This window comes from Haliotis rufescens, unplaced genomic scaffold (genome assembly GCF_023055435.1).
Source record: "Haliotis rufescens isolate VD_foot unplaced genomic scaffold, xgHalRufe1.0.p SCAF_15, whole genome shotgun sequence".
Classification (NCBI taxonomy): Eukaryota; Metazoa; Mollusca; class Gastropoda; order Lepetellida; family Haliotidae; genus Haliotis; species Haliotis rufescens.
Genome location: NW_025963835.1, coordinates 29,737,925 through 29,810,013, shown reverse-complemented (window position 1 = coordinate 29,810,013; position 72,089 = coordinate 29,737,925). Strand labels below are relative to the sequence as shown.

At 41.0% G+C, this 72,089-nt stretch overlaps 3 protein-coding genes across 5 annotated transcripts in view; 1 reads left to right on the top strand and 2 right to left on the bottom strand.

The window, feature by feature from the left end:
• LOC124131948 (glutathione S-transferase theta-3-like) overlaps positions 1-3,894 on the bottom strand; it is a 5,553-nt gene extending 1,659 nt beyond the window's left edge. The window contains exons 1-3 of the mRNA XM_046495482.2: positions 3,723-3,894; positions 2,108-2,195; positions 699-852 (exon numbers count right to left, since the gene is read on the bottom strand). Of these exons, the coding sequence (XP_046351438.2) occupies positions 699-852; positions 2,108-2,195; positions 3,723-3,834 (354 nt within the window). The 5' untranslated portion in view covers positions 3,835-3,894. The remainder of the gene's footprint in view (positions 1-698; positions 853-2,107; positions 2,196-3,722) is intronic.
• Positions 3,895-18,782: 14,888 nt separating this feature from the next.
• On the bottom strand, positions 18,783-27,183 carry LOC124131947 (glutathione S-transferase theta-3-like). Of its 2 annotated transcripts, none has more exons than XM_046495479.2 (4): positions 26,987-27,183; positions 21,939-22,026; positions 21,479-21,632; positions 18,783-19,406 (listed from the first exon to the last, which is right to left on the bottom strand). In XM_046495479.2, exons 1-4 carry the CDS (start codon positions 27,096-27,098, stop codon positions 19,068-19,070), a joined length of 693 nt encoding a protein of 230 aa, XP_046351435.2. In that variant the 5' UTR covers positions 27,099-27,183; the 3' UTR covers positions 18,783-19,067. The 2 variants fall into 2 exon arrangements, with proteins under 2 accessions (XP_046351435.2, XP_046351437.2); XM_046495481.2 differs by lacking the exon at positions 26,987-27,183 and adding an exon at positions 24,248-24,285.
• A 190-nt stretch (positions 27,184-27,373) lies between these two features.
• LOC124131945 (unconventional myosin-XIX-like) lies at positions 27,374-66,596 on the top strand. 2 transcript variants are annotated; one of them, XM_048396432.1, is made up of 26 exons: positions 27,374-27,481; positions 27,643-27,729; positions 29,859-29,978; positions 31,323-31,422; positions 32,500-32,651; positions 35,595-35,711; positions 38,715-38,788; positions 39,652-39,731; positions 40,738-40,807; positions 41,185-41,287; positions 42,172-42,280; positions 43,149-43,237; positions 43,666-43,747; positions 45,543-45,584; positions 47,264-47,450; positions 48,894-48,961; positions 49,458-49,579; positions 49,800-49,910; positions 50,530-50,706; positions 51,225-51,356; positions 51,722-51,900; positions 53,685-53,869; positions 56,152-56,285; positions 58,052-58,250; positions 64,201-64,607; positions 65,386-66,596. In XM_048396432.1, exons 1-26 carry the CDS (start codon positions 27,479-27,481, stop codon positions 65,494-65,496), a joined length of 3,240 nt encoding a protein of 1,079 aa, XP_048252389.1. In that variant the 5' UTR covers positions 27,374-27,478; the 3' UTR covers positions 65,497-66,596. The 2 variants fall into 2 exon arrangements, with proteins under 2 accessions (XP_048252389.1, XP_048252390.1); XM_048396433.1 differs by lacking the exon at positions 45,543-45,584.
• The last annotated feature ends 5,493 nt before the right edge of the window (positions 66,597-72,089 follow it).

The following is a 72,089-nucleotide window of genomic DNA, read 5'->3' as shown; positions in this document are numbered from 1 at the left end:
ATTAACTGTTTTTCAGAAAGAAATAGTGGAGTTTCAAGTTCAAAAGTAATGTCAGTGTACATGCAATTAGTTCCCTGTCAGCACAATGATTGATCAATATGATACGAGTGTGTTTTACATGACAACCACTTAGAGACCTTGTATCAACACAATGTGAATAGAAAGCATGGCTCTCAATGGTCTTGTTGTTGAATACTTCATGTCACCATTAACAATTTCCTCCCTGTGATATTTTATGCATGTAAATAGTTCATGAAGAAAATTGACTAAATTTATTTGACTACTTCTGGACTTGGAATATTTAAGGACTTTTTTGCTTTTTTAAAAAAGGAAATAAAAACGAAACGTGTGGCTGACTTTGTCATAATAAGGGGGATGCCTGAGAACCAAGATTATTATTGTTTTTAGCCTTAGAGAAGGACAAGCATAATAAATTAATTGGACAATTTTAGGCTCAAAATTGTAACTATTTGAATAGACAAAATAGTAATGGTTGACATTTCCAATTGAAGCATATTTTAACAAACTACATTCAAGACTAACTCTATACTGAGAACATCTGAGATAAACAAAAATAAAAAAGTTCATCAATATTTGAAATAAATGATTTCTGAGATAAACAATTTATAGGACAAATAATGTTTATGAGAAGTGAGTTTGAGAGAAGGGGAGGTAACTGTGGTGATGATGATACTCACAAGTTCTCGGAAGAGCATGGCAGCACTGCCTCTTGTGTTCAGGTGCTGCCAGTTGCAGTATTCATCAATCTTTGCCTGGGCTCGGAGGTCAGTGCGTGGGTACCAGTGATCAGGAACGTTGTATTTACAGGAAAGGTACTTCAGAATGGCCACACTGAAAAGAAGGATTAGGTAGACAGAAAAGACCACAGCCATACAGTGTCTGACAACAATATTGCCAGGCTGCCATCGGGACATACAGACTTAAGAACCTGAGGCCCTGCCTAAACTCTTCAGGCCCTCACTTAAAAACTGCAGCTCATTGTACAAATAAATCAACACAAAAATGTACTGCAGGCCATAAGGACCCATACAAGTTTGAAACTACGGGCCCAATACAATATAAATGTGAATCATTCAGAGCGGACACGCTTAAGCATTATAAACTGCTCTAATTTTAGGTTCAAAATTCAAAGGTCATAAAGATCAACTACATTCTTGAATGTAATTTTCCCAAATACATTCTGAGTGAATTAAGAATGTTATTCAATGCTGCTATGTGATTGCAAATAATTTAATTCTGGATGAGTGAGTGAGTGAGTGAATTGGGTTTATTGCCCCTTTTAACATTATTCCAGTTCTATCACGTGTGTCAGCTTAATGTGGGAGGAAAGCCCGAAGTGATGCAGGTGTCAAACGTTTACCACTTTGGTGAAACCCACAAGCACGGGTATGGTGCTGACAAACCTAGAAACATAATCAGGGTGAACCGGGATTCGAAACCACGATCAAAGGTTTCTGGCGTGCCCAAAGGACGAAGCTCTGCACAGCAAATAGGGAGCGCCTTAGACAACTGGGCCACCCGTGCCCCTCTGAATGAGATAAACCAATGGTTGAAATAATGAGCGACATTCAACAATGTGAGGGTAAGGACATGTAATCAACCAGGCCACTGAATCTGACCACACAATCCATATTAGTTGCCTCCAATGACAAGGATAGCATACTTGGAACCCTTCATTGGGTTGAACCAAATGTCATATATTTAAAAAACAATTATTTGCATGCAACAAACACTTTGTGAAAACATGTAGAATCTTAAAGCAATCCTTATTATCCTTATCATGTTCTTGAGTATTAGAGGGGCGGTCGGGTAGCCTAGTGGTTAAAGCGTTCGCTCGTCACGCAGAAGACCTGGGTTCGATTCCCGACATGGGTACAATGTGTGAAGCCCATTTCTGGTGTCCCCAGCCGTGATACCAGTATTTTGGTTGTACTTAGAGCAAGTTACTTGAAATTGTATAAGTCACAATTTAACTTTTCATTATTTTTAACTAGATGGTAAGTAACATCAAATATGTCAGTCTGGATTATGGCCTATGATGAGCTAAAAGATTAATGAAAATATAAAACCCAGTAGAGTACCATACCTCTCTGTCAAAACAAATCCATTATCATCAATAACTGGCACCAGCTTGAAGGGGTTGATTCTTGCATATTCCTCTGAGAAGTGTTCTCCTGTAATAAAGTAGCACAAAAACCAGCATGGATTACAGTGAGTCAGAAATATTATCATAACAGTCATAATTATCCCAATAATATCATGTCCACCACAGCACTCTGTAAATAAGTGGTACATCACGGCAAGAGTGAGTGAGCATGGTTTTACACCACTTTGGGCAATATTCCAGCAATATCACGGCAGGAGACACCAGAAATAGGCTTCACACATTGTACCCATGTCGGGAATCCGGGTCTTCGGCGTGACGAACGCCTCAACCACTAGGCTACCCGCCCGCCCCTGTACAGGCCAGACAAACGAGTGGTTGACAGACAGGGCTGGGACGGGTAACTGGTATGGGTCCTGAGTAGGATCCGGGTACCCACAGGACTACCTGGACCAGTGGTTCATCACGTGATATGTTCCTTAAATAAAATAACAATAGAAGTTGCTTATGTTTGCATTTTTTCTGACTATTCATGCAATTTTTCTGAATTTTATATGCTTGAGTAAAGATAAAACTTCAGTCAACTTCAGTGTATGCATGCTCTGAACGTTACATACATGTGTATCTAAATAGTATTTGCCAAGGCTTGGGTAAAACAATTTCCAATTGGACATTATGTACCAAACTCTTGAGACCTTCAGTGGGGTCCTATAGCTGGGTAGGGTCAGGTTATCGGGGGTCAAGTACCTGGGTAGTAAATATGGACTTGTCCCAGTCCTACTGACAGGGTAATCACACAGAAATAGTCAACAATACTTTCAGTCAGCTGGGATAGTTGGGTTTTAACACTTAGACAGTATTTATAGTTAATAACAACTAATATCAGATAGGTCACAATGATCTGTTGGAGCAAGGTTTGTCAGATGGTCAAGCTTATATCCACACCCAGTCACTACGATCGTATGCCTTTCATGCCTATGAACTTGAGGAAAAAGATAATGAAACTTTTCAGAGGTTTTTAAAATGAAACTATAATAAATGTCGTCATAATGAGTGAGTATGGTTTTATGGTTTAGTAATATTTGAAAAATATCACGACTGTGGACATCCGAAATAGGCTACACACGTTGTACCCATGTCATATTGATGAGTGGGATTTATTAATGATCATCTCATATATACAAGAGCATGTCTTTGTTAGACTAGGACTAGTTAATTTGGTAAAATTAACGTCTGTCATCACTGTCAAGTGCCGCAAGTCCCAGTCTCCTAGTTCCTGTACTAAACTTTAGAGTTTTGCAGGGTTTTACCTTGACCTATAAAGTACTGTACTGTTAAATGGAATAATTACTTTAATGACAGGAACTTTATATTTCTTGTGAAGAATTTTGGTACAATAAATATTATTGTGCGTCCCTCGGGACGCAATGTCAAGTTTCCTGTGTCCATTCTTTACATTTCTGCGTCACGTAAAACCCCTGTCTTAGCGGCTGCTGCAACATTATGCTGGGTACAAATTCCATTACAGGTGAACATATTTCAATACAACTTTTGTCAAATAGAGTGTCATGCAAAACTGCTTCCGTTCGTGCCATACCTTTTCGTAACGCAAGTATTTTATCTTCAAACGGTATCTTGTTTAACTTCAGAAACATATAAACAGCCCTCGATGGCTGAGACATCAAATCATAGTACACTTTCAACGCCATATTTTCCGTAGATTAGTTCCCGAATCCTCCACTAAGTGTCGCTGCCCTCCATTCCAGGTGACCTTTGATCGCAAGTTCTCGTCGACTCCCCATGCGCGTCGTCAACTTGCGCCAAGTATATTTCGATATAAGACGGGACCAAGCTTAGCTCCTCACAGCGATAGCCCATTCATGAAGCTCTCAACACCGGGAGTGCACTCTCCTACCCAGAGTTCCATGCGGCCGGCAGCCAGCCAGCATAGTAGGCTGGTTCCCGGCTCCCTATGCACGTCGTCAACTTGTGATATTAGAGACGGGCCCAGCTTAGCCAGCATAGTACCTCTGCCACAGGCCAGCGCCATGTGACGATTCGTCACATCTTACACACTCCAATTAAGCAAATAAATAAACTCATATCCTCGTGTCATGGAAGTTCTATCACTTACGAAAAGTCGCTGAATATTCATAGTAACATTCATATAATCTTTCTTTCAAATATCTTACCTGTGAACTTGTTTATTTATGACAAACATTTCCCAAATCCAGGGATTTTCCATTGAAATTGACACTCGCAGCCCTCTCACTGTCAACAGAAGTGACCCAGAAATCTACGTCACACAAGTTCGATCATTTGATTGGTTGGCTTGTCGCATAACCGGGATGACATGTATGGACGATCTCTTGTGTCAAAATCTGAATTAGAACAGTCCACAGTTGTTTTATGATATCTTTGTCCATCAAACGTTCATTTTATGTTTTAATATTGAAAAAAAGATAATATGAAAAGTCACAAATATCCAGATTAATTACAAGGTTGATGCAGGGAGTTATTCTTCAGGCTCATCATGACAGGGGCATCAAAACTCAGAATGTCAACGCACAACACGAACTGGCGTGCAGAAACGTAAATGTGTCCAGTGCTGACATGTAGGGTGGGTACATGGTGTCCAGGGCTGACATGTAGGGTGGGTACATTGTGCCCAGGTTGTAATGATCAGTGAGACATTAGCTCGAACCTCATCAGGTACAAATTGGTTACATTTGCAGCAGAGTTCGTCATCACTTGTCACATCACTATCGTACGAATCATAACTATCGTCCTGATGCGCCTTGGACCGTGAAGTTCCAGAAGTACTTGCATTCGTTGCAGTGACAGTAGTGTTTTTTTTAAAAGGTTAACTCGGTTTAGGTGCTTGCTTTCCTTTTTTGGGTGCCAATTTCACAGTCTGGTGGGAAATAATTTTATTCAGAATGCCGTCTTCGGTGATGGCCTTGCCCCCGACAACAGCGCTCAGAACGTTTCTCTTTTTAGTAGGCACAGCTTTTTTGAAAAGTACAGTCGTCTTGTCTTTAAATAATCCTGCTACATCATTGCCCTCAGTAGGTGAAGTGGCATCCTTGTCCCCAACTGGCACACATGAATCAATAACACCAGTATAAGGATGCAGCAAACGTTCAGTCGACTTAAAAACTGTTGATGGCGCAAAGTTGATATTGGCGGTGGTAGACTTGTCAAATGGGTAGACTCCACATTTCCTGAAAGAGGATTGCAGATTTGTTGGTGTCAGCGACAGGTTTTAAGCTCTACAGCCAAATTCACAAACAGAATGATTATCTACTGAACTTGTAGGATTTTCCAGCATATACGTATGACGGAGGTTGTTGTAAATTTTAGCAAAAGGTCCAAGGCAACCAACATCCATTGGCTGTAAAACATGGGACGTGTGTGCAGGCAGTACAAACAAAATAATGTGAAGCTGACGTGCCCATTCGATGAGTGGAATAGATACGTGGGATCTATGACCATCGTACACAATAAGAAGTGGACAATCTGCAGACGCGGCGACAGCATGCTTCAGGAAATGCTCTGTCAGATAGTGCTGAAAAATCTCCGTGTTTGACCAGCCAGAGTCGCTCACAGTGCCTGCTGCTCCAGGGGCACTTCCTGAAAGGAGTTCTTCCCGCATCCTCTTGCCCTTGAATACAAAATACGGTGGTATAGAACTACCAGACGCATTGCGCAACCTATAACAGTTGTAGTACTTGATCTGGATGTCACTGCAGCTGGAATACTCTGACTCAATCTAACAACTGATGGTGGGGTATGATGCTCCACAAGTCCCTTTTCGTCAACATTATAAATGCGATGAGGGCATGTTTTCAGGTTGTACTTATCCATGATGTGCCCAAGCTCAATAAAATAATGAGTGACCGTCTCCTCTGAGGTAGCTTTCGCTCTCTGTATCTCATGGGATCGTGGCTTCTTCACTGATAGATCAGGCCATCGCTTCATAAACCCATAGAACCACTGAAGTGATTGGGGTTGTTCATCCTTTGACTTCTTTCCAACACATATTGCTAGGTCTGTGGCAATAGTAGTAACTTCAGCCTTAGTATAGCCATACCCAAAATATGCCATGGCTTTAATATGTGAAACAAGTCCCTGTTCTTCTTTCATGGACAATAGTGGTTCTCCATCTGTGGTACTACATTCAATAAAAACTTTCCCACTAATCCTTTCATGCAGTGTAGCAAATGGAACAGCAAAGTTTGTGCATGGCAGCTTTCCTAATTGCCATTCCATCGAAAACAGCATTATATGCCTTATCTAGGGCTGCAAACAAATATTGCCTATATTGGCCTCTTCTGGTTGGTTCACCATTGGTCAAATCCTGTAAAAATAAAGCTTTATTTTATATGTCACCAAAACTCCAGAGACAGAAGTTCTCAAAAAGCATAAAGTTTTCAATCGGAAATGACCCTAATTTGTTTCCATAGTTTTAAATTTTGGCGAGCACATCACGTGTCTGATCACGTGACATTTACACCATGAAAGTAAACAAGCAGACGACAGGTGTGCCGTCGATTTACAACGTGTGCATTTATTACAATTGACATTTTATTTGAGCTGATCAAATTACATTAGTGATCTCGGGTTAAAAAGTAGTTGTTTGCTGAATATGAGCTATTGCTTACGTTTGGTAACTTGACACGAAGCATTTTCCGGTCCAAGCGAACGAAAGCGGTGTTGTCAGAAGATCAAAGCTGCAGGTACCGTAATTTCTCGTTACATATCGCGAGAAATATCATTCAAAATGGCCGATCGAATTTACAAGTCGATCGAATTTGTGCGACTTTTCCCCTGGTACAATTATACTCACTTAAAAAGCGCCAATAAAATCATAATAAAAGGAAGCAAATGTTGCAAAATGCATCGCACTATTTTTTATGCGCGCAATGACCCATTGTTTACATTCCTTGTACGGTTCATGTGCTGATTCCCCCCCCCCCCCCCCCCCCCCCCCCCCCCCCCCCCAACGTGTCGCTACTACGATATACTGCAGCTGATTATTCGATGTACAATGGGTTTGGGAGATTATTTTAAGAACATATAAAAGTTCAAAGTGTGTTTGTAAATCAATGAAAGAGATTATTTGAACTTCAGATTGATTTATTGAAATATAAAAGTTCAAAGTGTGTTTGTAAATCAATTAAAGAGATTATTTGAACTTCAGATTGATTTATTGAAATATAAAAGTTCAAAGTGTGTTTGTAAATCAATGAAAGATATTAAAAATATTTACTGGTCATGAAACTACTGTTATACGATGAGGATACCTAATGAATTAGGATTTTAATTGGCATGCTGTGAAAAATATTCTCTCATACTGTTACAACAGATCACTAACAGCAAACAAGCACTTTCAGCTATCTGTCATTTGCATGACAAGTAGCATCAGTAGTACTGATTTGATCCTGTGATTCTATTTGGAGTGGTTCATTTGGAGAATTCAAAAATATAATTTATTAAAGATTTAACGGAAGTAATGGTAACTAATGAAATACATTATCTCAGTAAATAAAAATATGACCAGTTTATCAAAAGTAAATAAGATGTCCCGAGCTATTGTGTTATTGGTGCTTTATGTAGGTTATACAATATAAAATACTGCAAATGTACCCTGCATTAAAATTTACGTACGTCATGCTGGGAAAATAATGTACAAACCACAAAACTCAGAGGCCCGTGAAGATTCCGGGGTAGAATAGGTCTTCAGCAACCCATACTTGCCGTAAAAGGCGACTATGCTTGTCGTAAAAGGCGACTAACGGGATCGGGTGGTCAGGCTCGCTGACTTGGTTGATACATGTCATCGATCCCAATTGCGTGGATCGATGCTCATGCTGTCAATCACTGGATTGTCTGGCCCAGACCTCGATTATTTACAGACCGCCGTCATATAGCTGGAATATTGCTGAGTGCGGCGTAAAACAACAAACAAAAAAACAAAAAAAACTCAGAAATACCAGCCCACGTTCACAATGCCCCCATGCCTGGCATCCATTATCTGTATTTGCAAGTTAGAGTGATTTCCCCTTGATTAATGAACAAATAAATTAAAAATATTTTATGTGTGACTCAAACAATAAGTTGTGTTATTATTTCTTACTGTAATCATTGTTATTTTGTAAATTTGCACATTACTTTTAAAATATTTTAATCTAAATCCGTACAAAAAATCTACAAAGAAAGCTATCGATATAATTTGTTACGTTATCAGTAATTTGTTTGTTTTATAACTTTAGAACTAATATCAGAAAAATAATGAACTCAAAAACATGTATATTAATATTACTTTGCTTTTTCACAGTATTATCATGATTACAGTGTGAATGGAGATGTTTCTTTCATAGTTGACCTATATTCTAACTAGATCAGTTGCATGTATGTGAAAATGAAATACATCATTCATTGAATAACGCAAGAAGTAGATAAATAGTTATTCAACCAGGCATGTTTTGTCAGTCATTTAATTAGCATCCCCAAATGTTAAATGATTACAGCCAAAGAATAAATTTCAAAATGACAAATGTGTAGTGATATCATATGAAAAACAACTACCGTATTCGACGTAATAAGCGCCCAGGGCGCTCTCAAAATTATAGGGGGCTCTTATTAGAGTATAAGTTTGGTGAGAAAAAAAGAGAGTTGAAAAAATCGTAAATTTCGTGGTTAATGCTGACAGCCTGAAATGATAAAAAAAAATCTGTGCGCATTATACACGACAAATTATATTTTCAATAATTTAATTGCCCATAATTAAGGGTGCACATAACACACGAGTGTGTCTTATACACGAATAAAAACATTGAACAAGCTGGATGTTACACTGTCTTCAACGTCTAAGATCACTCTACTTGATGAATGTGACATCCAGAACAAGCAGACCATCATCAAAGTACTCAAGACATGTCCCTTGTGCAACCTTGTTGGAGACAACTGTGACATAAGGATCCAAGACTGCCATTACTTTGCAATTCTGTTGGGTTTTTTCACGCATTGTAAAAACAGCAATGAACCAGTCGATAAAGCATCCAGTGACATCCGCCACAGATCTCCAGCCAGAGAAATTTCTACTTACAACTGCCAGTGAAAGGATGTTACTTCTGCAGTCCTACAAAGTACTACTCGGGCGACGGTTGGCCCAATACATCCCTGCCCTGGAGTGGATGGGATCTGTTTTACCAGATCATATTCCCCACTGGGCCCACTTGCACAAAGCGATCTTAGCGGTAAGATGATCGTAACTCCCATACTTTAGCACAGGCTTACAATAGTCTTAGCGCTAAGATCGCTTTGTGCAAGTGGGCCCAGTGAGGTACGTCAATCCATGCAATTATGGCAAATCTGTCAAGTTTTCTTTTTGTCCTGTCCATAAGGTCAAATCATGTATATATTGAGGGAGTGAGTATTGTCATAGCTCTGAAACCACTTTTGGGCAGTGGGTAGCCTACTGGTTATTTCTTATATGTCTGGAATAGAACTAAAATCTCACTCACTCTGAGGAAGGGTGGCCCTGATAATGCCCCTCATATTTTATCTGTACTTGTCTTAATCTGTGTCTTGTTTCCACCTTTTGAACAAAACAGATTCTCTGACACGATGTCAAAGAAGTCAACCATAGTGCCATCAAGACTGATGATACTGAATGAGTCAAAGTATGAGGACTGCGTACAGATCCTGGCAGACAGAGGATATTTTGAGGGAATCATTTTCCGAAGCATTAGGTGTGTTTAAACAGAAAATAGGAATAGATTTTTATTTTTCAATTGTTACATAACATAACTTATAATCTTTCAATCTTTCAAATGTTTCAATCTGAAATGTAGTTCATGTTCATAGTCAGGAATAATTCTACAATAAGATTCCTGTATACATTACTTTGGTTGACAAATACCACCACAAAAACCATACCATAATATATTATCTTTATGCAAAACAGTATTAATATGCACAAGTAATATGTCATATTGTGCATTATAGCTAAAATGGATAGATTTATCATAAGAACGCCCGCATGTTATCAGAAATTATAGCTAAAACGGATATAATTATCATTAAAACGCCCGCATGTTATCAGAAATGAGCGGGCCACTGTAACTTGATAATGCCCTCGTATTGCTTGACGACGGGCCATTATCAAGCCCGTTGTTAGGTGACGTCATAGGGTATAGAAAATGACGTCACGTATTATAGTGACGTCATCTGGTTTGTTCTATGGCGTTTCCATATTTGTAAAATGTGGTCAGTGACATTCATGTTGATTGCAGTAAATGTTTCAAAATCGACATTGTTGTTTCTTTTTATTTGATAACAAATTCCATTCATTTTAGCTATAATAACGGTAACGCTATTTTTCAGGGCATTATCATTTGCAGAAGCCCTCAGTCTTTTCAACTGCCCTCCTTCGTCGGGCAGTTAATGGAAGACCTCGGGCTTCTGCAAATGATAATGCCCTGAAAAATAGCGTTACCCTTATAATAGTTAGGGAGGTAAGTGTTACATTAGACAGTGGTTGTCATGAACTGAATGCAGTGAAGGTTATATCAAGACATTTATCCTTGTACATGTATATGGAGGACTATTGTCCCCAAATAGTGTTCTAATGTGGTTTTCCAATGTTATGTAGGTTCGTCAACTGAACTTGAGAAAATGAAAGTGCCATTCTGGGGTGATCCTATGCCAATAGGATTCTCCCTGGGGTCCAGCCTTGCCTCTTGAAACTTAGATCCTGGATCATAACATGGAAACGGTTCCGATCTTTATGCTACATTTGTATCTAGAGAAGTACATGTTCATGCTGTCAGATTTGCCATCCACCCATTTCAAAATTACGAAATAATTGCAGTATTATATACATGTACAATGCAAGTGTATATTTAGGAGATAAACATACTGTGTTTTCAATGTAGAGCTAGGTTACCTGTAGATTTAACCCCGCTAAATTGAATTTGGAACCGAACGCGCAGCGTGAGGTTTCAAATGTTAAATTTAGCGGGGTTAAATCTACAGGTAACCTAGCTCTACATTGAAAACACAGTATGTTTATCTCCATTCTACCATGACTAAATAAAATGCGAACTCTTTGGTGTTAGCAAATATACTGAGTGAAGCGTCATGGGTTGAGTTCAGTGTTTTGAGTGCGTTATCGATCTGAATTACGGAATCACCGAAAAAAAAATATGGTGCTGTATATCCTCAAGCAGTTTGTTTATACCGTAATACTTCAATCGAACATATGACAGGCATTGAAAGCATATAAGCACGGCAACTTGGTAAGCAAACATGAGGTGGGCATCCGTAAAGAAAACAAAGCAAGCTTTGCAAGGCTTTCGCTCTACATCGCGCGTCACTTTTATGACGTCATGCCGCTCATTGTGACGCAAAAGATATGACGTCACAGTCATATATAGAAAAGCGCCAAAATTCCAAGCTCTCTGTTGTCTCCAAAACGTAAATACATTCCCTTTGTTGATTTCTGTCGTGTTTTTCTGCACAAAATGTATTGCCACACATCCTTTGTATATTGTATTAACCGCATTTGTGCATTTTGTAACCTGTAATTGCAGATATAATTATTTAAATACGCCTACCGACAATGACTGAAAATAGTACCATTCTACGAATATTAGCTTCCGCGGTGAAGCGGCCGTCAAACCAGCTGTTTCAATCAGAGGGGGTTTATTGTGATTTAATAGCCTCTGATTGACCAATCAGAATCGAGTAAATTCCAAATTCATGGTAGAATTTGTCATGATTGAGTAAATATCCAGGTGAGCGATACAGGCCCTATGGGTCTCTTGTCTTATTATCTCGGTCTCAATTTCATCAACTGAATCAAATGGTACATTAACATAACACTATAGACGAATTACTGAGTTTAGGTGCCAGTATTGTTTCTGTGAGAAATGATTGGTCTGTTGATAATGCACTCATTGAATGGTAAATGGAGGATATAGATACAATGTACAGCTAAACATGCATATGTCATTTGACAGTGAAATTGCATGTATGTGATGGATGACTGCTATTGTCTAACTTTATTTGTACTATATGTACTTATTAATGGAAATTATGGTTGAAATAAATACAATGTAACATTTAATTAACCAAACTGGAATAAATACAACATGTACATATAATACTCAAGTTTTTAAGTATTTGTATTGATTGCGTATCTACAATAATAAGAATGTCTATTTTCAAATGAATTGTTTCTGTCAATCAATAATACATGTTAGAATTATGCTATTTCAATGCGTACCGTATTCGACGTATTGGGCGCCCAGGGCACTCTCAAAATTAGAAATAGGGGGCTTGTATTGAAATATTATTTTGTTGAAAAAAAAATAAAAAAATTGAAAGATCGTAAATTTCATGGTTTATGCCGACAGCCTGAAATGTTTATATACGACAGATATATTTTCCCAGAATTTAATTGCCCATAATTAAGAGTGCATATAGCACACGAGTGCGTATTATACACGAACAAAATAAGTCTTGTGTACATTGATCAATCAGAAGGAGTGCTAATTAGGATTGTTCACTAGCCAATATATAAGCAAATATCGCCGTGGGCGCTTATTACGTCGAATACGGTATTAATAAGTGATTAAGCTGGTAATTAAAAAGTGATTGAATGTTTCAAAATCTTATTTCTCTTTTTTCACCTTTATTTGAGAAGTCCTTATAGAACTTAAAATGAGCACTTATTCACAGCACCTTTTGATTGATTACTTTTTTTTGACAACCTGAACTACCTTAGTTGAATATCAAGCATCATATTATGAATAGGTTTATGTTAATGAGTAAGTACTCTCATAATGGTAATATGTACTGTATTTGTACCAAATAAATACATTTAACAAGTTAAAATGATTAATAAGATTTTACAGTCTACGTTGTATATCGATTAAGTAGTGTATTTCATTAAATATCTTCATGGTTGAGTAATAGGTAAAAATTTGTTCCATTTATTCCTTTGTGCACTGACATTTTATTGCACAGTTGGAACAACATCTACATTTATCAAGATAAGCAACAGCCTCTTCAAAACAAAACACCTTCAACATTCCAAACACCTTCAACATTTCAAGCCTCAAGCAGTTCTTTGAACAACAGTAATTTATTATATTTTCTTCAATGTGAGGTACATTTTTAGCAATATCATTATCATTAAAATGTAAAACCGCTACTGCACTCTGCCCCTGTCTACCACTTCGTCCTATTTGTTGAATATAATCAATGATATTACGAGGAGGCTTCCATGGATAACCCTGCTAACACTTGGTGAGTCAAACCCCATACCAACACTTGATGTACAGAAAATTAGTCTGATTTGTGGTTTATCTTTCCTTATTTCATTTGTTGCGTAAGCTAGAACCTCCTCATCCTGGAGAGAGAAAATGGTTATGAATGATGTTGAATGCAGGCTTGGGTGATCAAATTTGTCTAAAGCGTAAATCTGGGCTTGGGAACACCATTCAATGGGAATATACAACAACGTTACAGGAAAATCTGGACCCAAGATGTACAATTCATCTACAATGGGCATATAAACATTCTTACAGCACAAGAAGATATTGGGTTTATAAGGATTTGCCTTTATTATTTTTGGTTTCTTCATATCTAACAGACCAGGAAGTTTGTCCATAGCTTGTGATGTCAGAGTTGCACTTAAAGCAATGGTTAGGCAGGATAAGAAGGTGGGCAGGGTGTTGATCTGTCCAAATGCCTCTCTGAAGTCTCTTGACCTGAAACAAGTATTATTAATAGGTTGTATCAATCTCATTAAAATCAGATCTTAGTTCTCGCTACCGCTAAACAAAGATCTGAGGACATCCCATTACGGGTCACGTCAGACCGACCTTGTGCGAACTTTGACTGACCAATGGAATGACCAATCAGAAGGCAGCTTTCTCGTGCTTTACGGCACTAATTTCAAATTGGCTACTATGCTTCGAAACATATTTTGACAAATTCTCGATTACAAATTTGAAACCTGAACAAAAGAACATTCTGGAACGGCTAATAGATGGTCTAGATTGTATGGATGCAGTCGTTAAACCCGTAACTATCGTTTGGAATACCCCGTGTTAAAGTTTTCGAGGTTGTATGATTAGAAATCACATTCCGACTGTCACTTTCATGATCTGGTAAGCGACGCTCTGATTGGTCGGATGAAAGGTCGTTCTGACGTGACCCCTAATGGGATGTCTTCAGATCTTTGTTTAGCGGTAGCGAGAACTAAGGTCTGATTTTAATGAAATGGTAGGTTGTACAGTCTGAAGAATATATCTTAAAAGGCAGTAAATGTTGCTTAAATGTCACCAAAGAAAGAACTTTTAAAGTACATATAAACCAAACTACAATTTATAACCACAATCTTGCGGGAACTCAAGTTGAGTTACGTGCATGTCATGCTCATATCAAACAATAACAACATACTAGTATTCAGATATAAGAATAGACTTCAGATGTTCCCATATGTATCAAAATGAATGTTGCAAGGCCTGACTTTGCTATCATCCACATTAGCATTAAACAAGCTGGTATTATGCTTCAGGCAATTACATCTTTATTACTTAATTTTTTTTTTTATAAAATGTTGTAATTGGTGACTTCACAATATCATGGTCTAGTGCTAGAGCATCCGCCCGGAGAGCGTAAGGTCCGGGGTTCGATCCCCGGCCGCGTCATACCAAAAGACGTTTTAGATGGTACTTGTTGTTACCCTGTCTGACGCTCGGCATTAAGGGGCTAAAACAAGGCCTGGTCGGCTCGGAGTCAGTATACTGTGTCTGAGTGGGGTATTCATGTTAAACTGCGGCATGGTATCTCAGTTAGCTAGCACTATAAATCGGCATCAGTCCGGACTAGTACAAGCAGCCACACAAACACACACACGTACATGCACGTCGCTATATAAGTGCAATAATCTTGGACGTGACGTTAAACCCCATTTCACCTTCACCTCACCTTAAAATTACGGGCTTTTCACCGGATCTATTTATAGATATTTGTACATGGACACTGACATATAGCGATATTGCAGGAGGTACCCATAAATTCACTCCGCAAAGTATTGTGTAGATTCTAAATATGGTTTGTTTGTATTTATGCATAACAAACTGGTAAATAATAACCACAAAAGACCACTCCCAATGATATAACTACAGAACATATTTACTTACCAAAAAAGTTACCATACTACATTCATTGAAGTCATAATCCTCCCGAAGGGTGGTTCCTTTTCCACTCACACTCAGTCTGCATGCTCTTAGGCCACGCTTACGTATGCTTATCACCTGATCCCTTTGAATGATGTTGAGGGGAGAAATTACCAGGGCCCACTTGCACAAAGGGATCTTAGCGCTAAGATGATCGTAACTCTCATACTTTAACATAGGCTTACAATAGTCGTAGCCCTTAGATCGCTTTGTGCAAGTGGGCCCAGAATAGATCCCGAGTTGTAACCCTTCTTCAGGCGTAGACGCGGAGCAAGCAAGTGGAAGATCAAAGATTTCCCGTAACCAGTGGGAAGACACACTATACAGTCACGCTCTTGCATGTAGATATACTCAAGAGCTTCTCACTGGTGAAATTTTAGTATTATGTCTCCATGTGTGCGCAAAACCTCACCCAGATCCAATCGAAAGCTTCCATTTTCTCGTACGCTAGATTTTGTTGATAAAACAAGGAAGTAGTCCGCGTTTCGGTCACATGATATACACGTGAATGCCATCAACTAATGCCGGAGTGTGAGTACCCCGGTCACGTGGTATATGTGGCAGTGGCAGTGGTGTTATGCTAAGTCCTTTTGTGACACAGATGGGTGTCAGTCTAGGTTCAGACACTGTTCTTGTGTGACACAGTGATGTCAGTCTTGGTTCAGACACTGTCCTTTTGTGACACAGATGGGTGTCAGTCTAGGTTCAGACACTGTCCTTTTGTGACACAGATGGGTGTCAGTCTAGGTTCAGACACTGTTCTTGTGTGACACAGTGATGTCAGTCTTGGTTCAGACGCTGTCCTTTTGTGACACAGATGGGTGTCAGTCTACGTTCAGACACTGTCCTTTTGTGACACAGTGATGTCAGTCTAGGATCAGACACTGTCCTTTTGTGACACAGTGATGTCAGTCTAGGTTAAGACACTGTCCTTGTGTGACACAGTGATGTCTGTCTGGTTCAGACACTGACCTTGTGTGACACAGTGATGTCAGTCTAGGTTCAGACACTGTTCTTGTGTGACACAGTGATGTCAGTCTTGGTTCAGACACTGTCCTTTTGTGACACAGATGGGTGTCAGTCTAGGTGCAGACACTGACCTTGTGTGACACAGTGACGTCAGTCTAGGTTCAGACACTGTCCCTGTGTGACACAGTGACGTCAGTCTAGGTTCAGACACTGACCTTGTGTGACACAGTGATGTCAGTCTAGGTGCAGACACTGACCTTGTGTGACACCAGTCTAGGTTCAGACTCTGTCCTTGTGTGGCACTGTGATGTCAGTCTCAGTTCAGACACTGACCTTGTGTGACACAGTGACGTCAGTCTAGGTTCAGACACTGACCTTGTGTGAAACAGTGATGTCAGTCTAGGTGCAAATACTGACCTTGTGTGACACAGTGACGTCAGTCTGATTCAGATACTGTCCTTGTGTGGCACAGTGATGTCAGTCTCGGTTCAGACACTGACCTTGTGTGGCACAGTGATGTCAGTCTTGGTTCCGACACTGCACTTGTGTGACACAGTGATGTCAGTCTAGGTTCAGACACTGTCCTTGTGTGACACAGTGATGTCAGTCTAGGTTCAGACACTCCTTGTGTGGCACAGTGATGTCAGTCTAGGTTGAGACACTGTCCTTGTGTGACACAGTGATGTCAGTCTAGGTTCAGACACTGTCCTTGTGTGGCACGGTGATGTCAGTCAAGGTTCAGACACTGTCCTTGTGTGACAAAGTGATGTCAGTCAAGGTTCAGACACTCCTTGTGTGACACAGTGGTGTCAGTCTTGGTTCAGACACTGTCCTTGTGATGTCAGTCTATGTTCAGACACTGACCTTGTGTGACACAGTGATGTCAGTCAAGGTTCAGACACTGTCCTTGTGTGACAAAGTGATGTCAGTCAAGGTTCAGACACTGTCCTTGTGTGACAAAGTGATGTCAGTCAAGGTTCAGACACTCCTTGTGTGACACAGTGGTGTCAGTCTTGGTTCAGACACTGTCCTTGTGATGTCAGTCTATGTTCAGACACTGACCTTGTGTGACACAGTGATGTCAGTCAAGGTTCAGACACTGTCCTTGTGTGACAAAGTGATGTCAGTCTAGGTTGAGACACTGTCCTTGTGTGACACAGTGATGTCAGTCTATGTTCAGACACTCCTTGTGTGACACAGTGGTGTCAGTCTTGGTTCAGACACTGTCCTTGTGATGTCAGTCTATGTTCAGACACTGACCTTGTGTGACACAGTGATGTCAGTCAAGGTTCAGACACTGTCCTTGTGTGACAAAGTGATGTCAGTCAAGGTTCAGACACTGTCCTTGTGTGACAAAGTGATGTCAGTCAAGGTTCAGACACTCCTTGTGTGACACAGTGGTGTCAGTCTTGGTTCAGACACTGTCCTTGTGATGTCAGTCTATGTTCAGACACTGACCTTGTGTGACACAGTGATGTCAGTCAAGGTTCAGACACTGTCCTTGTGTGACAAAGTGATGTCAGTCAAGGTTCAGACACTCCTTGTGTGACACAGTGATGTCAGTCTATGTTCAGACACTGACCTTGTGTGACAGTGCTTTCAGTCTAGGTTCAGACACTGACCTTGTGTGACACAGTGATGTCAGTCTCGGTTCAGACACTGTCCTTTTGTGACACAGTTGTGTCAGTCTAGGTTCAGAAACTGTACCTGTTTGACACAGTGATGTCAGTCTAGGTTCAGACACTGTCCTTGTGTGACACAGTGATGCCAGTCTTGGTTCACACACTGTCCTTGTGTGACACAGTGATGCGAGTCTTGGTTCACACACTGTCCATTTATGACACAGTGGTGTCAGTCTAGGATCAGATACTGTCCTTGTGTGACACAGTGGTGTCAGTCTAGGTTCATACACTGTCCTTTTGTGACACAGTGGTGTCAGTCTAGGATCAGACACTGTCCCTGTGTGACACAGTGATGTCAGTCTAGGTTCAGACACTGTCATTGTGTGACAGTGATGTCAGTCTAGGTTCAGACACTGTCCCTGTGTGACACAATGGTGTCAGTCTTGGTTCAGACACTGTTGCTGTGCAACACAGGTAGGTGACAGTCTTGGTTCAGACACTGTTGCTGTGCAACACAGGTAGGTGACAATCTAGGTTCAGACACTGTTGCTGTGCAACACAGATAGGCGACAGTCTAGGTTCAGACACTCTTGCTGTGCAACACAGATAGGTGACAGTCTAGGTTTAGACAGTGTGCTACATCGCATGATGTCAGTCTAGGTCTAGATGATAAATTCCGATCACACCAGAAACTAAAGTTCCATTCACCAAGATCTGCAAATGGTAAGATAAACTGACTAAAACCCTGTTCTTCTCTGGCTAAACCTTCCCTTCACGTCTGAGTAAGTGAATTAAGACAACTTCATATTTGAGGTATGTCAATTTATTGGTCATACACTTCTTTATCACAGTAGTGTCACATATTGAATAACTGACATTCAACTGTCATGATGAAACACAGATAATATATTTCTGTGGACAAGCAATATATAATCAAACGATCATTTACTCAATTCACTTGAATCATGAGTGCACTATGTTATTAACGACAGCCCCTGGCAACACAGGCTGTGTTACAGTTTCACGTTTGTTTACTGCCATATGAGTCGAAGCACAACACATTCTGATTATTGTCACCTCTGGGTCATGTCTTCAAAGATTAGATCCGAGTGAGGACTTGGTCACATCATGGGCTCGATACACCATCTTGGAGGACTCGTCAAACACAGACTGATGCCGCTCTCGCACTCGCTGCATCCAAGCTTGCACGGTGGGGCTGCTCTCATACAGGTTCTCCTCTTGTACAGCGTACAGCTGTATGAGGTCACAAGCTCCTAGTATGTCCGCTATAGAGATGTCATTCCCACAGAGGAATGGCTGTGACTTGAGGAAATGTGTTTCAATATCGGTGACAGATTGACGAACCAGTTTGCGATATTTCTCCACCTTACCCATGTCAATTGGTTGATTCTTTGCCCTGTGGATTTTTAGCTGCAAACAAATACATTAAGTGATACCAAAATTAATATTCAAAATATATTGATATTGATTCCAAAAACTAAATCGACACCATCATTAGAAATAGTGACCACCGTGGTCTATAATTATCTTCCTCAGGGGAGATAATCGATACTCAAACTCTACAGATATTTTCAAGTAAATTCCATTTGGTATAGATCCGAGGATGGTGTGTTTAACTTACTGTACTTGGACATTGAGCCGGGAAGCTAGCTATATTTTGTGATTTTATTGCAGCATTATGCAAGGCTGTGCACAGATGTACATGGAATGACTGTTGAATTCCTCAATCTCTGACAACCATCAAAAGGGAGACAATCTACCCCAACCAAGGGGAGACAATATCGTCAAACTCAGGGGAGATAATCAATACTCAAACTCAATCTCTGCCAAATGTCACCTCCCTCTTTGATGCAAATAGGTGTCTTCTGGGCACAAGAAATCCAAATGCTACTGCTACTACTTCTTATCCCCTTACAGATGACCAATCTGTAACACAGACTTGATCCCAAACATAAAAACTGAACAGTTGTCACAAGAACTTTCAATTCATGTTGTAATTCTGAATCAAAAAGTTTTCAAAAAGTAATATTTACAGTTTTGCATGGACGGTGGCTGTATGGAGACATAAGCTCACTTGACTTTCAGTCGGAGGAGCATAAAATAAAGAACTTCTTCAAATAGCAAACAGCAAATAGCAAGTGTGAGTTCAACTGGACACAAATGATTATGTGGATTTTGGAATGATCGAAGCAAATTTCATTCAAGCAGAGATGCCAACCCTAATTGAAGCTTTGGAGTAATCAGGGGCAAAAAAGTCATTTCATGTGAAAAAACGTAACATTAACTTTTTTAGAAGGGTCATCGCCTTTGAGAAGCAGTTTCTCAAATGCAATTAGTTCCCTCTCTGCACAATGATTGATCAATATGACAGCAGTGTGTTTTCATATGACAACCACTTAGAGACCTTGTATCAACACAATGTGAATTAAAAGCATGGCTCTCAATGGTCATGTTGTTGAATACTTCATGTCACCATTAACAATTTCCTCCCTGTGATATTTTATGCATGTAAATTGTTCATGAAGAAAAATGACAAAAGTTGTAATTTAGGCTGAATAAAATAAAAGAATTGGTTCTCAGGCAATGTTTTTTCCAAATACAGTGTGGGCAGTGTCTTTTTGGGAGTGGGTCGTTCAAACTAGTATGTAACCAAATAAACAGTTGTGTAACCAAAAAAAAGGTTGTGTACAATCAACCTGGGAAAGGGCCTCCCTACATACCGTATTCGACATAATAAGCGCCCAGGGCGCTCTCAAAATTAGAGATAGGGGGCTCTTATTAGAATATTATTTTGGTGAAAACCAACAGAGTTGAAAGATCGTAAATTTCGTGGTTTATGTTGACAGCCTGATATGTTTATATGTGACAGATATATTTTTTCCAGAATTTAATGTCCCATTATTAAGGGTGCATATAACACACGTATTACATTACGTATTCAATCGAAAAGGGTGCTAATTGGGATCGTTCACTAGCAAATTGTTTAGCAAATATCGCCGTGGGCGCTTATTAGAGCGGGACTCTTATTACGTCGAATACGGTAAATGTATTCCTTGATGAGTAAAATACTGGAACACAACTCCTGTTGGACTTGGAATATTTAAGGATTTTTTTTATATATTTTGAAATGGAAATAAAAACGAAACATGTGGCGGACTTTGTTATGAGGCGGGCGCTGCCTGACAACCAAGATTATTATTATTTTTAACCTTAGGGAAGGACAAGCATAAATGCATAATTTGTGGCTCAAAGTTGTAACCATTACACAATATAGTAATGGTTAACATTTCCAATTGAAGCATATATAAACAAATTATATTCAAGACTAAATCTATCATGTATGTCTATTCTGACAACATCTGAGATAAACACAAATATTTGAGATAAATGATTTCTGAGATAAACAATTTATAGGACAACTATTATTTATGTGAACTGAGTTTGAGAGAAGGGGAGGTAACTGTGGTGATGTTGATACTCACAAGTTCTCGGAAGAGCATGGCAGCACTGCCTCTTGTGTTCTGGTGCTGCCAGTTGCAGTATTCATCAATCTTTGCCTGGGCTCGGAGGTCAGTGCGTGGGTACCAGTGATCAGGAACGTTGTATTTACAGGAAAGGTACTTCAGAATGGCCACACTGAAAAGAAGGATTAGGTAGACAGAAAAGACCACAGCCCTACAGTGTCTGAAAACAATACTGCCAGGCTGCCATCGGGACATACAGACTTTAGAACCTGAGGCCCTGCCTAAACTCTTCAGGCCCTCACTTAAAAACTGCAGCTTATCATGCTTATTGTACAAATAAATCAACACACAAATGTACTGCAGGACATAAGGCCCCATACAAGTTTGAAACTACGGGCCCAATACCAGTCAACCAGTCTGGATTATGGCCTATGACTAAAACATGAATGAAAATATAAGACCCAGTAGAGTACCATACCTCTCTGTCAAAACAAATCCATTATCATCAATAACTGGCACCAGCTTGAAGGGGTTGATTCTTGCATATTCCTCAGAGAATTGTTCTCCTGTAATAAAGTAGCACAAATTATGCATGGATTACAGTGAGTCAGAATTATTTTCATAATAGTCAAACATGTCCCAACATAATCATGTCCATTACAGCACAGGGCTGGGACAGGTAACTGGTATGGGCCCTGAGTAAGATCCGGGTACCCACAGGACTACATGGACCCTGGTTAGTCAAATGAAATGCTCACAATAACAATAGAAGTTGCTTATGTTTGCATTTCTTTCTGACTATTCCAGAAATAGTGGCTCATGATTATCCATCAAAATCTAAATACTAATCACACTCAACAATACTTTCAGTGAGCTGGGATAGTTGGGTTTTAACACTAAGACAGTATTAATAGTTTATAACAACTAATATCAGATAGGTCTCAATGATCTGCTGGAGCAAGGTTTGCCAGCTGGTCTAGCTTATATCCACACCCAGTCACTACGATCATATGCCTTTCATGCCTATGAACTTGAGGAAAAAGATAATGAAACTTTTAGAGGTTTTAAAATGAAACTATAACAAATGTGTAACCGATGTTATATTTGGGATAACAATTTCTTAGAAAAGTACAGATTCTCATACATTTTTGGGGTTGAGTCCCGTACGGGAGTGCCAGAGTGAGGCACCTAATCGCCAGCACACAAAGTCAGCGATCTAACCCACTCAGCCACCGAGGCTTCCATAAAATGAAAGTCCGACAACTGGTAGTCTAGATCACGTACTTGTTGCTAGGGTGACGTCTCATGGCATTGTTTCGCCGATGGGTCTTGCAACAAAATTTCACAAATTACGTCATCGGCCACTCATCGGGTATTGTGACATTGTAAAGCTTGAGGTACAAGGCCCGTTCCACAAGGCGATCGTATTGTAGCGCAACGACAGTCGTTAGTCTAAGTTAAACAGTGTTAAAGTATGTGAGTTGCGATAGTCTTAGCCCTACGATAATTTTGTGAATTCTAAAGGTGGTATTAAATTCATACCTTTCAACTTTTGACGTGTTTGAAGTATTATTCTGTCAAACTCAATTGGACTATGCCGTGGATCGTGTAGGTGTCAGCTAGCCTATTCATACTCAACAGTATAATTCTAAAAACGTTATCAATGGCAAGTAATAAATAAAATACTAAACTCGCTCCCGTGTATGGATGTTTTTCTGCAGATCCTTTTTAAGTTTCCACCAAACATTCTCAATGATATTGAGGTCTGGGGACTGGGCAGGCCAATTTAAGCGGTTAATATTGTTGTCATGGTGAAATTCTTGGACCACACGAGCCCGGTGCACAGGAGCGTTGTCATCTTGGAAGATATATGTGTTGTCAGGGAAATGACGGGCGATGACAGGCCAAAGATTGTCATTTAGGATATCAATGTACTTTTGTGCATTAATGTTTCCCTCCACAACACTCACAGTACCAATTCCATGATACGTAATGCACCCCCAAATCATAAGGCCAAACTTCCTCCTCGATGGCGGACATATACAATCGCCAAACCATTCCTCCCCAACCTTTCTCCAAACTCGTACACGACTGTCAAGTCCCACAATTACTTTACATTCGTCACTAAATACCACACGTTTCCAGTGGTCATTCAGGGTTTTCCATCTTTTTCCCCTACACCATGCTACACGATTTCTACGATTCACTTCTCGAATTCTGATACTAGATAGACGTCTTTACGGAACGTTTATTGAATCCCAGTGAATGTAATTTTCTTTCAATTGTCCGCTTACTGAAAGGTCTATCCGTGGTCTCATTGAAAATATTTGTTGGTTGGTTTGTTTGTTTTACGCCGCGCTCAGCAATATTCCAGCTATAAGACGGAGGTCTGTAAATAATCGAGTCTGGACCAGACAATCCAGTGATTGATATCATGAGCATCGATCCACGCAATTGGGATACGATGACATGTATCAACCAAGTCAGCGAGCCTGACCACCCGATCCCGTTAGTCGCCTTTTACGACAAGCATAGTCGCCTTTTACGGCAAGCATGGGTTGCTGAAGACCTATTCTACCCCGGAATCTTCACGGGTCGAAAATATTTGTAATTTCATCAGAAGTTTTTCTGCGATTCTTTTTCACGCAACGTGAAAGTCGTCGGCCATCCCGCACATCAAATTTCACAGGTGTTCCTCGATTTTCCACATTTCCCCTATTTACATACCTCTCAATAAATGAGTATACTGTGCTGGAGGGTATTCCCGTTATTCTGACAATTTCAGACCTTTTAATACCTGCGTCATATAAAGACGCGATCCTTTCTTTTACGCTCGCCGACCCATGTTATTTACATTCCCGGGCGATACAAAGCAGACGACAAATGACGTCATAACTTCATTCACGTGACTGTCACGTGACGTGCTATACCCTAGCTTAAATCTGTTCCCATCTCGAGCTGAAATTTGCAACGCGCGCGATTTCCTGATTCACTGTCCAATACGTGAAAACTGCTGTGTTCGTTTTCCGAATACTTTTGGCGGAATGACATCTCCTCTCAATTTCCTCGGTTCGTACACGATGTTTAATGCAAAAATATAAGCATGAAAAACCTGGCACGATACATCCATGAAGATCCATTTTTGTAATATAGATGGCAATTTCCTGCTTAAAACGTTCAGAATAACACGATTTAATTTTAAAGGGGCACTGATCTAACGCAATTCCCCGGACTAGTTATTGCCTTTGTTATTGTTTTTCCCCCGTGAGTACCCGGATGATACGCAACGCAACTGAGTGTGACCAGAGACTGGGCTACCGTCTGCAAGGACAGCTAAATAAACTTGGAGGCTGGAGGCAATATTTGTTTTACGCATTTTTGAACACTGATTAGTTTAACCATGATCAATAAAGATTTCGACAAAAGGCGCATGTTAATTAATTTTTTCAGCCTAAACAAACAGACAAAAAGAACGGCGGAGCTCATTGTATGTCGTAATTGGAAATACCCCAGATGGTTATAGTTTAATAATAAAAAAAGTATCCATGCAGTGAAAGCATTTTCGGATTTCGGATTGCGTCGATAATACGATTACTACTCACTTGTTGTCATCCACGTTTTCTGGTATAACCCTACACTTGTGTATTTGTCGTCATTCACTTGATGCTCAGTTAATGAATTTATTACAGGTACAGTTAGTGGTAGCACCACTAAGATTACCTGACAAAGGTTCCCATTTGGCATTTATTGTGTCTGGGGTAATTATTCAATCTAAATCCAGGTTTGAAGTGAGGTGAAATGTGTGTTATGTAATATGCACGTGGCAGCCCAGCAAGAGGTGAATGATCAGTTCATTTACTTTTTTTGTAAATCAACGGATCGTTCCTAGTCATCAAAGGATTAACAGAAATACGTTGATTGATTAATCACTGTTATCTTGCACAGTGTCAAAAGGGAGTGTTTACATGTCTAGGTTTACTAAAACAAAGGGAATACACTCATATCATGGCGTGAAGTGTCGATGTAAAAACAACATACTGTGTTCAAAGGGTTAACTAATAATACGTTGATTGTTCATTGTTATCTATCACTCAATGGATTTTTTAGGAACCGTGGACGTAATGAAAATAGTTGTCACGTGGGCTTTTTCAGCCGACCCTTGCGACTTGACACCCATGTGAAACACCTGAAACAATCTAAGTGATCAGTTGAGAAAGGACCACGGGTTATAATATCCCGAAACGATATATATCTTTAAAAATATTTGATTGTTACAGAGACACGTGACATCGAATAAGTTTCTTTGTACAGCTGCAGACGAGTGGGATATTGTTCCTTTGTGTGGATATTCACGGATACATTCCTCGAACAAGGAAGCTGCCCAAAATTTATACATATAAATTTGGTAGGTTGTAATTATGGTATTTGCATTTTGTTTTCCTTCATTCGCTGTAGCACTGAACCGATTCGTTCCTGTTCCTCTACGTCTTGGTTGGGAAATTCTTCAGATTGACTAAATTGATTAAGACGATCAAAAGGGCCTAACAACATCACAACAGGTAATTATGTTGGATTATAAGCCAAACAACAAAGAAATGTACTTTTCAACGTAACATTTTCAGTCTCTTGGTGATGACGTTATGAATGTGTTAGATTACATTTTCTTTATCTACAACGAACATAATTAAGTTGTAAATGCATTATCTAAATAATGTGATAAACATAACATATTTATATACAATAGGATTGGAACTTGAAATGGTGTATAATATGTGGTAGCAAAGATGTTTTACAAACATGAGGATATTTTCTTTGATAAATGTTTTACGAGTGTAATATAATTACTTTGTTATCTGAATGTCATAACATGCATAATCAGCCATTAATTATATGCAGCCTAAATCATGATCATGCAATCTTGTCATATATATTTTGAAGTTTTGAGTTGAGAAATATAATTGCTTGTTGATTTTTTATTTTGCTTGTAACTTTTTAAACCACTTGCAAAAATTTGCTTGTGCCTAAAAAAAAAAAAATTCTAACCCTTTTAATGATCATCTCATATACAATAGCACATGTCTTTGTTAGACTTGGCCTAGTTAATTCGGTTCTCGGAACATGTCTGTCATCACTGTCAAGTGCCGCAAGTCCAAGTCTCCTAGCTAGTTCCTGTACTAAACTTTAAAGTTTTACAGGGTTTTCCCTTGACCTATAAAGACCTGTACTGTTAAATGGAATAATTACTTTAATGACAGGAACTCTATATTTCTTGTGAAGAATATTGGTACAATAAATATTATTGTGCGTCCCTGTGGACGCAATTTATAGTTTCGTGCGTCCATTCTATACGTTTCTGCGTCACATAAAACCCCTGTAATAGCGGCTGCTGCAACATTATGCTGGGTACAAATTCCATTACAGGTGAACATATTTCTATACAACTTTTGTCAAATAGTGTGACATGCAAAAAAGATTCCGTTCGTGCAGAGACCATATCTATTATATGGTCTCTGGTTCGTGGCATACCTTTTCGTAACGCAAGTACTTTATCTTCAGACGGTATCTTGTTTAACTTCAGAAACATATAAACAGCCCTCGAAGGCCGAGACATCAAATCATAGTACACTTTCAACGCCATTTTTTCCCTAGATTAGTTCCCGGATACGCCACTTATAGTGTCGATGACCTCCATTCCAGCTGATCTTTGATCGCAAGTTCTCGTCGACTCCCCATGCGCGTCGTCAACTTGCGCCAAGTATATTTCGATATAAGACGGGACCAAGCTTAGCTCCTCACAGCGATAGCCCATTCATGAAGCTCTCAACACCAAGGGTGAAAGCATTGACCAATGAAGTAGCAGTAAATATTTCGGGATTAAACCATTGGTCAATCGCTACCCAATCAAAAACCCGTTTACTCGTATGCAGATAATGGCGGCCAAATTAAATGAAAATGTCAACACACTGGTTGCGATATTTTTCATCTTGCAGAATTAATATTACATGTTGAATAGGAAAAATGGTAATATTCATTAGCTGATAAAACTTGTCTATTCGTGTATATAATATATAAATATATATTTTGGGGTTAATCTGCTGAATATATTTCGTTTCTAAGTCAAATTCACCAGCTTCAGCTTGCCCAAGGTTATTCATTCAGAATTTTGATCTTCGTTATCACAGGATCAGAGTACACCAGTGAGACGAAAACGAAAACCTGACAACAGTGAAAGCGAAATTGTCAACGCAGACAAGTCTTCAGTTCAGTGTGTAAGTCATATTAGAACATGTCAATATGAAGTTATGAACAGGTTTCAGAGCATGGAGTTCCAATTGCGTGAAGGCGTCCTCAGATGAGAACTCGACGGCAGGACCGTTGTTCGAATCCCATCACAAACATGTTCTCATCAAGTGGTCTACTCAGTATTCCGAGTATTCACTTTAGGGACTTATCTAGAAGTCCAAACTAAATGCATTTGCCAGGCAATTTGGGAAAAGTTCGTAACCTTGCTAAACTTGATGTGTCCATTGTTTTGACTATTTTAACACAGCATCCATGGCATTGGCATTCAATGTAACAGTAATCCTCTTCCATCCTCTTATTGATCAGTGAAATTTATATCACCTCCACATAGCCATAGGATTAGTTATAGGCGAACTTTGTTTATCATGTTTATGTTTTCAGAGACAGAAACTAATACTTTTCGTCTACTAATCATATAATAAAATATGGCACAACCCTTAATAATGACAAATTTCTACTAATCCTTGTGACACCTTACTATTTTGCAGTTTGGTAAGGACTCTGTGATTTCATCACTGGAATTAAAGCAATGCCATTTATTATTATTAGTAGTAGCTGGTTTAATGCAAACACATTTATTATTATATGTAGTAGTAGCTAGCAGTAGTAGTAGTAGTAGTATATAATATAAGGTGTATCAAGGTGAAATCTCTATATATTCATGCATGACTCACCTGACAAGATATTTGAGCTAACAAGAGTACTGCATTTTAGCTGTCCATAGATTCATGTGAATAAAACGAATTGCAGTGTTTGGATCCCTGCCTTATTCTGATTTTTGACTAAGTTATGACCTTGATTACCTTTGACTTTCATTTTGACCCTGTTATCTTATTTAAAGTGATCTTTCTTTATCAGATCTCCTTTTACTAAAACCACAAGGCTTTTATGATACTGAAATTATAAGTGGTGGGACGATACACTGATGCCATCTTCCCTAGTCAAGAGAGTTAACTGACTATAAAAGTCCAGTTTCCATCCTTGCCGAACTTGGCTGGTATTATGGAGTTACATTTTGGCTAGGTTAACGAGTCTATGCATAGTCCAATCAAAATCGCGCACCGGAATCGAAATCCGGTTCGTAAAGTGTCTTGTAGATTTCGGTCGACTGCAGGATTTGCAAAGCATGTGCACCACTAGCTTGTTGTCAACAGATATTTTCCAAATCTTTTCATGTTTTTAATCAAGGTGCTCACGTGATTTGATGCACTTCGCAATGAAAGACTCGTTTTATCACAATATAGATCTTGATCATCGATCAGATCGTCTTGACAGGGCGCCACCGTTTTGTTTGAAACAAATGCAAGTGATGCGAGAGGTGGAATCTGATTGGTCTACAGGAGAGGCATAGAAGGGACATAGCTCGTAATAGCCACTGGTGGCGCTACGATCGAGCCCAGGAATTCCAGCCTAGATCGGCAAGGGGGGAAACTGGACTTTTAAAGTTAGTTAACTCCCTTGCCTCGGGAAGATGCACTGATGCATCGGTGGATCACGATTTTATACTTCTCGATACAAGTATCGATTACAGTCGCACACAAAGTAAAAAATATCCATTCTGGTCTTGAATGTTTGCTTTCACTGAACACTAATCAGTAGTGCAAGTTATTAGTGAAGACATAAATATTTTCATTTGTTGTGCCATACTTCACACTGCCAACTGTAAATCATCAGTGTGCCATGTATTTGGCCATCCTCTCTATGAAAAAGATGGCTTATGCACCACAGATAAGAGCACATGCAAGTATCGTGAAATATATCAGATCATGAGTAAGGTATCAGGATACGTATCGGATCTCACAGTTGGTGTATCGTCCCAGCCCTAGAAATTATGTGTATGACAATGTTCTGGTGTCTGAAGGTGGCTGAGCTCACAGAATTCCAATGCCATTTAAAACATGGCTACCGCGGTAGCAATATTGAAAATGTCATTTTTGCTCATTCTGCATACAATTATGAAAAAGTTTTAGTTTCATTGTAAATTAGTTCACTACCACTCAACCCCCTTTATAAATTTTCTAATACAAGAAGCAATTGACCTTCAGAGCCTTGTGATTCTATTTTGTGTTGCAATTCCAACTGTTTTTCAATACAGGGACAACAAATTTATATAAGAAGCAAACATGGTTGGGAGACTGCTGTACTGAAAGATGTGACAAGTGACAACAGAAGCCATGGTAACAAGGCTTTTGTTGCAGAGACCACATCAGGGGAGGTAAGATATCAATGAGATACATCTTATGATGCCACTGTATTGGCTTACATTTATGTGATTAGACTTTCATTATCTATAGTACATTCTTTAATGCTGGCATCATTGCCAAATTTGTATTTTTGCTTTAGGTGACCCTTTTTTTATTTCTTGGTTTACGGATGCGCCGCTCGTTCAAAGTCCAAATGTTCAAAAAAAAATAAAAATGAAAATTACCCCTTTTTTTTATTACCGCCGATCTTTTTGTCAAAAAGTTCAAACAAAAATAGATTTCATATCCTCGTTGAGCGTAAAGCACTCTGATATTTCTCACTGGGATCCTTCTCTAATACCATCAAAGCTTGTCAATGCAAAGCGCAGTGGTGACCACTTTAACTCATTCAACACTGCTGGCCGGTCAAGAAGACACGAGTCACACCGCAGGGTAGACCGACCAAGTCACAACGGGTCCTCATCGAACATGTCAAACAGCAAAATAAAGACATTTCAAGCAAATCTTTGAATATATTATACAAAGTAATAAAATCAACAAAGATGTATCTAAAAGTTGCCAAACTGACATCTAAGGCTACTACTTATATTAATAGAATAGCAGAACCATACACTTAACCTATGGTAGTATTGTGAGGGCTAACCCTATTGAGGTCTATATTACTAGCGGGAGACATAATAAAAATAATTCCTTTTGTGTTTATTTTTATCCCCCGCCCAACAAAGTTGGCGTGATATAGAAACGGGCTCCACCCATCCATCTGTACGTACGTACGTCTGTCACGTTTCATTTCCAGAGCATAACTCAGAAACCGTTCAATGTCTTTTCATGAAACTTTGCAGGTCTGTCAAGTACATGCTGAACTGGTGCCTTTTGCTATTTAGAAATTTTAGAAATTTTTATTTTTTCCGTTTCCATGGCAACAAGATGGACTTAGGTTCTGTGAGGGTAGGGTTCGTTTCCGGATCATAACTCATAAACCGTTCAATATTTTTTCATGAAAATTTGCAGGTTTGTCAGGTACATGCTGAACTGGTGCCTTTTGCTATTTAGAAATTTTAGAAATTTATATTTTTTATGTTTCCATGCCAACAAGATTGACTAAGGTTCCAAACTCTTCTTTTTTTACAATTTCCATTGTTCCACCTCCGTTAATAAAGGTTAGGGTTTGTTAAATTTAATTATGTCATAAATTCTTCAACAGGGTCGGGGGATATAGCCACGTCAGTGGCAAACTCTTGTTTTTCTTCTCTCGCTGCTTTCCAGTTCGGGCACCTGGCCCGTGAACTGAAAAATATAAAATGTGTGGCCTTAGTTTGTTAAGCTGTAATACTGTACATATGTTTGTCATGCAGGAGTTGGTGTGCAGACAGGAGGATGTCCTCCACTGTTCCAATGTCCCCCTGTGTAGCACTGAGCGCTTGTCAGACCTTGCTCCACTCAACGAAGCCACAGGTACATCAAGTGATTTTCTCAGGGAACTCAGGGAAACATATGCGAAAACAAACACAAGCAGGCAGTTCCAAATGGAAAATATAATAAAGGCAACACTTGTATTATAGCGTTGTGGATATTTTCTACACCCTGTCATTTCTGAGCATTGTGACATGTACACCCAAAAGGGAGTATGAAAGGAATATATTTGGGGTCTGTGAAGGCTTTCTTGTAAGATCAAAGTTTCGGAATCAAGGCAGAAATGAAATGAACCGGGATCAATTTAGAAAGCTGACATCTGACTGGCTGAAGATGTCATGCATCTGGAGCTTGGAGATAACTCAGATACTCGTGTCAGGTGTGTCCTGAGTAGACTCTGGTACCCACATGACTACCCGGACCCGAAGTTAATCATGTGATATATGGTTAAATGACAATTACAATATAATTCCATGGTTACACTAGTACAAGTTGCTAATGTTCGCATTTCTTTCCGACTATGGGCACATTCCTTCTGACTTTTATATGTTTGAGTAAAGACAAAGCTTCAGTCAACTACAGTGTATACACAATCAGATCGTTTAATACTATATCTAAGACCCGCGAAGATCCAGGGTAGAATAGGTCCTCAACAACCCATGCTTGCTGTAAATGGCGACTATGCTTGTCATAAGAGGCGACTAACGGGATCGGGTGGTCAGGCTCGCTGACTTGGTGGATGCATGTCATTGATCTCAATTGCGTGGATCAATGCTCATGACATCAATCACTGGATTGGCTGGTCCAGACTCGATTATTTACAGACCGCCATCATATAGCTGGAATATTGCTGGTCGCGGCGTTAAACAACAAACCAACCAACTACTATATCTAAACACTCTTTGCCATGGCTCAATTCCCATCTGAGCATTTTGTGCCCAACTTATGACCTCAACAGGTACCCGGGCAGGGTAATAGGGAGGTGGGTACCCAGGTAGTACATTTTGTCTCGTACCAGCCCTACATGCATCCCTCATTTAGATTAGGTGATGCAGTGTTTAGTGTTTAGTGCCTGAAGCACCTGTAAAATGTCTTGATGAGTGTGTGTCATGTCTCCAGTCCTGCATTGTCTGTGGGAGAGGTTCGAGCTGGACTGTATCTACACCAAGGCTGGTTCTACAGTGGTGGCTGTCAATCCATTCAAGGACATCTCCGATCTCTACTCACTAGACACCGTGGAGGCTTACTGCACAAGACAGCCAGGCAACAAGGTAGGTACTTACAACCTGTAGATATTACCCACAGGGCAAGGATTTTATTAAAGCTGATATCACGATACAGACTGATGATACTACAGGTATCATGATAGACATCAGATTGTAAGAAATGATCAAATCACTGAAATACAGCTTTAAAACCTCTTTCTTAATAGGGGGCACGGGTGGCCCAGTCGTCTATGGCGCCGCGATTCGCTGTGCAGAGTTGCGTCCCTTGGTCACGCCAGAAACCTATGATTGTGGGTTCGAATCCCGGTTCGCCCCGATTATGTTTCTAGGTTTGTCAGCACCAATCGTGCTCGTGGGTTTCACCGAAGTGGTAAACATCTGAGACCTGCATCATTTCGGGCATTCCTCCCACATTAAGCTGACACGCCGCAATATAACTGGAATACTGTTAAAAGCAGCGTTAAACCCAACTCACTCACTCACTCACTCTTTCTTAATACATTTATTTAACAATGAAAACCACAAGAAAAAAATCAGTTTTAAATGAAGGGATGTTTTTTAAATGTAACAGTTAGTCAGTGTGTCCTCAGTCACCATGTCCCCATGTTCTGCCATATTAACAGGAGGTGCTATGCTTAGCAGCTACTTCAGCCATTACAGGAGGTAACTCTATTAGTTCCTGTTCTATTTATAGCATATCATGATCTTACACACTGCCGATTCAAATATCATGTGCACCTGAGTAGTGATGATAGCATAGGTATCGTTGAATCGTTATAGCCCTTGATTTTATTGCCATTATTTTCAGCAATTCTTATAGAGTATTGTAGTGTATTCCTCGTGCTGATTGGCTAGTTCATGCCAATTGTTTCAGCCTTGTGACTGAATACATTGAGTCGCCTCTATGACCGGCATAGGTTGCTGGGAACCTTCTCTAACAGGTGACCCAAAGTAATTCCTTATAGAACCCAAGAGGATTATAGAGATAAGGTTTATGAAGTTTTAAACTTGTGTGATATATTTCTTGACAATAAAATATGTTAATACTAAAATAATAAAATACCTAAAATGAAGCCTGGTGTTGAATTGAAGAACACAAATAGTATCCATGCTTTTGTTAGATGTGGAAAGTTTTTTGCAATGCATGGAGTTTGTATTGCATGTAAGGAGCTTGTGTAGTCACATGACCTAATATGGCGACGTCCATGAATTTGCGAGCTGTCATTCATTATAGTATAAGTGTTCAGGAGGGTTTTGTCAATAAAACACATCCTACTTCGCAGAAACTCACATGTCCCAATCATGTTAAGGAGGGTTTGAGTACCCAACACACGTGCACCCTGCTTCACAGAAAGCACGTGTTTTCCATGAAGACCTTGTAAATGAATGGGACATGGGAATTTTTGATAGTTAATTAGACATTTCAGTTTTGACAGTAGTGAAAGACGTCTCTCACACAAGAGTACAACTAACATTATAGTGCCATTACAGGGCAGTATTCAGAATATTAGACATATGAAGTTGCCATAGCAGGGTGATATTATGTTGTACAATACCGGGGGCGGTCGGGTAGCCTAGTGGTTAAAGCGATTGCTCGTCATGCCGAAGACCCGAGTTCGATTCCTGACATGGGTACAATGTGTGAAGCCCATTTCTGGTGTCCCCCGCCGTGATATTGCTGGAATATTGCTAAAAGCGGCGTAAAACCATACTCACTAATTCACTCATTGTACAATACCTGAATGTTTGCAAGCATTGTTTGTAGTTCACTGTGCTACCTGCACATGTCAAATGTGTGATGGAACAGTAGTGCATATTATAAATAGTTTTGGGTTGATAAACGGGCTGAATTGTCATTGTTGTTTTTTGTTCATTATTATAAATATTCCTTAATATCAGTAAGTATTGTGAACTTGGTAGGTTCTAGGTACTAGTAGCTATGGTGAGGTAGTTGATGTAAGTGGTGATAGTGGAGGCGGCAGTTGTATTATGGCGATGTTTCAGTGAAGACCATTTTAATTGATACAAAGTGTTTGTTGAAGTTTGAGTTGATCTGAATAGTCAACAAGTAATCACCATGCCAGGCGGAGGTACATATACTACAAAACATTATATTGTGCATTTCATAAACCAGTACTACTATGACAGTAAGCTGTCATTCAACACAAGACACCATTTGTCAAGACAATATTGTCAGTTATAGGAACTTCTTTGATAACGGTGTTAGAACCTACACCGAAGCGTCGCTCTTAGTTGTATTAAAGAAGTTGTTCATCCATAAATTCCAATCCCTACTTATCCTTACATGTTATAGGAACATCAACATTGCTTGTCACGTGTAGTTTGCTTATGAAGGACCAACATGGAGAAAGAGAAATGCTTAGTTTAGCATTGTAGCATTGAGTAAACTACCTCTGAGTCCCAGATACAACATCCTCCCCACGGCAAGGGAGTTAACTGACTATAAAAGTCCAGTTTCCACCCTTGCTGAACTAGGCTGGAATTCCTGGGCTCGACCGTATCGCCACCAGTGGTTATTACGAGTTATGTTCCTTCTAAGCCTCTCCTATGGACCAATCAGATTTCACCTCTCGTATCACCTGCATTTGTTTCAAACAAAATGGTGGCGCCCAGTCAAAACGATCTGATATAGCGAAGTGCATCAAATCACGTAAGCACCTTGATTAAAAACATGAAAAGACTTGGACAATATCTGTTGACAGCGAGTTGGCGGTGCACATGCTTTGCAAATTCTGCAATCGACCGAAATCTGCAAGACATTTTACAAACCGGATTTCGATTTCGGTGCACGATTTTGATTGGACTATGCATAGACTAGTTAGCCCAGCCAAAATGTTACTCCATAATACCAGCCTAGTTCGGCAAGGGTGGAAACTGGACTTTTATAGTCAGTTAACTCACTTGCCTCGGGAAGATGCAGATACAATTGCCTGGAGATCAGTTGAAGGATGTTTGATGCTGTTGCAGGAATCAAAGGCCCCCCACATCTATGAGATAGCGGAGGAGGCTCACGGTCGGTTGCAGCGAGACTCTCACCCCCAGGGGCAGTGCATCATCGTCAGTGGAGAGAGTGGGGCAGGCAAGGTAAGTTGACAGTCATGTACACTCATGTCAACTAGCAGATATTTCAAATTTAAATATGTGTCATTGTTATGCTTTTAATATTACAGGGTTTTACCTATACTCTCAAAAGTGGGGGTCAAGGGGATCCGCAATAATTAATTTGAAGGGTCCTTTCAGGCAGTATGAGGGTCCTGCGTCGAGGCATCGAAATTCTCTTTATGAGTAAATGAAGCCTACAGACCAGCATATTTGACTTCTGTATCTAGATAGCAAACTTAAGTGGACAGTTCCGAATATAAATACATTTGTAAACTTATCTTATCTCACGCTATGCTTTTCTTCCTTCTTCTTTAGAATGTTATGTGGAAATGTGCCTGAACAAAGTTTCCAGCTTTTAAAAACAATTCACCCGAACACATCCCAGCATCACCATGGTCACTACCCAAACAAATGGGTCACGCACTGTCATCCCGTTGGCCAGACGTTTCGGCAGAGTCCTGATCCCTTACCTGCTCACCTCTGCTTTAGGCATGTGCTGTCTTGGTACTGATTGGATGATCCTCTTGTGGATGTAGTTGATTGTTCCTTTTCTCGTCTCAGCATGCTTCAATCCCTCGGGCGTGATTGATAGCTTTGACAAAGTTTTAAAAGGGATGCCAAGCTGACCCACCTTTTTGTCCACTGGAGATAGTGGTGTTGACTGTCTTGTAGAACTGATTGCCTAGAGACCTCTTCCGGATCAGTTAAGACCGCCTCCGTGGTTTAGTGGTAGAGCGTCCGCCCGGAGAGCGGAAGGTCCAGGGTTCGATCCCTGGCCGCGTCATACCAAAAGACGTTATAAGATGGTACTTGTTGTTACCCTGTCTGGCGCTCGGCATTAAGGGGCTAAAACAAGGACTGGTCGGTTCGGAGTCAGTATACTGTGTCTGAGTGGGGTATTCATGTTAAACTGCGGCATGGTATCTCAGTGATCTAGCACGATAAATCGGCATGAGTCCGGACTAGTACAAGCAGCCACACAAACACACACACTTACATGAACGTCGCTATATAAGCGCAATAATCTTGGACGCGACGTTAAACCCCATTTCACCTCAACTCACCTCACTTCCGGATCAGTTATAAGTCAAACACTGAATCGATTTTGATTCCAGATGCCAGTACACAGTCTTTCATCTAACGATGTCCAAACTATGTAACACATGTTATACCCGATTCATGTTGTTATGTCTAATTAACGTAAGGGGGTCATATCGTCTGTTATGGTGTTTTTTACCCACTCACGAGTTTGTATCTTACGCCACTAGGCAGTGTTATAGATTCTTATACAGTAGAACACGGATATAATGAACTTAGATATAGCACACAGACGGATACAACGAACTGTTAAAAAATCCCCGATTTATCTCCTATATAATTTCATATACAATTTACGTATATAACGAGGCCCATCTATCACTAAATAGTGACATGTATAGCGAACTGAGAAATCTCACTCAGTGTCAAGTGTCACTGACAATTGGCTGTACGCAATCAGCCGTGAATCAACACAACAAATCATCACATATGATAAATATGATTACATTTTGTACATGTATTTGATAACAATCTTCAGAAAATGTTATGAATTTAATGTTATTAAATGAATGTTATAAATTGTTATCAATTGAATGATCACTGCAAATACAAATCAATGCTCCAGTTACGTGTATTGTGTTTTGTCTTATCCAAGATGGCGGACATTTCCGAGCGAAAACGTGCATAACGAACAACGGATATAACGAACTGATTTCTCTGGTCCCTTGTAGTTCGTTATATCCATGTTCTACTGTATTTGTATCACTGTTTAATGTCAGCTTCGACCCGTGAAGATTCCGGGGTAGAATAGGTCTTCAGCAACCCATGCTTGCCGTAAAAGGCGACTATGCTTGTCGTAAAAGGCGACTAACGGGATCGGGTGGTCAGGCTTGCTGACTTGGTTGATACATGTCATCGGTCCCAAATGCGTGGATCGATGCTCATGATATTAATCACTGTATTGTCTGGTCCAGACTCGATTATTTACAGACCTCTGTCATATAGCTGGAATATTGCTGAGTGCGGCGTTAAACAACAAACCAACCAACCAACTAATGTCAGCTTCCTTGTGTATGTCTCACGGTCTTAGACTCTACAGGCTAGAGTATCTATGCCCCACAATCCATAAGTTTGAGATAGGATAAATTTTACATTAAGTTAAATATCTATATACTTATCCTATTTTATATGCTATATGTCTACCAGACCATCCCCGCATCACTGCTCCTCTAGCCTGTTAGCTCTAAGAAAGAGAATGATGTGGCAGAGAGTGAGTGAGTGAGTGAGTGAGTGAGTGAGTATGGTTTTACGCCGCTTTTAGCAATATTCCAGCAATATCACGGCGGGGGACACCAGAAATGGGCTTCACACATTGTACCCATGTCAGGAATCGAACCCGGGTCTTCTTTAACCACTAGGCTACCCAACCGCCCCGATGTGGCAGAGAAGGCTAGTGATTAGGTCGTGTGAGCTCACAACATACAGTGCGAGACCCATTTGTTTGGGTGGTGACCATGGTGATGCTGGGATGTGTTCGGGTGAATTGTTTTAGAATCTGCGTTCTCTAATGTGTTTTTATTTTGGTTGAAATAATAATGTTCAATTCGAGAAATAAAAAAAGCCAAATCATTTTGAAAAGCTGACATCTGATTGGTTCACATACCCATGTATCCTTCACCGTCATTGGTGGTTGAGGTTGGCGCAGGGTTGTCAGATGTTTGAAACTAAGCAGGGAATTCAGTCCTGTCTTAACCCTGATCTTAAAAGTGAATAAAATGTTAAATTTTTGTGGGGTACTTAACTTCAGATACCAGAGGAGGACAACCTAATGACCCCATTAATTTTGAACACTGAAAATGAAAGTAAAGCATTGTTAAAAAATATATTCTTATATATTCTGTTTGTATAATATACATAAGCATTATTTCTGTGTCTGCTGACTTTCAGACTGTGTCAGCCAAGCACCTTCTGAGGTATCTGACAGTGGTGGCCAACCCTCACACAGATCTCTCCCAAGACAGGTTTGTTTGTTTCTTTGTGTGTGTCAATCAGCAATATTCCAGCTCTATGACAGCAGCCTGTAAATAATCAAGTCATGATTGGACAGTCTTGTGATTGATATTATGAGCACCAATAATTTCATCTTCAAGGGCTTATCAGGACAGGTAGGGACAGGGAAAGTTCTACTCATCATTGACAGCAAACAATTTCTTTCTTTCTTTATCCCTATTGTTGGTTTCAAAAACATTATTTCAGGTCGGTTAAGATGGTCGACCCTTTCATTGTACAGTCTCAGGGATGATGACTAGGTTTGGCATTTGCCTTTATCCACTTGCACAAAGCCTAGTGTGAAGATGGTGTGGTTGATTGTCACCTGCAACTATGCTTACACTTAGCATGCTTAAGGAGGAAGACTAGGGTGATTGGCCTGGATTTCAAAGCAGCATCTCAGTGATGTTTCATAGTCGACTCCAAGATCACATCCATTATCTGTTCACCTCAATACAAGGGGGCACGGGTGGCCCAGTGGTCTAAGGCGCTGCGATTTGCTGTGCAGAGTTGCGTCCCTTGGCCACGCCAGAAACCTATGATTGTGGGTTCGAATCCTTGTTCGCCCCGATTATGTTTCTAGGTTTGTCAGCACCATACCCGTGCTCGTGGGTTTCACCGAAGTAGTAAACGTCTTGAGACCTGCATCACTTCGTGCTTTCCTCCCACATTAAGCTGACACGCTGTGATATAACTGGAATACTGTTTAAAGCAGCGTTAAACCCAACTCACTCACTCACTCACTCACCTCAATACATCATGTCTCAGACTTACATGTCAAGTGAATATTGACATTTATATTTGGGTTGTATGTGGTACATTTCTTTTGTTTCAGAAAACTTTCTGAATGTACAGGAAAGGGCAAGGCCATTGAGAGACGAATCCTAGATTCCAATCCCATCCTAGAGGCTTTTGGTAATCACTTGTCATAATTCATAGTTAGAATGAGATGTGTTTAAGTAGAACTACATTTTTTTGTAATTATTCAAATTAGATGATTCTAAAACATTAGTGTATATTGTTCATCCTAATCATCATGCTATGAAAACAAGCCCCCAAATTGAGAAAACTCTGAACGTCTGCTAAATTCCACTCAGTATGTTCCGAGATTTTCTAGAAGTGTCTGTGATTCAGCTGTGTGACATGTGAACACATGAAATAATGATCATCTGTACGGATAACAAATGACACGACTTTCTGTGTTGGACCAGATGTTGATTGTGACAGCAAGACTGTTTTATATGTTTTAATGTGCTCTGTTTGTCATGAAAAGTAATTTTGAAAAATAGAACTTGTGGTGAAATTCAAACAGAGATGAAATGTCACAAATGTGGTCAAATTGAAAAAGTACATGTCTTCCTGAATGGTATCATTCCATAAAACAAAAGTGGCAAATGAGGTACAAAATCATTCGTGCAACATCGGTGGGGGTTGGTTACTAATGGCTCTCATAACAGAAACAAGCTAGGGCAAACATGGTAGCTATGGCTATAAAAGGGACCCTCAAGTGACAAGCTGGTATCCATAACATAGATGTGACATTTATGCGAAGATTATCAGGAAATGAAAGACAATAAGCGATTGGAAGATTAAATGCTGGTCAGAGTGGGAAGTCATGGCCACGTCAGAATGATCTATCATTTGCAACATAGTCATGAACCACTGACGACTGTATGGGTTTGATTGTGTAATGGAACGGAACCCATATGACCGTCCAAGCATCACAGGATAACAGCTCGAGTCACCAGAGACCTCCCACAGAAGCACTCCATCATCACCATGCCTTGGCCCACCCTCAGTCCTGATTTGAACTCTATTGAACACTTGGTGGACAAGATCCCACAAGATCCGCCCAAAGCCGATAACTGCGACAGATCATTCATTTCCACACATAACTTATGTCCAGTACTTTTTGTCATAGGTAATGCTGTTACACCAAGAAATAACAACAGCTCAAGATTTGGTAAATTCATTCAGCTGCAGTTTCAGAGGTGAGCACATTCTTAATACTGGTCTTTATAGCACCTTGCTCATTTTCCTCAACATCTCCAATAGTGTAGACTTTTAGGGTAACATGTTTTAGGAATGGCCAAGTGCAGGAGAGTGCAAGATAGAGTAGCCTCCCTTGAAGCAAGGTTAACATCTCCAATAGTGTAGACTTGGGTTAACATGCTTTAGGAATGGCCAAGTGCAGGGAGAGTGCAGATAGAGTAGCCTCCCTTGAAACAAGGTTAACATCTCCAATGGTGTAGACTTGGGTTAACATGTTTTAGGAATGGCCATGTGCAGGGAGAGTGCAGAAAGAGTAATCTCCCTTGAAGCAAGGTTAACATATCCAATAATGTAGACTTGGGGTAACATGTTTCAGGAGCGGCCATGTGAAGGGAGCAAAGATAGAGACTTACCTCCTGGAGAAGACCAGAGTTGTACACCAGGGGGCGGGAGACTGTAACTTTCACATCTTCTATCAGGTCAGCTTCCTTCGTCATCTTACACACCCCACATGTTACACAGGTGTGAGCAATGGTCACTGAATTCAATCAATAACGTACATTAGAAACTTTCATCATGGAAGTATGAGGTCAGTATGATCCAATTATCATTCAGAGATGCTCACAATAAAGTTTATGTGTCTCGCTCTCAAAAACCCCATCCCCTTTATAAGTGAAAAAAACAGCACCAGTCCACCCCCATTTATAACAATAATACTCGTTTTATTACTGTTCAGAGCAGGTGTATTGATGAACCAGTTTTTCAGTCTACACTATATGAGTCTTATATGTACATGTTTGTTGTTGTCAATGGGTTAAAATTGTGTTTCCTATAGCCAATATTTCCTGGTATCTGACTTACTTTGTGCGGACTCCATCAAGACTAATGTATAGTGGATAATCATTCCTTAGCAAATGGGCTGCCAATCTCATTAAAATCAGATCTAAGTTCTCGCTACTGCTAAACAAAGATCTGAGGACATCCCATTACGGGTCACGTCAGACCGACCTTGCGCAAACTTTGACTGACCAATGGAATGACCAATCATAAGGCAGCTTTCTCGTGCTTTACGGCACTAATTTCAAATTGGGGACTACGCTTCGAAACATATTTTGACAAATTCTCTATTACAAATTTGTAACCTAAACAAAAGAACATTCTGGAATGGCGGATAGATAGTCTAGATTGTATGGATTCAGTCGTTAAACCCATAACTATCGTTCGGAGTTAAAGTTTTCGAGGTTGCATGATTTTTGTTTAGCGGTAGCGAGAACTGAGGTCTGATTTTAATGAGATTGATGGGCTGATGTTGTACTACAAGTGGAAGGGTTTCTTTATGTGTTGCTGTCTGATGTTTACACAGCTGTGTGGAGCTTCAAGCAGTGTCCCTGACACAGAACAGCCAGGATGGGTGTGTCAGCTGAGAACACTGCTACAGGGCCACAGCTTCAACATAGTGCCAGGGAAGGAAGGTGATACCTCACATCAAGTATTACACATACAGCAGTGTGTGTTTACCAGTATCAAGGAAATGAATATCAAGTATCAGTATCAAGGAACTAATGGGGGCACGGTTGGGCCAGTCGTTTAGGGCGCCATTATTTGCTGTGCAGAGTTGCGCCCCTTAGGCACACCAGGAAGCAATGGTCGTGGGTTCAAATCCTGGTTTGCACTAATTATATTTCAAGTTTTGTCAGCACCATATGTGTGTCTTTGGTTTCACCGAAGTGGTAAACGTCAAAGACCTGCATCACTCCTGGCTTTTTTCAACATCAAGCTGACACTGTGATATAACTGGAATACTGTTCAAAGCGGCATTAATCTTAACTCGCTCACTCACTCCAACTTGGGGGCACAGGTGGCCCAGTTGTCTAAGGCGCCGCAATTCGCTGTGCAGAGTTCCGTCCCCTAGACACGCCAGAAACCTATGATTGTGGGTTCGAATCCGGGTTCGCCCCGATTATGTTTCTAGGTTTGTCAGCACCATACCCGTGCTCATGGGTTTCACCGAAGTGGTAAACGTCCGAGACCTGCATCACTTCGGACTTTCCTCCCACATAGAGCTGACACGCCCTGATATAACTGGAATACTGTTAAAAGCGGCGTTAAGCCCAACTCACTCACTCTCACTCACACTCCAACTGAAAATAACTCAATTCTAATCATGCCAATCTAGATTTGTGAGTACATGCTGTGTGCATGTACCAATGTCACACTGAAAAACCTTCACATTTTTATCTGTTTTGTTATCGTGGAAACTGAACTCATATTTGTTTACCATACACATTTGATGTCCAAGAATCACATTTCAAACACATCACATACCTAAATTTCTTTCAGGAGTAACAGAGAGAAAATCCTTGCGAACCACTCTTGAGGCCATGTCTGACATCGGCCTGTCTGACCACCTTCAGCAAGCTGTGCTACAGGTATGTCGAACAATAATATACTGAACGAAAAAATTAGGGATCATGAATATTGTGGAGAAATTTTTATGAAATTGTCTTCACAACAAATAAATACCCCCCCAAAAATTCATGATCCCTAACTTTTTTGGTTCAGTATATGTCTGGCATACATGCTGTGTTGTCTGACAATATACACTAAGCTGTGTTAAATGTAAGTGTATTATAAATCTGTCTCACATACATGTAATATTTCCTAAAATTCTGTCTCGCATATAGCCATGGCTCACCATCAGCAGAAAATCTTGAATGTCAACATACAAATGTTTTGTCACATATTTTGGTATCTCAGCTACTATTTTCCATCACTTATTGTTTACGAGGTGGATACAATCACCAAGAATATATCACTGCTTTGTACCCTACTGTAATGTGTCTCGGTGTCTATGCAGGTAATCGCGGCCATTTTGTTCCTGTGTAATGTGGACTTCACAGCAGAGGATGAGGACTACAGTCGACTCAGCTCACAGTCAGGTAACCCACATCGTGGTGGCACATGGCCCTGTGTACAGTGCACAGGTCACAAATCAGGTGACCGCCTTTGTGGTCTAGTGGTAGAGCGTCCGCCCGGAGAACGGAAGGTCCGGGGTTCGATCCCCGGCCTTTAAGACGTTAAGAGATGGTACTTGTTGTTACCCTGTCTGGCGCTCAGCATTAAGGGGCTAAAACAAGGACTGTTCAGCTCGGAGTCAGTATACTGTGTCTAAGTGAGGTATTCATGTTAAACTGCGGCATGGTATCTCAGTGAGCTAGCACTATAAATCGGCATGAGTCCGGACTAGAACAAGCAGCCACACAAACACACACACGCTATAATTCTTGGACGTGACGTTAAACCCCACTTCACCTCACCTCACCTCACCTCACCTCACCTCACCTCACCTCACCTCACCTCGCTTTCTGAAGGATGTCAGTAAAACGTACACGATTTAAAAACAGTTCCCCTTATTTATAATAATGACGACTCCCTGAATACAAACCCACCTCGGCCAAGTTGGACAAGTCCATTTTATGAACGGGGGGGGGGGGGGGCTAAAATTTGGTATTTCAAGGATATTCTCACAAATTTTCAAGGGGATTATATGTACCTTTTCCCCTAATACAGATTGCCATATCTCACCGACTTTCAGATGCAATCATTCGGACATGGCATTTTTCTGTGTTGCTCAGCTTCATCTATGGGGCACTAACAGCTGACTGGACATGTCCCTCTAAAAAAAAATGTCTTCCAACCTACGACGACATCAAATTGCGAGCACATGTTTGAATCTCCAAAAATGACGATAGAACAATGTTTCATCGTGAAATATACTGTGCTTCATTCTTCATTACTCTTTGCGATTTATCGCGTAGCTATCATATCTATAATGTTATCCCAGGAAGTGTGACAATCGTAGCTAAACATTTTGCACTGTTTTACTTTTAGGATGAATTAACCGATGTTACGGACCAACCATTTGATGTTCGGTATTATTTTTTCATTATTATTTTTTGTGGTAACCAATGTATTTTTCAGTCTACAGCATACCGGTTGTTACTTTTTTCAAACGGGACAATTTTGTTGTTGTTGATAACATCCCAGTGCCCAATACCCAAGCCCACCTACCTTCTCCAGGACCTACCCTCCCAGAATGGTCTGTCCCTTACTTAAGTGGATTTATCTGGACCTGCTTAGAAGATGATATTAAGTCCCAGATCTGCAGCAATTGCCAGTACAAATTTCCCAATTCTTGTTGTAGTTATAACCAATATTTGGCTGTACAGAGATGACTTGTTTCACTGTTAACCACGACTTGCACATGAGGGGCAGTGATGACATTGGTCTATCAATATCACTTGCATGATACATCAATAAATAAATTGCAAGTGATTCCATGGCATTTGATTGGCTAATCCATAAATTTTTGGCATTTATTCTCGATAAACATTACAGATATTAATCCATTGGTGGACAACTGTTTCCTGATTGGCTGATAATAGAGTCGGAAGGGCTTGTGGTGCATTATTGCACAGAACAATGTCACTGAATTTGTGTCGTCGTCTCTTGTTGTGTATTAATGATTTAATTAGCAGTTTGTGAAGTTATCATTGATTTTGATATTTTTTGTATGGTGGTATATGATTTACGCATTCATTTTTCCATTTATTCCTCCAGTAGCGCAAAAAAGGTTTTGAAGTCAATTCTTAATTAAATCAATGATCATGATTTCAAAGGACTTGCAGTTTGTGAATGTAAACAAATGGTATTGTGTGGTTACCATGGTTACAGCTCAGATGTCCTTCCTGGAGCGATCGTGTCTGGAGCTGTCAGGTAGTGGTTATGTTGTTGCCGTTGACGCCTTCCAGAGCAGATTGATTTGTTTGTTGCTGTTTGTTAGCTCGTCTGTTCAAAGATTGACTGAGCTGTTCTGATGGACTGGTGTACAGTCTTCCCTCCCAGGGGGATTTTGGTTTAGCATTAGTCACTAGCAGCCTGTGCTGGGCATACTTGGTAACTTGATGGAGCGAGCGGGTGGTTAGGCTTTGTGAGCTGGTTGACCATATGTCATTGTACCCCAATGGTGTAGATCGTTGCTCACAAAATCAATCACTAGATTGTCTGGTCCAAACTTATAGCTGGAAGATTGATGAGTGTGGCTTTAAACATCAAAATCATTTATAGGGAGCTGCACAGAGCTACAGTCACTGGTTGTGTTTTTTGTGTTTGTTTGTTTGTTTGTTTATTTGTTGTTTAAGCCGTACTCAGCAATATTCAAGCTTTTTGACAGCGATCTGTAAATAATCAAGTCTGGACCAGGCAATCCAGTGATTGACATCATGAGTATCGAGGCACACATTTGGTATAGGATGACATGCATCAACCAAGTTGGTGACCACCCTATCCTGATAGTCGCATCTTACAACAAGCATAATCGCTTTTTAGCAAGCATAGGTTGCTGAAGACCTGTTCTGCCCCGGATCTTCACAGATCACTGCAGCTACTGACAAACAAACCCTGAAGCTTTTTGAAACTTACAGTATGAATTTATCTCATTGTTTAAATTATTTCATATTTGGTTTCTAATATGGATACCTTTTTTATCTTTACTTGGATATCTGTACATGTATTTATGTAAATGTATTGTAGATAAGACCCAGGTTAGAATTGATCTTCAGCAACTCATTGTTGACATAAGAGGCGACTAACAGGATCAAGTCAGGATCACTGATTTGGTTGAGGGATGTCATCATATCCCAATTTCTTAGATCACTGCTCATGATGTCAATCCAGGTGTTCTATCCATTCCACGTCCCAAATAATAACAAGTTGTCCTTGATCTTCTCTCAGTTGTCACCACCCGGTTAGACGGATGGTAGGTTTAGGGCACTGACTTATTGAAGTCATCATGAACTATTGGGCATCGACATTCAAATATTACCCACTAAGGCAGGGATGCAGGTGTAACTGTTTTTGTAATTATCATTGAGCATTATAGTTTTTATTTCATGCTGATTGGTTAGTTTTTTCCAGTCCTTCCATATTCAAGAGATATTAATTGTTTTGATGGACAAACGTACATATTGGTATTTTGTGTGAACCAATGCACATAAACGCATCACGTGACGTCATAGATCCATGACTCAAGATGCACCATTTGTCTCATACAGGATTAGTGTGACACTCTAAAACAAAGACACTCTGTGGTAACACTTGACTGATTATTAGTTTTGTCATTAAGTGGTACTGATTGGAAACATCTCTTCTTAACGTACATACTTCTCTATATGTTTCTGTGGTTCGTGTTTCTTTTGGTGGTGAGTGTATACATTAAGAATAGACTACGGGCAGCAGAGAACTGACAAACTTTAATCCCTCAGGACAAAAAATCAGCTTTTAATTATTCCTTAAGTATTTTCTGGTTGCTTGTGGTGTTATTTAAGAAAAATGTAAGTGTGAACGCACAGATACAATGTTTCAATATTGACATCAAGTATATATTTGTGGTACAGCAACCTGCGAGGCGAGGGTGCAGTGCTGCCACCTGCTGGGCATCTCTGCTGACACTCTAGAGCAGGTGCTGCTCCACCGTAGCATCGAGTCCGGGGGCAACAAGCGTCGCAGTGTCTTCGTCAAACCCCTCTCCATAGCTGATGCTCGCACTCGGCGGGACTGTCTGGCCATGCTCCTGTACTCCAGGTACTGTCACAGACTAGTATAGAGTTTATTGTGATCATGTTTTATTTATCTACTTGTCATTTTGAACACATAACTCAAGAATCTTCTCTCCTTTGAATATACAAAGAGTAATAGTGTTGGAATGGGATGAAGTTGTCCCTAAGGCTTTCTATAAAAAATAAAAATTCAATTAAAATTAAAACGAAAGTCAAAATTTAACTTGTTTATATTCACCTGGTGTAGCAGGTTAAACTTTCCCCTGGCCAGTTCTTTCTGGGGAAATAGCCTTGGCTAAACCTTCCCTGGGAAAAGTATATCCTGGGCTATTTCTTCTCCTTTGGATTTAAGATATACTGAACATCAGTGGGGGGTGGTTCAGCCCAGGCCAGATTCTACCCTATCTGGATTTTGGATATGTCCTGTATAGCTTTTGTTGTGTTGATGAATTTGAGTTGTAACTTTCTTTTTGGCCCCAATATGCAGCAAAGCAGCACCAAGCTATTTCTGTTTGTCTTGTCATGTGGTTTGATTAATCTGTTCAGCCGTACACATGATAGGATTAACATTATTACCATTACTTTAAACTTTGGAGCAGATTTACTTGAAGCTTTTATTTTGCAAGAATTGTTATTATTTACCTAACTCATCTTCAGGGTGCTTTCAAAGTTATTGTAGTCTTGCAATACTACATAGTAGTTAAATTCGGGGCACGAGATACCCAGTCATCACAGGCACTGCAATTTGCTGTCCTGAGTTGCGTCCCTTTGGTGTGTCAGGAACCTATGATCGTGAGTTCGAATCCCGGTTAATCCTTATAATGTTTATACATTTGTCAGCACCATACCTGTGGTCGTGGCTTCCACCAAAGTGATAAACATCTTACACCCTAATCACCTTACTTTCCGCCAGCATCAAGCTGACGCACCAGGATACAACTTAAATACTGTTCAAGGCAGCATTAATCCCACCTCAATCACTCACACACTCACATGTTTAATATTCTAATTTACCAAGGAAATGTATCATATTATGTTCACTACCAGTGTGGATAAAGGGAACGTTACTATTATGGCATGTTTGTCACAAAAGTCAGTGGGGCGGTTGGGTAGCCTAGTGGTTAAAGCGCTCGCTCATCAAGCCAAAGACCCGGGTTCGATTCCCAACATGGGTACAGTATGTGAAGCCCATTTCTGGTGTCTCCCGCCGTGATATTGCTGGAATATTGTTAAAAGCAGCGTAAAGAAAAGTCAGTAAGGAGGGAGATAAGATGGTTACAATGGGTGCATCTCATTGTACCCTGATGGATGTGGATTGTTGCTCATGCTATCAACCACTGGTTTACCTTGTTCAGGTGATGTGTGTTATATTCCTCACTTTTACATATCAACAGCATCCACCCACTCATGTCAAAAGGTAGTGTACTTTGTTCCGATATCTACTGCATAATATACTCTTTCCTTTCAGACTGTTTGATTGGTTGGTCAACTTCCTGAATCAGCAGATTAAATCGGAGGAGCAATCCCGAATGATTGGTGAGAAACATCAAAAAGACTAAACCAAACTGTACACACTGGGTACTCACTGTCATTTAATAATGTACTGGTCCCTCTCCAGCTGTGGCCCCGTGAAGATCCGGAGTAGAATAGGTCTTCAGCAACCCATGCTTGCCTTAAAAGGTATCTATGCTTGTCGTAAAAGGCGACTGACGGGATTGGTTGGTTGGCGCATGTCATCGATCCAAATTGCGTGGATCGATGCTCATGATGTAAATCACTGGATTGTCTGGTCCAGATTTCATTATTTAAAGACCGCAGTCATATAGCTGGAATATTGCTGAGTGCGGCGTTAAACAACAAACAAAACAAAATTCTCCGGCAAGGGTGGAAACTGGACCTTTAAAGTCAGTAAACGTCCTTGCCTCGGGCAGATGCTCACTCTCTCTCACACTCACTCTATCACACTCACATTCACTCACTCACTCACTCACACTTTTGTCATTGTTGTAGTATATCAAGTTTTTGTTTCCAGGATTACTGGACATCTATGGCTTTGAGATGTTTGATGTCAACAGTCTGGAACAGCTGTGTATCAATTACGCCAATGAGAAGCTGCAGCAGCATTATGTCTGTCACTTCCTGGGAGACCTGCAGGTGGGTTTGGGCCACACCAGAATGTTTGACATGCACTACATTGTTCATCATGAGTTTAGCAATCAAATTGCTGAAGTTGGCACCAGTTTTATCAAGTCATCAAATACATGTGGGGATTAACCCCAGAAGCACGAAGTCAAGTACTGTAATACAGTGCAGTGTTTTTTCTTGTTTGCTCTTTGTTTCTAATTATTTCCTTCCCTTTGTTTGCTATATTCAGAGAGAGTATGAAGCTGAGCACATTCCATGGCGACACATTGATTACCATGACAACCAGCTGTGTCTTGATGTGCTGGAGGGGAGAGTTGGAGTCTTTGGTGTGCTCAATGAGGTACAGTCCCTATTAAAAATATATTGCATATTTCGGAAATCTTTCATCGACCATCCAGAGATTTGTCTAGACCAGGGCCCCATTCTGCAAAGTAATCTTAGCACTAAGACGATCATAACTCCCATACTGTAACATAGGCTTATGACAATCGTAGCGCTATGATCACTTTGTTGAATGGGGCCCTGCTCAGGGCCAAAATTAGGCCTAAATCTCTATCAAATGTCAGTAAACATTCCCATATTGGATTTAATAAATTACTTCCTTTTAGAGTTATAATTAATGGTATGGCTTATCATAGGTGACATATGAATATCTGTTTTGAATAATATTACATTTCCTTCCCAATTAGGGGGGTAGTCTCCTGGTTAAAGTGTTCGCTCATCATGCCTAAGGCCCAGGTTTGATTCTCCACATGGGGACAATGTGTGAAGCTTATTTCTGGTGTCCCTTGCCTTGATATTGTTAGAATATTGCTGAAAGCATTGTAAAACCATACTCACTTACTCACTCCGCTTTGAGAAGAGATGATATCCTAGATTGATTTTCCTGATCAGTATTCTGCTATATTGTCAAACTTTACCCATTGCTTTACCCATTCGAACTCCCTGTTCTCTTCTAGGAAGTGTACCTCAACAGGAAGTCTAACCCCCGGAGTCTCGGGGAGAGGGTGCTGGATGTCAACAACAGTGCCCCCATCAAGCGCCCCAAGACCTTCTCCACACATCCTGGCTTTGTCATACAACACTACGCTGGAGATGTGCGGTACGACTTGGAGCAAATCACAACCAAAAACAAAGTAAGTAGCCAGCACATTTTTTAGGGTTCCCCCTTTCATCGTCTTGTGAAAGGGCTGTGATATTATCCTAAAACATCATCTAACTGGAAAGAATATGAATTGGTTCCAAACATTGTATACCTAGATAACAGGATTCTTTGTTGTGTTGTTGTGTTATGGACAATGTGTTGATTGGGGCCATGTTGTCATGGAAACAGTAGAGAGGGGTAATGTGGGCCATGTTGTCATGGATACAATAGAGCGTTGATGTGGGGCCATGTTGTCATGGATACAGTAGAGTGTTGATGTGGGGCCATGTTGTCATGGATACAGTAGATTGTTGATGTGGGGCCATGTCATGGATACAGTAGAGTGTTGATGTGGGGCCATGTTGTCATGGATACAGTAGAGTGTTGATGTGGGGCCATGTTGTCATGGATACAGTAGAGTGTTGATGTGGGGCCATGTTGTCATGGATACAGTAGAGTGTTGATGTAGGGCCATGTTGTCATGGATACAGTAGAGTGATGGTGTTGCAGGACAACATTCCCGTGGAGTTGGTACGGCTGCTGCAGCAGAGTGACAACGCTTTCTTGTCTCACCTGTTTGAAGAGTTCCACACTGTGGAGATGTCAGGCAGGAAGAGGAAAACTGTCCTCACTAAATTCAAGGTAAGTCCAATGTGTTTAGTATAAGCACTGCTTGCCTGCATGTTCCAGTGCTCATTGCATTCTGCCTCTGAATCATTAAGCATACCTGAGAAGAAACTTGTCTTCATCTGAAATATCATAATGACATTTTAAAACTTTTGATTCCAAGTTGGAATAGGACCCAAGCAACCTGTGTGGTTGTATGAGGCGGGCAAATGGATCAGTTGGTCTCTGTGACTTAATTGATTGTTGTGTCATTGTAACCTGAAGGCGTGGATTGTTGCTCATAATATCAGTCACTGGATTGTGTGGTCCGTCATGTAGTGGGAATATTACTGACTGCTGTGATAAAACAACAAACTTAACTATATCACTGTCTTTGTCAGGTTTCTCTTGATGGTCTCTTGGCAACACTCAAGTCATGTGATGTTCACTACGTCCGCTGTATCAAGCCGAACCAGCACAGTCAGCCAGGCCAGCTTGATCCAACCTTTGTCCTCCAACAGCTGAAGGCTAACGGCATCCTTGAGACAGTGGAGATATGCAGGAAGGGGTACTCTGCCAGGTAAGTTGTTGATGACATCCTCAAGACAGTGGGGGGGGGCACAGGTGGCCCAGTCGTCTAAGGCGCCGCGATTCGCTATGCAGAGTTGCGTCCCTTTGGCACGCCAGAAACCTATGATTGTGGGTTCGAATCCCGGTTCCCCCGATTATGTTTCTAGGTTTGTCAGCACCATACCCTTGGGTTTCACCGAAGTGGTAAACTTCCAAGACCTGCATCACTTCGGGCTTTCCTCCCACATTAAGCTGACACACCATGATATAACTGGAATACTGTTAAAAGCAGGGATAAGCCCAACTCACTCACTCACTCACTCAAGACAGTGGAGATAGGCAGGAGGGGGTACTCAGCCAGGTGAGTTGTTGACGACATCCTGGCGACAGTGGTGATAGTCAGCCAGGTGAGTTGTTGACGACATCCTGGCGACAGTGGTGATAGTCAGCCAGGTGAGTTGTTGACGACATCCTGGCGACAGTGGTGATAGTCAGCCAGGTGAGTTGTTGACGACATCCTGGCGACAGTGGTGATAGTCAGCCAGGTGAGTTGTTGACGACATCCTCGAGACAGTGGAGATAGTCAGCCAGGTGAGTTGTTGACGACATCCTGGCGACAGTGGTGATAGTCAGCCAGGTAAGTTGTTAACGACACCCTCAAGGCAGTGGTGATAGTCAGCCAGGTGAGTTGTTAACGACACCCTGGAGACAGTGGTGATAGTCAGCCAGGTGAGTTGTTAACGACACCCTCAAGACAGTGGAGATAGTCAGCCAGGTGAGTTGTTAACGACACCCTGGAGACAGTGGTGATAGTCAGCCAGGTGAGTTGTTAACGACACCCTCAAGGCAGTGGTGATAGCCAGCCAGGTGAGTTGTTAACGACACCTTCAAGACAGTGGAGATAGTCAGCCAGGTGAGTTGTTAACGACACCCTCAAGGCAGTGGTGATAGTCAGCCAGGTGAGTTGTTGACGACATCCTGGAGACAGTGGAGATAGTCAGCCAGGTGAGTTGTTAACGACATCCTCAAGACAGTGGAGATAGTCAGCCAGGTGAGTTGTTAACGACATCCTGGAGACAGTGGAGATAGTCAGCCAGCTGAGTTGTTAACGACATCCTGGAGACAGTGGTGGGAGTCAGCCAGGTAAGTTGTTAACGACATCCTGGAGACAGTGGAGATAGTCAGCCAGGTGAGTTGTTAACGACATCCTGGAGACAGTGGAGATAGTCAGCCAGGTGAGTTGTTAACGACATCCTCAAGGCAGTGGTGATAGTCAGCCAGGTGAGTTGTTGACGACATCTTCAAGACAGTGGAGATAGTCAGCCAGGTGAGTTGTTAATGACATCTTCAACATCCGGTCAGACCATCTCAGTTCTATAACTATTTGTCCTGAATAGCACGATTGGTAGTCACTGATATCTGTCTGGTGGATCAGTGTATTTGCAGTATTCAGCACACAGTATGGAGTCTGTCTCCATAGGAGTGTATAGATTGTGCACCCTAAAACAGGCTACATATGGCCAGGCTATGAGACTCAGCTGATTGAGTGTCACAGTACCGTAATGGAATACTGTAAAAAATGGTGTTAAACCCAACTCACTCACTCACTCACTCACTCACTCACTCACTCACTCACTCACTCACTCACTCACTCACTCACTCACTCACTCCAATCCTGTTGTGGTAGATTAGGTTGTGATGTGTCATGCCTGTAGATATCGGCAAAGGAGAAGACATGATCTGTACACATGTATGATGTATGGTTAGGGAAATATCACATGTTTCCTGTCACAGACTGCCGTACTGGGACTTCCTGCAAAGATACGGCCTCCTCATTCGAGATGAGGAGTGGAGAGCAGATGGGTCCGGGGACAAGGGAGGTGATGTCTCTGACCCTGTGGAGATCTTACTACAGAAACAGCGGTCTGCCACGCCACACCACTCCACCACTCCACAGAGAGTGCTCAGAAGGAGGACAGGTCAGTTACAGTGTGTTTACATACATACAACTGATTAACCGGGATTGTCACATCTTAGTACTGGCATCAGTAACACATGTGAGTGACATCTTCCTGAGGCAAGGGAGTTAACTTACTTTAAATGTCCAGTTTCCACCCTTGCCGAACTAGGCTGCAAGTATTGAGTTATACTTTGGCTGGATGAATGAGTCTATACATAGTCCAATCAAAATCGCGTAGCAAATCGCGAAAAATGGTAAATGGCATGGATTTCAACATGCAGATTTCGGTCGCTTGCAGGATTTCCAAAAGATGTCTACCGTCAACTCGGTGTCGACAGATATTTTTATTTTTATTCATGTTTTTAATCAAGGTGCTCCAATGATTCGATGCACCTATTTCATTACAATTTAGATCTTGATTATTGATCAGATCATCTTGACTGGGCGCCGCCATTTGATTCTAAGCAAAAGAAAGCGATATGAGAGGTGGATTCTGATTGGTCAGGAGGGACACAGAAGGGACATAACTCGTAATAGCCACTGGTGGCGCTACGATTGAGCCCAGAAATTCCAGCATAGTTCTGCAAGTGTGGAAACTGGATTTAAATAGTTGTTCCTTGCCTCGGGAAGATGTGCATGTGACAGCTGCACAGCTTCAGCTGGGATATAGATAAGGCACACCACTGCTTGGTACAGGATATACTCCCAGTATCATCCAAGCCACTCAAGAGCAAGCTGTCATTTCCCTTCTCCCAAATTGTAGTGACGTGTAGAAACAAATATTAACCAACAGACAAAACAATTGGAAATTTCACAAGCACACGTACATGTTCGAGTGTCGCCCAGTCAAGACGATCTGATCGATAATAAAGATCTATATTGTGATAAAACGGATCTTACATCGCGAAGTACATCAGCTCACATGAGCAACTTGATTAAAAACATGAAAAGACTTGGAAAATATCTGTTGACGAGTTGGCGGTGAAAAAGTTTTGCAAATCCTGTGGTCGACCGCTATCTGTTTGACAGTTTAAGAACCGGATTTTGATTTCAGGGTGCAAATTTTTGGGACTATGCATAGACTCGTTAGTCCCGCCAAAAAACTCCATAAAACCAGCCTAGTTCGTCAAGGGAAACTGGGCTTTTATTGTCAGTTAACTCTCTTGCCTCGGGAAGATGGCACACGTAGTGTGTGCAGTGAAATTATAATTTCATTAGTAAAATGTAGTAGATGTGGTATTGGTATCTTCATCATTATAACCCGAAGTAGACAATTTTAAAGTACAAGAAATCTTTCCATCAAGAGCTCGTAAAAAATCTTACCAATAAACCCTTCATGGTGTCAACCAACCACCTCACACGTGTTTGAGTAAATACTTTTAGTTTTTGTGTAAGTCACCCTTTCAGTAAGATTCTATGACAATACGAGTCCCAAACAGTCTATTAGTGATGCAAGGGGCTTTGCTAATCAAAAAAATGCGCCCGTAGAGGCACATAATCTGATAATGTTGTCAGGTCGAACGACCACGTGGATGGTCCGGACTTGAAGATGACCTATGAACCCCTGCTATCAGGCTCAGGATCGTAACGATCGAGTACCAAACAGGATGGGGGCCCAACAGGCGTGTAAAAAAATATCCATGTGTAGTGCCCGATTCAGACCTTGACCAGTCAGTAATATAGCTGGGGTAAGAGTAACCACTGTGAAACATTAGTGTCAGTGGGTTGCCAATTAAACTCCACGCATGGTTGTTGGCTGGGACCTGTGACTGGTGGCATAGATAGAGCTTCAGCAAAGTGCTATCCCTGTGAGGAGCTTGAGACAATACATTGTGACAATATGTAAGCCAGTAAGGACACATACATTTGTCAAAAAAAATCAAGGCATTGTTACATAATTGCTTGTCAGGAATTTAGGGAGCTGGGCAATGCAAAAAGTAAAAGCTGATTTAATTTTAAGAGAATACAAGCAATCGTTGTAATGATGATCACTTCTTCTTCTTTTTAAAGTATTGAAACTAATTTTCCGTGCTATGTATCCCAGATATTCCTTATATCCTCTAGGCGACACATTTTATATTTTTTGTTTCAGGTCAGAATGACTTTCATATAAATAAATAATTGACTTTTATTTTTGTTTTTACTTCGACCGAGCTTGTGGGAAAAACTGGAATAAATGCGTGAAACATCAAATTAAAAAAAGTGTGGCCCTAGTTGGAGTTGGAGTCCCAGTGTTAATGAAACAGAGACCTACATCTGAGTGTGAATTAAATGATAACATAATAACCTACCCATTTTCAGGATTGTCCAGTCTTGACCACACCCGCAAGTGTTGTGCAGTTGTTCTGTCTCGAGTCCTTGGGCCTCAGTTTGTTCAAAATGGTGGAGTTCGAGATCAGTTTGGAAAGAATAAGATCTTCTTGCTGCAGCAACAGGTATCACTGCTGATTTGTTTCAAAGTCTTCCCAACTATGTGGGGATTCTAGGTTAGAATTGGTCCCCACCTACCTATGCTGGTTATAACAGGCGACCAAATGGATCAGGTGGGCAGGCTCGGCAGCTTGGTTGATAGCATGTTATCATACCCCGACGGCGTAGATCGTTGCTCACATTATCAGTCACTGTATTGTCTGGTCCAAGCTTGATTATTTACAGGCCATTATCATAAAGCTGAAATATTGCTCTGACATTTGCAAATTACACATATATTTTGTCTCACAATGACGCTGCATTGGTAATGTTTGTTGCCTTGTGCTATTATAATATTTTCTTGTGTATAATGTGCTCTGAGTATAACCATGCAAGCTTTAGAAAAGATGCTATCCTGTGTATAATGTGCAATCAAAAACATCATCGCATCGCTTCAGGTGAAGTGAGCAAAATGTAAATTTTGCCATAATAGGTTTCTGAACATGATAATGTCAGTTGTATTCCTTTTTATTCTTGTATTTTTCGTTGAGCAGAGGTTAATATTATCATGGTATCTGATAGTGTAATAACAGAACTATCTGGTGTACCTCAGTATGGAAAAACTCAGAACTGTCTACAATCGTCTTTATATAATGCTCCCACCTCTTCACGGTTGTAGACTGCCTCCGTGGTAGAGCGTCCGCCTGGAGAGCGGAAGGTCCGGGGTTTGATCCCCGACCCCGTCATACCAAAAGACGTTAAAAGATCGTACTTGTTTTTACCCTGTCTGGTGCTCTGCATTAAGGGGCTAAACAAGGACTGGTCGGCTCGGAGTCAGTATACTGTGTCTGAGTGGGGTATTCATGTTAAACTGAGGCAAGGTATCTCAGTGAGCTAGCACTATAAATCGGCATCAGTCCGGACTAGTACAAGCAGCCACACAAACACACACACGTACATGCACGTCGCTATATAAATGCAATAATCTTGGACGCGACGTTAAACCCAATTTCACCTCACCTCACTTTCACGGTTGTATTTGGGAGAAAAAGGTTGGCATTATACACATGACAATATTCTAAGTTGTAGCAGGATCACTCAGGGTACATGAGGTTTATGTGTCCTGCGTAAGACTTTATACCTCGAGTGATCCTGTTACAACGAATTTATCTGACCGACCTGTTCTAATATGACATTGTAAAAGAATTAAAACAAATTCAAAATTGATAGAAAAGAGGTGGTCCTTTGAGCGGAGGTTAGCTTGTGCTCTGTCATGTGACTTTCACTGACTTGGAAAAACCGTACAGAAGTTTGCTTAGAAACGGGGTCTAAGGGATTTATTCTGCCTCTCGGTAATCCATGTGCAGCCTGTCTTGTTTGTGGCAGGGTATAAGGGATTTATTCACCCACTGAGAAGTTGATTTCATTCCAAGGGGGGTTACACAGTATTTTATCACATGGTCCAATCATTCGGACATGGGACCCGTGAAGATCCGGGGTAGAATAGGTCTTCAGCAACCAATGCTTGCCGTTAAAGGCGACAATGCTTGTCGTAAGAGGCGACTAACGGGATCGGGTGGTCAGGCTCGCTGACTTGGATGATGCATGTCATCGTATCCCTATTGCAGGGATCGATGGTCATGATGTCAATTACTGGATTGTCAGGTCCAGACTCGATTAATTTAGGACAGCCATCATGTAGCCGGAATATTGCTGAGTGCTGCGTTAAACAACAAACAAAAAAAAGAAAACATTCTGACATGGCGGTATCGTTTGGTACGTTATGTTGCAGTTTGAGGCCCTGGAGGCAGCACGGAATGGCCTCCTAGCCAGATACGCCATGACCCTCCAGAGGGCCTGGCGGAGATACCTGGAGTGGAGGCAGAGGAGGAGGATGCTGGCTGTGGGGGTTATCTGGGCTGCCTGGAAGACGTACACCGAGCGGAGGTGTCGTGCTCGACAACACATGGCTGCCTGCTGTATACAGAGAGGTGAGATCTTGTTGTCCTGGGTGCCCTGGTACAAAGCGATCTTAGTGCTGAGGTGATCGTAACCCCCATACCCAAACATAGACTTACAACAGTCGTAGTGCTAACACTGTTTTGTACAACGGCACCCTGCTGTATAAAGAGAGGTGAGATCTTGTCGAGAGCTTTAGAGTAATGAATGCAACATCATACCAGCTAACCTTGTAGAGTTGTTTAACTCTACAAAGCAACGCAGAATATGTTGCCATTGTGCTGAAACTAAAGTAGTTATACTCTTGTTATCTGACAAATGAACCCATAAAATCCTGACCTGTAAGCGAAAGATGTTTTATATGCACCGTATGTACACACTAGTAAATACCAAATCTGAAATAGTGATTGTATTCACACGAACCAGGATACAACATTTAAGAAGCACTCGTAAAATATCACAATATAGCAATTGTTTGTTCAAATACAAGGACATGGGTACAATGTGTGAAGCCCATTTCTGGTGTCCCCTGCCGTGATATTGCTGGAATATTGCTAAAAGCGGCACAAAACCACACTCACTCACTCACTTAAGTACATGACCTTTGGAATGAAGATCACTGTTGACTCCATGATACCATTGCTATCCCACACACTGGACTGAGCTAGACTGAACTGATACAACACAGGATTGTTTCCCCTTAGCTTCCAATGTGGACCACCTGTGGATATTCCAGGTAAAACATGTCCCAGTAACCGATGCTGGCTGTTAGAGGTGTCTGAGGTGGATTTGGGGATTTGGTTGATTGTGTGTCACCATACCCCACTGCGTGGCTTGCTAAAGAAGTTAAAATAAGGTCCTTGTTGTTGCCCTGCCTGGTGTGCTGCATTAAGGGGATGGACTGGTCTACTCGGGAGTCGGCACACTGTGTCTGAGTGGGGTATCCATGTTAAATGGTATCTCAGTGGGCTAGTGCTATGAAGTCTGGACTAGTACAAGCAGGAGGAAATGCACGTACACTTATTTAAGTGAAACAATCTTTAACCGCGACGTTTTTACACCCCACCCAATTATCTCATTTATTACAGGGATTTATAAACAATACACTCCGTGTTCCTACCGGTTTTTGAAACTGCCAGTCCTCATGGACTGGCAACTCTAAAAAATTACCAGTCCCCCCTAATTTTTGTCAGTCCCAACTTTCAACAAGTAAAAAACGTATCAAAATTACCTGGTCTTTATTATACCCCCGTTTACGAATTAAATCGGGGGTATATAGTGTTCTGTCTGTCCGTCCTTCCGTCCGAGCTTTTGTACGGCCCATAACTTTTTAACCATGCACCTTAGCTTCATCAAACTTGCTACACACATTTACCACAATGAGTACTTGTGCCTTTTGCTAGTTTGAAGAGCCTGAATTTTTTAATTTTTGCCGTTTCCATGGATACATTAAGAAACATCAAGAATGTATGTTGTGCTAAGCATTGATTATCCCACACTAGATTGAAATATATTTGCAAAAACATGTGTTCATTTCAAACATAATGCATCCTCATGGGGTTACAAAGGAAAGGGCAGTTCATCTGATTTAAAGCAACAGGTATATTTCATTAATTAACAAACTATTTACTATTTGTTGTTGACCAGCGGGGATAACGGGGGTATGTGAGCTTTGCTCACTTCTTTCTTGTTCTTTCAACATCATGTTCACTCCAATGATGTGATCTGTGAAGTAACTGAGTTAGATTAACACGTCATTCACACAAAATTCTCACAATTTCTCTCTTCCTTTTTAGACTAAGTCACTACAAATATATATTTAGCCTCAAAGCAAAGCGAAATTGTTATTTTTCGTGCACTAAAACTAGACAAGGGGAAACCCTAATGGTAACAGACAAGCTGTCTTTCATGAATATCGCCGATGTCTTGTTCAACAACAAAGATTTATGTGATACTTTATTTGCCGATCCACAGGGACTGGCAGTCATATGAAGCACTGGTCCAAGCCTAATTTGACTGGTAATTACTGGTAAATGGGAACACTGTACACTGTGAGGTTAAGTATTGTTACAAGAATATACACATCACTGTCGGATGCAGAGAGGGGTTGCTTTTTTTAACCTGTGTCAGTCCCTCCAAGTGGTTTTATTTCAAAGTGTGCAAGGGGCGGTCGGGTAGCCTAGTGGTTAAAGCGTTCGCTCGTCACGCCCGGGTTCGATTCCCGACATGGGTACAATGTGTGAAGCCCATTTCTGGTGTCCCCCCGCCGTGATATTGCTGGAATATTGCTAAAAGCGGCGTAAAACCATACTCACTCACTCACTCACTCAAAGTGTGCAACCACTTTTTCAAAATCCTTGTTCTGCCTCAGTACTCATTTATATAACATGGTCTAAAATATGTTGAAAAATGCTTTATTTTGATTGTATGTTTGAGAGATCTTATTCCACATACTTGAATTTACCCCACATTGACTGAATATTTTCAGTTGTGCAATTCTTCCTTCCCTTTTGTGATGGAGAATGTCACCCTCTGTGGCAAGCATGGAGTGATCCATATCGTAGCGTGACAGTGTACCATTACCTCCCTACTAATGAATGAATGAAAACATGCAATCGCCACAAATTGGAACTGATCAACCAAAATATTGCTTCGTCAACCACGTGCAAATCAAATTTCAGACCTGTAAATTAATTAAAAATTGAATGCATTATCTTCAAGCATTCGCATGTTCTTAGAAGCTTTAGGTAGCTATATATAATTTAAATTAGATTGATTCTGTAGTTAGGAATGTGGCATGGATTTCGCCAGACATCCGTATTTCTTCCGCTGACCTGGCATCAAAGACTTGAGTGCATCACAGACACCTTGTTGCCTTGATAGGGTTAATGTGGGCCATGTACGTGTGTGTGTAATAATTGGAATTCCTTTTCATACCTCGTGACATTTTAGATGTAATATTGCACTGTTGATCATTAACCATTTACTCTTTCAAATGTTCCCTTACTAGATTACTGTCCCGATTTAACTCACCTGACATTCACTTGTGTGTTTCTGTGCAGTCTGGAGTGAGTGAGTGAGTTGTTTTATGTGGCTTTAAACAGTGTTTCAGTTATATCACTGCTTGTCAGCTTGATGTGTTTTCTGGGGGGTGAGGTTTGCCCCGATTATGTTTCTAGGTTTGTCAGCACCATACCGGTGCTCGTGGATTTCACCGAAGTGGTAAACGTCTTAGACCTGCATTACTTCGGGCTTTCCTCCCACATTAAGCTGACATGCCGTGATATAACTGGAATACTGTTAAAAGCGGTGTTAAACCCAACTCACTCACTCACACTCTGGGGGGTGAGTCCCATCCAGGATTCGAACCAACACTGCCAGAGTGAGGCACCTAATCACCAGTACACAAAGGGATCTAAACCACTCAGCCACTTAGGCTTCCACAAAAATGGTCCTCCGTCAACTGGTAGTCTAGATCACATACTTTGTGTGTGAGAGTTAGGGTTCAAATCCAGGATGGGACTCACTCAACCCCAAAAAGTACTAGAATCTGTACTTTTCTAAGAAGGTGTTATCTCAAACATAACATTTGTTATATTTGACCTCTTTCTAAATGGAATTGTGTATTCATAGCTAACAAAAATGAACAACAAAGGCGAGCATAAATAGACTACCCAGGGACCGAGCATGTTCCTAGAAAGGCGAGAAAACAGATATGACAGATATTTATGTTAGGTTACATGCATGTGGGTAGTACCTTTTGTTTGGTTAAGTTGACAACAATATTTGGGATAACATTTAGATCAATGTTATATGGTTTGGAAGTGTTTGGAACCTTCAGATGTGTGATGACAATTAAATATCCTTTGACATTTGACACTAACCAGTTGTTTTAGATGATTAACCCTTGCTAATTAGAGTGCAGCCTAGACTTATTGAATACAGAGGTAATTACATTTAGTAGACAATGATGTTTTAGAGTAATGTTTACTTGTTGGATAATGGGGATTAAGGCTTGTTTACATTGGCACATTGACACCCAACATTATGTCATAGCTTACATAGCTTTAATGTTAGATTAAACATTGCTTCAACAGAGAATATTGTTGAAATGTTTTGGTTTATGTAACACAGTATTTATTGTTCAACATTTTGGTGATTTAGAACATTGCAAGGATATTATTTTTTGAAACTTTGTGTTAAGGTCTAATTTATGAATAACTACCATTTAAAGTTTTTCTAACAGTTATTATAGTATTAAACATCATTGCAAAACTTATTTAATGATAAAACCAATGGTAAGGGTATGGAGCTGACCGTTAACCTAATCAGTTCAAACTGGGATTTGAACCCACAATCATAGGTTTCCAATATGCCAAGGGGAGGCAACTCTGTACAGTAAATTGTGACGCCTTTGACAACTTGGCCACCTGTGCCTTGTGCTATCTAGTCAGACCACAGGCCTCCCAAGGGTAGAACTTAGTGGATAAAACAAATACATTTATAGGGAATTGCAGTTGGAGTACATACAAAACCACAGTTATCAGGACATAGCAGGGTTAACCAGTTTAAGGGACTGTTAACAACCTACTTGTTCTGATCTACCTATAACTCTCACTGAACTCTCTCATTGACCACCAGACTCATGCAAAAGCGCCTTTGGGCAGATCCAATCTGGAAATTGGCGCTATATAAATTTATCTTATATTTGGGATAACGCTTTCTCATTAAAGTACAGATTCCTGTACTTATTACGTACCAGACAGGACTCAACCCCCAAAAGTATGAATCTGTACTTTACTGAGAAAGTGTTATCCCAAATATAACATTACAACATTTGACCACTTTCTAAATGGCATTGTGTGTTCAACACTTTTTAAGTAAAGTACAAATTCTAGTACTTTTTTTCTTGTTGAGTCCCATCCGGAATTCAAACCCACACTGCCAGGGTGAGGCACCTAATCACCAGCACACAAAGTCAGCGATCTAACCTACTCAGCCACTGAGACTTCCACAAAATGGAAGTTTTACAACTTGTAGTCTAGATCACATACTTTGTGTACCCCTCTGACAAGTTTAAATCTCTGTACTTCTTATTTTTCTTAATTAATCTATTGTTATGCAGTTTGTGACTTTAGCCATGAGTCCAAAGCCAGAGTCTTGTAAAATGTATTATGGACTAGTAAGTCTTACTAATAATATGCACACACTAAGATCTACTGGGCAAGTGACAAGCAGACTCAAAAGGCTTTGGCACAATCTCGTTATGTATACATGTTCAGGGTAATCCTATTCAGGGTAATCCGATTGCATGTCATTTTATATAGCCGTATTTATATACATGTTCAGGGTAATCCTATTCTGGCCATACATTTGAATAGGATAACCCTGAACATGTATATAAATACGGCTATATAAAATGACATGCATTGACATATAATATGTTTACTGTTAAACAAATACAGTGGCATGCATTAAGTGTTAATTTAATGCATTCAATTGCAACAAAAGGCAACTTGGTAACGAAGTAATGCCTTGCTTGTTGAAGAAAGACAAAGCACTTGCTAATTAGGATTCTTAATTAATATTCAGTGCCAAGTGGTTGATGCCATGGACCTGATTAATCTGTAGATAGGTGATTAATTAACTGTTTTGATAGTGTGGACTTAGTGGTGGGTCTCATTTGCTTGTTACAAGAGTATATATACCTCAAAGAGGTAAAACACAGCATATATTTCTTCTCAACTGGATGTCAGATTGTGCTCTGGTGACAGCTTTGTGATTCAAATTGTTTCAACTGGTCCTCAGAAGCTTTTAGTACTTTGACCTGTTTGTTGAAACAAGTCAGCAGCTAATTTTTGAAAACTAATCATCTATTTTTGGCAGCAACTTTGAAACAGAGTATAATATCTGTACCCCTTGTATTTGTTTTATTTGATAGTTGAGGACATTGTTACAAATTGTTCCTCATGTATGTGTCAGGAGTGCAGTGCTGGTTGGCCAAATGTCGACTGAGGGATGCCCTGAAGGCCATCCACACCCGGACCATAGTTCCTGGGTCGTCATGGGTACAGCAGAGTCCAAGTCAAGGCGGCAAGAGGAAGCTGCAGCTCAACCCATCAGATAGACACCCAGTGTCCAGCGGTACCCCCTGTCCTCAGGGTCTGGCGGTCAGCAAGGAAAACCTGAACCCCAGGACAGATCTTCCGTCTGTGTGGGAGTCGCTGTCTGAAGACTCTGGTATCGATGATGGTGCCCAGGCTGGTGGCAGTGGGTACGACATGACGGGGCCACCGACCAAGAGACTGAAACTGACTTGCTCCACCTACGGCAACCTCCATGACGTCCACATCGGCGATGGTGTCGTCACCCGCAGAAAGATACCAGTGGTAAGAATGTAAACTCAATATAGTAGTGTTCTTTGCACTACATATGATAGTGTTAGCTTTGCAGTGGTGCTCCAATATCTATCTCTAAATATTTCATTCGAGAAGACAACCTCTGTGGTCTCAGAGCGTTTACCAGGAGAGAGGGAGGTTGGTGGTTTGACCCCTGTCTGCATCATACAAAAAATGGTATTCATTGTTATCCTGTCTGGCGCTAATCTTTAAGGGGCTATAAGGACTGGTCGGAGTCAGTATACTGTGTCTGAGTGAAGTGTCCATGTTCAACTCTGACATGGTATCTCAGTAGGCAAATACTGTATAACCAGCATTGTCCGGACTAGTACAAGCCTGAAAACCAACTTGTGCAAGTACACCGCTATATAAGTGCAATATTTATTAACCCAATTGTTAAGCCAGTTTTTCCTCACCCCACTTTCATACTGAATGTAACTTACTAGTCTCAATGGGGCAGTCGGGTAGCCCAGTGGTTAAAGCTTTCGCTCGTCACGTCTAAGACGTGGGTTCAAATCCCGACATGGGGACGATGTGTGAAGCCCATTTCTGGTGTTCCCTGCCATGATATTGCTGGAATATTGTTAAAGCGGCATAAAACCATACTCTCTCACTCACCACTAGTCTCAACAAGTATTATGCCTGCAGTGTTGTAGGTAATCTTTGCAATTGTTAATTGACTTGTCTTATGACAGGGATGTCAAAGAGTTGTGTGTGTTTGTTGTTTTAATCTCCATCATTAATACATTGTTATCCTTCACGCTTGCAGGGTGGTATGAGGTTCCACACCAGGGCGAGCGTGCTCAAGAATGCCCATGTTGTCCACAAGAGGGAGCTGGAGAGGGGCATCACAGACTGTCTGATGGACAACCTTGACTGACCTGCTGTTCCTGGAGTACCTCAGCATTGACTATAATCTCTGCGCTTGTAAACAATCTCTGTGCCATTCCGAACAGATACAGTGAAGACTCACAACAGAAACCCGCATATTCTTGTACATAACAGGCGATGGGGTAGCCTAGTGGTGAGAGCATTCGCTCGCCACGCCAAAGACCTGGGTTCAATTCCCCACATAACTACTATGTGTGAAGCCCATTTCTGGTGTAGCCCGACGTGATATTGCTGGAATATTGCAACAAATGGTGTGAAATCATGCTCTGTCACTCACTTGTACATATCGATATGACATTTCGTTTCTGAGTTCAATATTTATTCAGGGTGCATGTTCATTAAGATTTGCACATTATTCTAGCTGCAAGCTTGTTAGTCCACTGTGATTTCAGGGGCCTATTGCACAAAGCTATATTAGCGCTAAGGTAATCATAACTCCCATACTTTAGCATAAGTTTCATAGCACTAAGATGACTTTGTGCAACAGGGCTCAGTCCACAAAGGGATACTGGGGCTACGAGTGCGGGAATAAATGTTGAAGTATCGGAGCTATGGTCATTTTCCACCTAAGATGACCAGGAAGGTGCCATGGAGACGCTCAGTATATCCTCATCCTGAAGTTTGTTGTTAGTTGGATTTAACTGTACATTTCTTAAGAAAGGAGACATAGCTAAATGGCTAACTCTTTTGAGGTATTTGTTAAGATTTTATAACACTTGTTTCTACGTTATCAGATAGTTATATTTGTTTGTGATAGAAGCTGTATAGTGTATTAATCAATCCAGTTTGAAAATTGTTAATCAAGATTGATCATAATTAGATGCTATCACCAGCTGTTTGTTATAGTTTTGTATCTTGCTTTACTTGGTCGCATATGAACATTCCATAATACTTGCCTTGGACCACTTGACATTAATGGTTTTAGCTCTGAGACTTTTGTAACACCTGTACTTTAACATAGTCTAACTATTGGAGTGCTGAGATCGGTTTGTGCAAGTCAGCACTGAGCAGGAAGTGCATGTGTGACCTGAATCTGTATGGTGTCTTTCAATACTCTGTGATATATGGGTATAAAATGTGTCAAACCACCGTGTGCCTTGTTGTTGTCAACCTCCATGAGGTTAGTTGTGTATGGTTCGTATGAACCTGCTTCTGATGTCAATCACAGGACCAGACGATTTTGTCAAAATGACATTATTCTGGTCAAAACCAACAATTGAAATATCAGTTTGAAAACAAAGCATTTTTTATGTTACCCACAACAGCACGGATAAATGTGAAATTATTTTCAGTATTTCTACCTGAGCTTTGTAACAACTGTTTCATTGTTTGCTAAGAGGCCCACAGCAACATGTCATTTGAACAGATTGTCGCAAATATCCCGATCCTGATATTGCTGGGACCGCCTCCGTGGTCTAATGGTAGAGCGTCTGCCTGGAGAGCGGAAGGTCCGGGGTGTGATCCCCAGCCGCGTCATACCAAAAGACGTTAAAACATGGTACTTCTTGTTACCCTGTCTGGCGTGGCATTAAGGGGCTAAAACAAGGACTGGTCAGCTCGGAGTCAGTATACTGTGTCTGAGTGGGGTATTCATGTTAAACTGTGGCATGGTATCACAGTGTGCTAGCACTATAAATCGGCATCAGTCCGGACTAGTACAAGCAGCCACACACACACATACATGTGCATGCACGTAGCTATATAAGTGCAATAATCTTGGGAGCGACGTTAAACCCTATTTCACCTCACCTCACCTCACCTCACCTCACCTCACCTCACCTCACCTCACCTGATATTGCTGCTGTCCACCATCAATTAGTGGAATACTGCTAACAGCAGAGTAAAACAATACTCACTTGTAGTAACACCTGAAGATGCGGGTTTCAACTGGTCTTCAGCAGCCCATGCGTGTCATAAAACAGTGTCTAACCGGATTGGGTGGTCAGGCTTGCTGACTTGGTTGATGCATGTCGTATCCCAAATGCGTAGGTCGATGCATGATGTCAATCACTGAATTGTCTGATCCAGACTCTAATATTTAGAGGCTTCCTTCACACAGCTGGAATATTGCAGAATGCAATATCTTGTAGCGACCGCCTTTGTGGCCCAGTAGTTTAGAGTTTCTGCTCAGGGAGCGGAAGGTCGGTGGTTCGATCCTCAGCGGTGGCGTTCACAGACGATGGTACAAGTTTTCCTGGCTGCTTGGCATAAAAGGGGCTAAAACAAGAATGATTTAGTATTCTGTGTCAGAGTGTGGTATTCTTGTTGAAGTGCGGCATGATATGCACTATAATTAGCGCTTGTACAAGCAGCCAGACACATGCGCTCACGCACGCACACAGACACACACACGCATGCATGCATGCACGTACGTCGCCAGAAAAGTGCAATAGCTTTGAACGCGAAATTAAACCCCATTTCAGCTCACATCACTAAGTAGTCGATGCCTGTTGTCTCTTTCTCACAAGAGAAAAAGCCTGCCTTCTGTTATCTATGACTATCTACCCAGGAAACGAGAGTTTCTGTATACAAACGGTTTTAACCTTAGAAGCAAGTGCCCTTGGAGATACCGGGCTAAAGTTGCTCACTTACAGCCAATGATGGTCTTAAAAGTCGACTTCAGGGATCGGATGGTCAAGTTCGGTGAGGGGGCACGTGTGGCCCAGTCGTCTAAGGCGCCGCGATTCGCTGTGCAGAGTCGCGTCCCTTGTACACGCCAGAAACCTATGATTGTGGGTTCGAATCCGGGTTCGCCCCGATTATATTTCTAGGTTTGTCAGCACCATACCCGTGCTCGTGGGTTTCACCGAAGTGGTAAACATCTGAGACCTGCATCACTTGGGCTTTCCTCCCACATTAAGCTGACACGCCGAGATATAACTGGAATACTGTTAAAAGCGGCGTTAAACCTAACTCACTCACTCACTCAAGTTCGGTGACTACAGATGGCGTGTAAACGTACTTGACGGCGTGGATCGTTGCTCACAATGTAAATCGCTGCATTGTCGACTCTTTTGTTTACATGCTGCCGTCATATAGCTGTAATATTGCTGAGACTAACACAAACACACACTTAGAAACTTGTATGAAAATACCACGAAACGGGCGATACGTATGTATATAGAGAATCTCACCCGAGTGTTTTTTTATATCAAATATAGCAACACGAGTTGATAAAAGTGGGAAAACTCCGAGGCTTGCCGAGGATTTTTCCACTTTTATCAACAAGTGTTGATATATTTGATATCAAAAGACACGAGGGTGAGATTTTATTTATCATCCAACATCATTCTTCCAACTTTTTCAGTTTGTAGAAAGTTATAAGCAGTGTCTTAAGTGTAAAAAGCACTACTAACAGCTTCAGTAGCAGAGCCATTAGTGATGACATTTGATTGTGACGTCATGGTAACCAATGACGTCACAATGGTCTGCAAAGCATTGTGATGCAATTTCATTGCAGCGATATCTACAGTATAGATATCGCTTGATCTCACCCAAGCGATATCTCCTGTGGGAGCCAGTTTTGGATGATAAACAAATTTTCGACCCGTGAAGATCCGGGTAAGAATAGGTCTTCAGCAACCCATACTTGCCGTAACAGCCTGACTAATGGGATCGTGTGGTCAGCCTCACGGAGTTGGTTGATGCATGTCTTTGTATTCCAAGTGCGTAGATCGATGCTCATGATAGTAATCTCTGGATTGTCTGGTCTAGACTAGATTATTTACAGACCACCGTCATATAGCTGGAATATTCCCGAGGGTTAGATAACATCAAACAAAGTATATAAATATGAACATTTTACAGTTTGTTCTATTTCAACTATTGCTGTCGGGAATGGTTTTTAGTTGGACACATTTGCAAGCTTCTGACATTTGAAACTGCCTTAACTGACCAGAAAACCTAATAATCACGCAACAGACTATTAAAGACATGAAGAACTGTATTACCAGTGATTAAGAACTTGACTCGCACTGTAAACGTGGCCATTTTTACTCTGCATATGAATATGTCATACCTTAAATATTCTACTCACAAAAGCCATTATCGGTTTCTCTAACGCTCGACTTAACAGTGTTACCAGATAGAGGCTGTCCTATTCCTAGCTTGTTCAGATAATAGCTTCTTGTGTGTCTGTATGGAGCCTCGTTTGAACTTAAAATACACAGAGTGTAGTGTTCCACGTTTGTAAAGGTGGAAGGGCCACTCCGTGTGGTATCCTTCACTATCAAACTACGTTATAGGATGTGATATTCCAAGTCTGTACAGGAGAATTGGTCATTCCATGCCGGCGCGATGAAGCGGGGCTTTATGTCGCGTCCAAGATTATTGCACTTATATAGGACGTGCGTGCGTGCGTGCGTGCGTGTGTGTGTGTGCTTGTACTAGTCCGGACTGATGCAGATTTTATAGTGCCAGTCCACTGAGATACCATGACGTAGTTTAACATAGATCCCCCTCCGACACAGTATACCACTGATTCCGAACCGACCAGTCCTAATTTTAGCCCCTTAATGCCAAACGATAGGCAGTGTAACTACCAGTACCTTCTTTCAACGTCTTATGGTATGACGCGGCGAGGGATAGATCCCCCAACCTTCCGCTCTCCGAGCGGACGCTCTACCACTAAACCACGGAGGCGGTTCTATTGTTTGTTGTTTAACGCCGCACTCGGCAATAATCCAACTATATGACGGCGGCCTGTAAAATAAACGAATCTTGACCGAACAATCCAGAGATTGACATCATGAGCATCGATCCACGCAATTGAGATCGATAACATGCATCAGCGAAGTCAGCGAGCCTGACCACCCGATCCCGTTAGTCGCCTCTTACGACAGGCATGGGTTGCTGAAGACCTATTCTTCTCCGGATCTTCACGGGGCGAACCAAACCCACTTCGGCCTGTGAAGATCCGGGTTAGAATAGGTCTTCAGCAGCCAATGCTTGTCGTAAGGGGCGACTAACAGGATCGGAGGGTGGGGACTTGATTGATGCATGTCATCGTATCCCAATTGCGTGAATCGATGTTCATGATAATCATTGGATTGATTAAACAAAAAAAACAAAACAAAAAAAACCCCAAACCAATGGTATACAATAGCGACTAACAGGATCGAGTGGTCAGGCGATGATATGAATCAATAGATCGTCTGGTCCAGACTAGATTATTTACAGACCGCCGCCATGTGGCTGGAATATTGCTGAGTGCGGCGTTAAACAACAAACAAACAAAGGTTTGGTTCACCATGGAGTATCATGGCTAATCAAGGATCCCCTTTGTGAGTGAGCATGGTTTTACGCCGCTTTTAGCAATATTCCAGCAACATCACGGCGGGGGACACCAGAAGTGGGCTTCACACATTGTACCCATGTCGGTAATCGAACCCGGGTCTTCGGCGTGAGGAGAGAACGCTTTAAACACTAGGCTACCCGACAGCCCCTTCCCCTTGTGTGTCGATACATATAACTGAACTCATTGCAAATACGCAATAAGCGAAGAGCATTCAGGGAAATACATTCCTTGGGCTCAGTAATAACAGTGAACACGAGCATGAGGTTCGTAGCTGAAATATCCTCTTTATCACACATTGATAGCCACTTTAGCTGCTCCAATAAACATAAATAACAAAGACTTTAATGAACCATCGATGGAAGCCTTTTTTTGTTCGAGTTTATTTCAACATTTTGAAATTTACGGCATCATTTAAATGTCATTACGGAAACATCGGCTCTACAAAGAATTTAGAACGCCAGTGTGTGTCTCTCTTGTGAGTCAAATCGATAGAAGACTATTACCCGAATCTGTGACCAATATTACTCCTTTTCTCAACGAAAATACATACTTCATCATTTACTGCGAGGTCTAACTCCGGCCCTGATTCCCAATTAATGTTATTATCACTGTTTGAGAGTTCCTCAGACTGTGCTCCTGACGATTTGTGATAGAAGGAACATGCCCCTAAGATAGGTTCCGAGAGCTCTATTGCTTGCCACAAGAAGCGAGCAAAATGGATAGGGTGGTGAGATCTGGCGTTATTCATACAATATCACTACTCCATTGCTTCCCTGAAGTGTAATGTAGGTAGCGGACCAAGCTGAGTGAAGCCGAGTGCGCCTTACCTCTTGACTTTGTCAGGCCCCGTTCGCTAAGGCGATCTTAGCGCTACGCCTGCTTTAAGTCAATGTTAAAGTGTAGGAGTTACGATCGTCTCAGCGCTAAAATGGCTCAGCGAAACAGGCCCTGCAGACCAAACAATACAAGATCAGGCAATACTCATCTGTCATTTTGAACAAACAATACAAGGTCAGTTAATACTCAACTGTCATTTTGAACAAACAATACAAGATCAGTCAACACTCAACTGTCATTGTGGCCAAACGATACAAGATCAGTCAATAATCAACTGTCATTTTTGACCAAACAATACAAGATCAGTCAATACTCAACTGTCATTTTGACCAAACAATACAAGATCAGGCAATACTCAACTGTCATTTTGACCAAACAATATAAGATCCGTCAATAATCAACTGTCATATTGACCACTGAATGGCAGTAGCTTGTTCAAACTTGCACTG

What these genes read in the sequence shown, in the direction of transcription:
- LOC124131945 (XM_048396432.1), top strand. An exon ending in CATAGTGCCAGGGAAGGAAG is followed by an intron (nt 42,281 to 43,148) that starts GTGATACCTCAC and finishes AATTTCTTTCAG; the next exon opens with GAGTAACAGAGAGAAAATCC. An exon ending in TCTTTGGTGTGCTCAATGAG is followed by an intron (nt 49,911 to 50,529) that starts GTACAGTCCCTA and finishes GTTCTCTTCTAG; the next exon opens with GAAGTGTACCTCAACAGGAA.
- LOC124131947 (XM_046495479.2), bottom strand. Translation starts at nt 27,098, where the DNA reads ATGGCGTTGAAAGTGTACTATGATTTGATGTCTCGGCCTTCGAGGGCT. An exon ending in AGTACTTGCGTTACGAAAAG is followed by an intron (nt 22,027 to 26,986) that starts GTATGCCACGAA and finishes ACTTTATTACAG; the next exon opens with GAGAACAATTCTCTGAGGAA. An exon ending in CCATGCTCTTCCGAGAACTT is followed by an intron (nt 19,407 to 21,478) that starts GTGAGTATCAAC and finishes ATTTGTTTGCAG; the next exon opens with CTAAAAATCCACAGGGCAAA.